Below are 72,089 nucleotides of genomic sequence, written 5' to 3'. Positions count from 1 at the left end.
AAGAAGAGGATCCGGAAATGTTCGCTAAAGATGACGGTTGGGAAGAAGAACAAGTGGTTCCCATGGATGAGAATGATGCTACATCTGACCTTGACAGCGACCATGCTAATGAGTAGAGCAGCTTAGTGACTAGTTCGATACGCTACACGTATCCTACTATCTTTTGTAATAGACTTGTAGTTTAAGTTTCATATTTGTGATGTAACTTCGATGTAATATTGGAACCTTGCATGTTGGTCCACTATGGTTTGAACTCTAATGAAATTCTAGTTTCGTTGTACTAGTAAAATGTGACATGCATGCGAACATATTGTGAGTATGATAAGTGATCAGATTGGTGATGTATGTTGTGGAAATGAATTGTTATGCCTCTGTTTTATTATATGATTTTTTAAATTCTCTCCAGTAAATTTAGTTAGGCATGATTATACAATTCCTCTACAATTTCTCGGCATCACCCAATAATTACTTATTGTTGTAATTTGCAGATGACTCGCACTCGCACTGGGGCTAGTATCAGTCAAGGTGGTAATGATGATGACCTACCACCACCACCGCCACCCTCCGTGAATGAGTTTTTCATGCAATTCTTGGGGAATCAGAGAGAGATGGAAGAAGCCCTGTGCCTCATTGCGCAAAATACTGCTCGTGCCCACCAGCAAAATCAAGGACCAAAGCCAAATCAATTCAGTACATTCAAGGATTTCTTGGACACCAAGCCTCCTATCAAAGAGGCAGATGAGCCCCTCTAGGTCGATGAGTGGTTGAACACCATCGAACAGAAATTTCGTCTATTGAGAGTCACCGAGCTGATGAAAGCTGAGTATGCATCCCATCAATTGCAAGGACATGCAGGTATCTGGTGGACTCATTATCTATCGACCCTACCTGCTGGTGCTGATATCACTTGGGGGCAATTCAAGACATCCTTCAGGGGACACCATATACCCCCAGGGCTGATAAGAATGAAAGCAGCTGAGTTATGAGGCTAACACAGGAGACAAAAACTCTCACCAAGTACATGCATGCCTTTAACAACTTGTCAAGGTATGCACCTAAATTTGTGAACACCGAAGAGAAAAAGATAGAAAGCTTCAAGAGAGGCCTTGGCACCGAGTTGATGAAAACCATGGCCAACTCTAGATGTGCTACATACAATGAATTTGTCAGTGATGCCCTAACGTAGGAAAACCAGAATAACTTACATGTGGCAGCAAAGGGCCGCAAGAGAGTAGCTGAGGCGGGTGCCTCAGGTTCATCACATTCTAGGGCTCCAGTGGTAGCAAGGCCATAGTTCCGTCCCCTAGCGCTAAAGTTTAGGCCTCCCCAGTAGAAGGCCTAGGCTAGTCGCCCATAGAAGACATTTCATAGGGCATTCCACATTGCCATGCCTAAGGGGAACACCAAGCAAGGAAGCTCCACAAGGCCAAAAAGCCACCAGCCATGCTTTAACTGCAACCAGATGGGGCACTGGGCCAAACAATGCCTCTATCCCAAGAAAGGCAGTAATCAAAATCAGGGAATTTAGAAGTAGGCCAATGCTAAGGCACGTCCTGGGTACGTGCACTATACAGCCATGGAGGAGATTCCTACATGGGAAGTTGTGACTGCTGGTATGTTTCTTGTAAACAAACACCCTACAATTGTTTTATTTGATTCTGGAGCCTCGCATTCATTTATGAGTCAGACATTTGCATCTAAGCATGATCAGAAGATAATTGAAGTAGACAAGGGTGGTTATAGTATAAGTTCAGTTGGGGCTACTATCTCTACAACCCAAATAGTTAGAGATGTGATTATCTCCATTCAAGAGAGGGAGTATACTATGGATCTCATAGAATTGCTAGGATTAGCCATAGATGTGATATTGGGCATGAGTTGGATGAGTGGTCATGGAGTTCTCATTGACACTACCACTAGGACTATTATGTTGAGGGAACCCAAGGGGGGTAATGCTTTTCTAGTACTACTTCCGTGAAGTTTTGATCTTCAAAACTTGTCATGTGCCATCCAAACCACTACTCTCTATGATATTTCTGTAGTTTGTGAATTTCTAGATGTGTTCCCAGATGAGTTACTTGGTTGCCGCCACATAGGGATGTGGAATTTAGAATTGAGTTAGTGCCAGGTACAACACCTATCTCAAGAAGACCCTATAGGATGCCACCAAATGAGCTAGACGAACTTAGAATTCAGCTACAAGAGTTATTGGACAAAGGTCTCATTCGACCTAGTTCATCTCCATGGGGTTGTCTAGCCTTGTTTGTGATGAAAAAGGACAAATCGTTATGGATTTGTGTGGATTATAGACCGCTCAATGCCGTAACCATAAAGAACATGAATCCTTTGCCTCATATTGATATTTTGTTTGATCAATTGGCAAGAGCAAAAGTATTCTCTAAGATTGACTTGAGATCAGGCTATCACCAGATCAAGATCAGGCCAGAAGATGTACTTAAGATAGCTTTCTCAACTAGGTACAGCTTGTATGAGTATTTGGTCATGTCTTTTAGACTAACAAATGCTCCCGCCTATTTCATGTATTTGATGAATTCGGTATTCATGCCTGAGCTTGACAAGTTCATGGTTGTGTTTATCGATGATATCCTAATTTACTCTGAGAATGAGGCAGATCATGCAGAGCACCTGAGGATTGTCTGGTCCAGGTTGAGAGAGCATAAATTGTATGCAAAATTTAGCAAGTGTGAATTCTGGTTGAGGAAATACCTTTCCTAGGTCATATATTAACTGAAAATATAATCTTTGTAGACCCATCTAAGGTGCAAGAGGTCATGGATTGGAAGGCCCCGACTTCGGTTCATGAAGTTTGGAGTTTTCTAGGGCTGGCAGGCTACTATCATCGTTTCATTCCCAATTTTTCTAAGATAGCTAAGACAATGACCAGATTACTTCAAAAGGATGAGAAGTTTAATTAGACTCCAGAGTGTGAGGCTATCTTTCACACACTATGGACCTTATTGACAATAGCTCCTGTTTTGGCACAACCTGATATAGAAAAGCCCTTTGATGTGTTTTGCGATGCATCAAGGACTGGTCTTGGTTGTGTGCTAATGTAAGAGGGCCGAGTCATTGCCTATGCTTCTCAACAATTGAGAAAGCATGAAGTCAACTATCCTACGCATGATTTAGAACTTGCCACAGTTGTTCATGCCTTGAAGATATGGAGACATTACTTGTTGGGAAATGTATGTCACATATACACTGACCACAAAAGCCTCAAGTATATCTTCACTCAACCGGAGATGAACATGAGACAGCGTAGATGGTTAGAGCTAATCAAGGACTATAATTTGGAAGTGCACTACCATCTAGGAAAAGCCAATGTTGTGGCAGATGCACTTAGTCAGAAATCTCATTGTAATGTCTTAGAAGCATTGTTGGAGGATGGGCTTAATTTATTGCATCATGTTGTGCTACACAACATCATTGTTAGTTGCTCACTTGAAAGCAAGATCATCAAACTTCAGAAGACAGATGTAGGCATGTTTCACATTAAGAGAAAAATGAAGGAACAAAAAACTAAGCATTTTAGGTTGGATGAAAAAGGTGTGCTATGGTTTAAGGACTGACTAGTGGTACAAAAGGACTGTGAACTTAGAAATCAAATCTTAGATGAAGCTCATTCATCTAAGTTATCTATCCATCCGGGTAGTAGCAAAATGTATCAAGATTTGAAAACCCATTTTTGGTGGACCAAGATGAAGAAGGAAATTGCCACCTATGTTGCTAGATGTGATACTTGCAGTAGGGTCCAAGCAGATCATCTAAAACATGTTGGATTGCTCCAACCTGGGTCCATTCCATGCTAGAAATGGGAGGAAATAAGTATGAACTTTATTACAGGCCTCCCGCATACACAGCAAGGTTACAACTCGATACGGGTCATTGTGGATCGCCTTACCAAGTCGACACATTTTGTACCGGTCAACACATAGTATAACATTGGGAAATAGGCCAAGCTATATGTTTCTCAGATCATGAGGTTACATGGGGTACCAAGGACTATAATCTCAGATCGAGGACCATAGTTTATAGCTCACTTTTGGGAATATTTGCATAAGGCTTTGGGAACTAAACTGATCAGAAGTTCAGCGTACCATCCGCAGACCTCTAGGTAGACTGAACACATGAATCAAGTCTTAGAAGACATGTTGAGACCATCTGTTATATCCTCTAAAAGATCATGGGAGAAGTGGTTACCTTTTGCAGAATTTCCTTACAATAATAGTTATTAAGAGAGTATCAATACGGTTCCTTTCGAAGCACTTTATGGCCAAAAATGTGGGACCCCCTTGAACTAGGTTGAGCTTGGGGAAAGGAGGTACTACGGCATTGATTTTGTCAAGGAAGCCAAACAATAGGTTTGAATTATACAAGGCCATAGGAAGCAACCCAAGCACGACAAAAGAGTTATGCTGATAAAACAAGAAGGCCACTAACCTTTGAAGTGGGAGATTATGTGTATGTAAAAGTTTTGCCCATAAAGGGTGTGCAGAGGTTTGGAGTAAAGAGGAAGCTTGCACCTAGGTACGTAGGACCATACTAGATTATTGAATGGAAGGGAAAGGTAGCCTACAAGTTGCAACTTCCCCTAGAAATGAGTGCGATTTTTTATGTCTTCCATGTTTCTCAGCTAAGAAAATGTCTTCGCGTACCTAACAAAGCCATTGAACCCACCAATATTAAGCTCCAATCTGACTTGACTTATGAAGAGAAACCAATACGAGTTTTGGAAGAAATGGAGAGTAACCCAGAGCAAGGTCATCAAGTTCTACAAGGTAATGTGGAATAACCACAGTGAGCAAGATGCTACATGGGAACAAGAGGATTACCTACGTGAAGTTTACCCCGTCTTTTATGAAGAATGGTAGGTCATTCAAATCTTGGGATGAGATTTCTATAAGGGGGAGGGGCTATAACACCCTAGTGTTAAGCATTGCATTTGGCACTTGCATTTCATGAGCACAAGCATCATCCAAGAATTCATGAGCATGAGCATATGAAGTTTCATTTCATTCACCTTGTCTATATCACAAGTGATGTTAATCATATACATGCATATGCTTGTGATCATGTGTGACCACTACAAGAGATGGTTGTGAGGTCTCAAAAACACCATAGATAGGTCTAGGATGTTAAATGGAATAATATTTTTGTATTCATGACATGGGCCAATTTTGCTTCTAATCCTAGTTTACTCAAAACTTCCATTTTCATGATACTACTTTGACTAGAGTTAAACTATAGCATAGATTGTTTGCATGGTAGTGCACCCTTAATAAAAGTTGTAGCTCTTGACATGGGTAACAAACTTTATTTAAGGGTCATGAGCTAATTCTGTGCCTAACATAGTCAAAATAGCTCCAAAGTAGTGATCAAATGTTGTTTTCAGGACTTAGAAATTTTGCTAACTCAAAAGGTTGTTTACAGTTTCAAGTGACCCACTTTGGAGCTTTGTAATTTGAAAACCAGCTCGAATTAGACCAAGATCATTCAAGCAAAGCTGTATATCTTTTATAGCTCTACAATTCTTAGTAATGATGTTTTTGCTAAATCACCACGGATTAGAAGTACCAAGTGCTTGAACTCACACTATCAGTCGGCCTGATGGCCGGTCTGAACCGGGCGCTGTGCGCGATGTCGTGGCTGACCAGCGCAGGCTGTGCGCGCCGCATGGTGGCCGTACACTGGCGCTGACCCACCCTGCCGTGCCACAAAGGCAAGCGCTCAGCCACACACGCCCTCTCGCCCTCACTTTTGCTCTCATCCTCTCCATCTCGCTTGAGCGCGGCTCTAGAGCAGAGCAAAGCATAGCACCGCCGCTGCCACGTCGTCATCGACCAAGCGCGCCACCACTGCTGCACCATCAACCAATCAACCTCGCATGTAGCTCCACTGTGATCTACTCCACCTCCCCGAGCAACTAGTGCCACTAGACACACCCAGGTGAGGCCACATTATGTGTCGCCATCGTCGCCATGGCCATGGTGCGCCGCCGAGCTCCGAGCTCGCCCATGGCCAGCCATCTCCACTACTCTCCCTACCTTCCTCTCATTTGGTCCATCTTCGCCGTAGGTCCTAGAAGCTAGAGCCACTGCCTGCTTAACCGCTACCGCCGTGTCAGTGCGGGAATGCGCGTCCGCACCGTGCACGTCCGCTATGGCCATGAGCACAAGCTCGCCATGGCCATCCCTAACTAGTCCCTGTCATCCCCCTCTAACACGTGTTTCAGTGCCATCATGAACCCCAGCAACTTATCCCATGATGGAGACCCATCACTGATCACCATTTCGTCGGAACGGTGACCTCACCATCGCCGCGCTCGCACCGCCGTGCCACCATGCATGCGGTCATGCCCCTCCGATGACTCTACTAACCCTAATCCACGCTCGCAAGGTCTGCTAGGTCACTATGAAGCCATAGCCAAGCTCGCCCTAGCTCATCGTGGCTGGAGTCGCCCGGTGCACCACCGAGCACCTCCGCCGTGCCGCCATGGTCATCAGCGAGGTAGCTCTGATGATCCGAGCGTACCAGTAAATGAGTGAGAGAATGGGGAACACGACGTCGATGACCTCGCCACCGGTGAGCTCACCATCGACATGCTATGACCGGTCAATCACCGTGCCCTACTCTGTCTCGCTGACGCATGGGCCCATTAACCTGCGGGGCCCAGCTGTCAATCAGGGTTTTGAATCTTTTCTTTATTTATTTTTCTAGATTTTGTTGCAAACTTCAAAAATTCATAACTGGAGCTAGGAATGTCCAAATTGAGTGAACCAAATTTTGTTGGATTCATCATGAAGTGTACTATTTGATAAAAATATGAAACCTACTACTTGGGGTATTTTTCTTAGGGAATTAAATCAAGTTAGATAAGTGCTTTTAAATTAGTTTCTATCTTGTAAAATGCATAACTTGAGCTAGAGAAATGCTAAAAATGTGATTCCAATTTTGTTGGTCTTGTGTTGACATGCTCTAGCTAGGAAAAATATTAATCCTTCAATAGGCATACTTGAAATATGGTCTTACTATTTAACCTAGAATAATTGCTAGTTTCTGGTGAAATTAATTGGGGTAGATATAGAAAAATTATGATCATGCAAAGTTTTACACAGTGTTCTTGTGCTAAAAGGAAAGTAGAAAAAATATGAAATGTGTTGTTTGACACTTTTCACTAGGTTAAACTATTTTTGCTAAAATAAGCCTATGCAACCTTTCATTTGTGTAGAGGTGACTATACTTATCCAAATAAAATGGAATTTGTATAGTAGACTATTGGGGTCATGTGTAGGCTACTTTAATTTTCTCAGAATTTATTGAGCAATGGAAATATTTTCCCTTTAAATCACCTTATTATATAAGGAAATTAATAAATGCATGTAAATAAGTTATTGGGATAAACCATGATATTTTATATAGTGCATGTAATGCATATGGTCTATTGGTATTGGTAGTTATGCTCAAAGTTAATTGGTTATAGGCAGCTAGTTAATTATTGCTCTATAATTCAACTAGATGGATGCATGTGTAGTTTCTATTATGGTGACAATTTCATGATGATAATGATCTCCTTTGTGAAACTTGTTGATAATAAAGTTGTAGATAACTTACTCATCTGTATTGCCCTAAAATTTCATAGTTATAGGCTAAAGGGTTTGAGAGTTATAGCTTCTAGAAGTCTTCTAGCAGAGTTGCTTATTCTTTGGATAGATCTGAATGATTGAATTGTTTTACCTAGCTAACTATTGAATCACCTTATGATGATTATAAGAAAGTTGTAGATAATTTTATAAGATTTCCACAAAGTCCAAGATCATATTATTTGAATGTGTAAAACTCTCGTTAAGGTCAAACAAGTGGTTGTTGTCTTGTAGTCCAGAAAATACTTTAAATGGATGTTTGATTAGTTACTAGAAAAGAGATATGCAGCTACTCAATAAAATACAATTAATCATGCTATCACCTTAGTACCTTGTTGTTAAGGACATTTATGTTTATGCATCATACCATATTATTCATATCACTATCTATGCATTCTTGTATCTTATTTTGTGCTCATGCATATAGGATCGCCGAAAGGAATCACGCTATTGGAATTCGAGGCTGTGGACCAAGAGGACTAGGAGGCACCACAGCAAGGAGCTCTAGAAGGTGAAGAGCATGTCCTAGAAGAGTTAACGGAGTGCCTGGATCATAAGCCCACCTCTTTTCTAAAAGGCAAGCCCCCGAAGCATTCTAAGCCTCCTATGTTTTTACAAATATCACTTGCGTCCTTTATGTTTGATGCATTAGGTTATAGGAGTTGATTGGAAATGCTTGATGCATGCAACTTCCATGTCCAAAAATATACTTTAAGCCTAATGTAGGTCCATGATCGAGTATATGCTTAGCCATGCTTAGCTCAGTAGAAGTCAGGTGATTTCCTGTCACCTACGAGATATAGGTGGATACCGGAGCACGGTTAGCTATATTTGCTATTGTGGAAAAGAACCATGGGATAATGTAACTAGAGGTCAGGCGGAGTCTATGTGTAGGTTGACTCATGTGATTCCATCTATGCTGATTAAGGACCGCATCGTTGGAGGCCCTCTTGTCATTTTGAACGCATGCCTCTCGCTTAGCTGGCTGGATAACTCGTTCCAACCGTAAAGACGAGTAGCTCAACTTAGGCCAGGACCCTTTAAGTGAAAGTGCACACTCTGGAGGTAGTAAGGATGTGCAGGGAGCTATTGTGAGGCCAAGGGTAGGTTGAAGTCCTGATTGACCTAGCGTCCAGTAGTGTCCCTGAGGGTGTGGCGCTGATCGAACCCGCAAAATGTGTACCTGAGTTGTACCAAAGGCGACCTAAGACTACCTTGGCGTAGGTAAGTCTAGGTTTGTGTTAGGAATACCTACCCAGCTAGTTGTAATCGATTCAAATCGCCATCTCTCCCGGATAGTGAGAAACTCGACTAGTCCCAATATCGTAGTAATTGAACTATGGAATTTGATGGTTATGATGAACATGGGAATGTTACACCGGCTATGGTTATTATTGTTATGCTACATAATCATACATCACATGTTTGGCATAGGTTAGATGCTAATATAGAGATGAATAGCTACACTCAACTTGGAACCGAATTATAAAATGTATAGCTCAACTAGTGGCTTTTTATGCAAAATGTTGTCAAGTTAGCTCCACTTATAAAGCCTTGCATGATCCTTGGAATCACTTTATTTTTGGTTTATGATGCGTAAGTCTAGTTGAGTACCTTCTTGTACTCAGGGTTTATTCCCCACTTATTGCAGATAACACGGTCTATCATGGATATTGTAAGAACTGCATTTGTCCCGTTGTGGACGTGGAGTAGGCCATGGGCAAGGCACTTCTATATATCTAATCTATGATGCTTTTGTGGAATGTGATCATAAACTAGCAAGTATTTGAGCAATGGTGTGAGATGTTAGTTTAAAAACTATCTTTGCTTCCGCTACTACTATATTTGAACTTGGTATTGTAATAACTCTTTTCGTACTTCGATGTATGTTGAACTTTGGTGAACTTATGTAATATGTGGCTTGTATGTTGAATCATGTACGATCTTGGTTGCATGTTGGATTATTCGAGATCCTTTGTGATACTCGACGGACTACCGGGTTTATATGGGCTCAAGTATGACAGTGCGATCGCTACGGTGGTTGCCGTTGTACTTGTGCTCTTATAAATTGGTCAGTTCTACCACAAATGAGGTGGGTCTTCTTTGTGCAGAGTTATTGGAGATCATCACATGCCTTGATTCATCTTTGATGTGAATTTATCTCAGGACTTTCCCAAATTGAGTTTGAGAGTTTTCTGTAGGGGCTAGTCCAACAAAATAACTAGTATCTACTACAGCAAGTTTTAGTTCAATAACCAAACTAAATTCTTGTCTAATTTGATTAAGGAAGACATTTTAACCTAAGCACCACGCTTAATTCAAAAAGCCTTTGAAAATGAGGTCATACACCTCTTGATTTAAACTAAGCACCAGGCTTACTTTAAAACATATATAAAGATACTTCCAAACCTAAACATACTATAGTAAACAAAAGGTAACATGAAATCATTATAGAGATTTATTCTAATAGAGATGAAAGAGCATGATCATGGTGAGAGATTTTTTTAATAAAAGATGCAAGTGGCATGAATGTATGTAAGGAACTAAATATGATGTGAATTTGATGTGAGAGAATTTAAACTAAACGGAGTGGATGCATGAATCATTTAAAGTAAACATGCAATGGTATGCAAAAATTAAAATATAACTACTCATCAAGTTTAAAGTCCATGAGTATGACTATCTCACCTTTCTTGATCATACTTACCATGACTCATAAGATGGAATTTGTGAGTAGTGCAGCTTTTGTTTCCGTCACTTGAGATGTGATTTGAGTTCTTGTGATGTCAACCTTTTTCTCCAATCTACACATGGTTAGAGAATATATATATGTCTATACAAACATGTGAGATGGCAGGGTTCCTGTGATGATGGATCTTGAATGTTTAGACACCCGGGGTTCTTCAATGTCTTTCTTCTTTTCTTGTAGATGTTTGCCAAAAGATCGAAATAGCATCTTTTGTCCTGTCTTATTTGACAATATAATAGAATAGCGGTAATCCTACTAAAGCTAGTGGTATGTTAATTATCTAAATCTTTACTCCAATTGTTTCTCTGGCAACAGCGCTGTAACAACTCAAAAATCCATACACTAAAAATACCAACTACAAAATTTTTCTTAAAAACTCCCATGTGATGATGAGTGTCATATATAGAAACCCAACCTAAGAGATGCATTAGGTCTAACCCCAACCTAAGTCAACACACAAGCATGGCATGCCATAGTTAATCATGTTTATTTAAATGAAACATAGCATATATTGTAAACTCACATGGTGATTTGGATTTTCAGTTGCTTTATGTAATGCCTGAAAACTCCTTTAAAGAAACACACCATGAAGTAATTATGATTCAAACCAAAGGATAAATGTTTAAAAAGAAAACTATTTCCATTTGTGTATAACAAAACTACACCTATTTTTGTTATGCAAAATAGCTAAATAAACTCCTAATATATATAAAAATGATATGGGCATCATATCTAAAAGGTACACCAATTTGGAATCCGAACTTCAAACCAAATTTGAATTCAAATCAAGGAAGAAGAAAAAGAAAACAGAAAAAGGAAAAAAGAAAAGAAGAAGAAGCCTCACAGTAGCCAGGCTTGCTCGGCTTCACGGCCCAGCCAGCCTGAGCAACCGAGTTGGCCCAGCTCGCCCTCAGACCCCGCACGCTCCCAATGGTTGGCCTAGCTCGCCCTCCCGACCTCACTGGCCTGCTAGCGCTCACGGCCCACGCAGCCAGCCCACACGCCGCTCACGCCCGCACGCCGCTCTCACCTCGCCTGCAGCCGCTGCCACACGGGTCCCGCACGTCAGCCACCCCCATCCACAGTGTCGTCTTCCTCCCCCACGCCGCTCACGCCTCTGACCAAGCCCCGACAGCGCTTGCAGGAGCAGGCCAGGGGGGTCACACCCAGGACATGGCCCTGTCTCCTTGGCACCGCGCCCACGCAACCACTCGTGGCCTTTGGATGCAAGCACGCGCCTCCGATCGCCCTTGATCCCCATCTGCCGATCACCGGGCTCCGCCGTTCCCCGATCAGCTATAAAGCCCCGGCCCTAGTGCCCAAAGCTCTCAATGCCCCGCCGCCACTTTGTGGCCATCCCGTGCACACTCGAGCCAGAGAAGGGCGAGGAAGAAGGAAGGGAGAGGGAGCAGGAAGAAGGAGGCGCCATCGGAGCACCTCCGAAGCCGCCGGAGCAGAGCCGACACCACGAACGCCTACGGCAGCGCTGCACGGCTTCCGGAGCTACACGACCTCGAACCGCCACTGCATCACCACCCTATCTTCCACGACACCAATGGTGAGCCCCCTCCCGGTCTCTCCCTACTCGCCGCCGGACCTCACCGTGTTGGCCATGGCGCTCCACACCGGGAGCGCGTTGGCTAGGGCCATCTCCGGCCTCTGGGTACACACGCACCCATGCGCACACCCGCAACCACACCGTGACCACCCCACCGGAGCCCCGTGGTGCACCCATGTGCCTCGTCGTCGTCACCATGCCGCCGTGGCTGCCGGGGAGCCCCTACCAGCCACATGGGAACTCGAAGCCCCGCCTTGAGCCCTAGACGCCCTCGCCGCATCCCCACAGATCCGTAGGAGCTTACACACTCCATCGAGACGCCTCTCCGAGGCCGTAGCCCCCACACCAACGCCGCCGTCGTGCCCGAAAGACCGCCGTCATGGCCGGCACACCATGGGACCCTGCACGCCATGTTAACCCCACCAACAAAGACGCCGAGGCTCGACGGAGCTTTCACCCGCATCAAATTGCACACCAGCGCCGCTGTCAAGGCTCACCGGGTGCTCGCCGTCGGTGTGTAAGCCACCGTGGGAGAAATAGAGGAGAGGGGGTGAGTTGAGCAGCGCAGCCCTGCACTCGGTGCACGTGAGCCGAGCCAAGGGGAAAAGATGGTGGACTCGGTCCACCGTAGGCCGGCAAACGGTCCATGGACCATGAACCTGAGTTCACCGTGGACCACACAGTGCGGGCCGCATGGTAGACGAAGCCCAGTAGGAGCCCATGACAATGACGTGGCAGCGCCACAGCATGCCACGTGTCTGGGTTAGCCCGGCCCAACCCGAGCCCACTAGAGCCCGTTTGAGACCCAGTCTGAGTTGCTCGTTGACCAGTCAACATTGACAGTTGACCTGCCCTCACAAGTCAGTGGCACAGACACTCTAGGCCCACATGTTAGATGATGACGTCATGCTGTTCTGAATGAATGCTACTTTTGATTCCGCCAATGCGGCGATGTTATAATTTATGTACTTCCGCACTATTTGTACTCTGAATTTATCGTTGTATGGATGTGATATTCGACTGGAATTTGGGTAATATGATCTACCACGATCTTATTACACATCGACTCTGTGGATTTCCCTTCGTGGAAATCAGGGGCGCTTTAGTTGGTATTAGAGCCATACTTGACCATAGGACGAAACCCTTAGAAATGGACGATAGAATAGGACGTGAACAGCTCTTCTTTCGGTTATATACCGACCCTGCATTTACTTTTATGCAAGGCTTATCTATTATTGACCTGCTAACACTTGTTCCTTAAAACATGCAGATGGCAACGAACGTCGACTGGCCGCCTCTTGGACCGCTACCTCTAGACCACGCCAAGCTTACCTTCAACCTACGTGAGCTCGGGGGTTTTGCACAGACCCTCTATCGAGTTCTCGTCATGTTAGGTGTCCCCGACGAGCTTGTCAAGGTCACCCGCACCGGGAAGCCAGCTTAGGAAGGAGGAATCGAAGGACCGATTGTCGCCTCAGTCGAGTTCCCAGCTAGCACTACCTTACCTTCGGTCCCAGCTTTCACCGAGTTGACTATAGAGGACACAGTCGAGGAGGGACTGCAAGCTATCTCACACAAGGCACTTCGTAGAGTGATGAGGGACCACTACGAGCACCTGAAGACGACAGAGTTCCGTCTACTTCCCCAGGCCCTCGACCTCGGCCTTACCCCTAGTGAGCAGAGCTTCGCAGCCGGCAGAGTTATCTTTGCCGAGGAGGACAGATGCCTTCGTGTCTCAGCTATCCACCTACTGGAGCAGGACAGGTATGTGACCCAGCTGGAGGAGAGGAGACATCAGGACCAGGCCCTTCTGTGGGAGTACCAGGAGCGAAACTCATAGGGAGCACAAGAGCGAGCTAGTCTACTTGAGACAGTTGCCAAGCTATAGGACGAGCTCAATCGTCGTGAAGAAGTCCACAGAGCCGAGGTCGCTGACTTATAAGACAAAGCCGCTGACCTAGGCAACAGGAACTGCTACCTTGACAGCAAGGTCTTGGAGTTGCAGAGAGAGTTGGATGACAAGAAGGCCGAGTTCAACCGTAGAGGAGACAGAGAAAGATCCAAGGGGATTGATATGCTGAAGATCCAATCTCGGAACAAGACCATGACTCAAGAGCTAGAGGAGTTCCGGAAGAAGGCCGTTCGCAACCAGGGTCACCTGATCGAGGCACTCAGGCAGACCGAGTACCTATAGGACAAGTGTGAGAGGACATGGCAGGCTTGGTAGAAGTCTGACAGGAAGCGCCTCAGGGAGATGGAGGGTATGTGGGATCAGCTGCCCAAGGAGATTCGCAGCAAGACGAAGCCTAGGATAGAGGAGTTTGAGCTAGCCCTGACTTGCCTCAACCTAGACGCCTGCCCTACCCTACCTGGAGCCAAGCCTACTGAGGAGCTCGCTGAGGCCTTGAAGTACGTGTCCCGACTTCACAAGTCTGACAAGGAGATTGAGATCGAGAACAGTCGTATCCCAGCTGCGGTGTACGAGTTAGAGTAGAATGACCCTACGTGGTCATGAGTCATGTCAGTAGCTTCCATAAGTTGTACCCCAGGATGTACCCCTTATGAGATGTATTAGGAGACGCTATGCATAGTATGATTCTCGCACATCTTCATGTGTAACTACTGGAGATGATGCTATATAATAAAACCCATGTAATGAATGTTTTGGATCTTATTGCATCTTATGAATCTTATTGCTTCTTTGTAATGAGTGTTGGATAGTATAAATGTTTTTCTTTAAATCGTCGAAATCATGTAATTATACTAAATTATAAGCACTTATGGCACAAACACTAAAGTTCCTATGATCCGTGTTGCAAATGCCGAACCGCCGATCTAATCGTCTAATGAACCGTGGACGTGCGCCCACCCCTGAACCAGTTGAACCAAATGGGGGGCGTGGTGGCAACAACCGTGGCCGTGGCCATGGCCGTGGCCGTGGCCGTGGACGTGGAGGGATACCCTTCAACCTAGAGAATACCCCACCACCTGAGGAGAACATCCCGCCACCACCACCACCGAACCTGGCAGAAGTGATGGCACAACAGACTCAACTTCTTGTAGCTCTGGTTAACGGAGCAAACCGTCGCCAGGGAGGTCAGCAGAATGACTTCCAAAGGAAGCTGGAAGGATTTCTGAAGCTAAGGCCACCTACCTATGATGGCACCGACCCTGACCCGCTTGTAGCCGATGACTGGCTCAAGGAGATGGAGAAGAAGCTTGACCTCACTACTTTCACCGACGATGAGAGTGTTGGAGCAGCAGCACACCAGCTCACAGGTGCAGCATGCACCTGGTGGGACAGCTTCAGTGATTCCCATGAGGACCCTGCCAATATCTCGTGGGATGAGTTCACCGAAGCATTCACTGAGTATCACATTCCCAAGGGTATCATGGAGGCCAAAGCTGAGGAGTTCCGCAATATCAAGATGGGAAAGGACAGGGTGACTGAGTACACTACTCGTTTCACCAATCTTCTTCGCTATGCACCTTCCTATGTTGTGAACTCTAAGAAGGAGAAGATATACTATTACTGCAAGGGACTTAACCCGCACATCAAGCTAAAGTTTGGTGGTATTGAGAGTAACACGTTGCGTGCTCTGGTGGATCGCTGCATCCAGATCGAGAAAGATCGTGCTGAAGCTGGAGAGGAGTACAGGGAGAGGAAGTGTAAGCCTGAGGAGTCCTTCCATGGTCGTGATCGTAAGAGGTTCCGCAGAGATGCACCATCCAGGGAACGCTCTCGCCACAACAGGGATGACAACCCTGGATCGAGTAGGGGTAGTGGAGGCTACACCGCCAAATACTCCCGCCCCGCTCAGGATCGTTACACCCGGGACCGTTATGCTCAGGACCGCAGCACTCAGGACCGTTTCAACCGTCCCCACTCAGCAAATGAATGCCTAGCACAGAACCACTCCGCACCAGGCACTAGAAACTAGAAGGCACCCGCGCCAACCCCTACAGGCGGTGCGCCTTTCACCTTTTTCGCTTGTGGCCAACCAGGTCACAAAGCCGCTGAGTGCCCTCAGAACTCAGCTCTCAGAAGTCTTAGTTCAAGGGATCTGCTACCCGTGGACGTCTCAACCATCTGGATGCTAAGGAAGCATAGGCTGCCCCTGACATGGTGTACGGTATGTTTTTAGTTAATGGCAATACTGCATCAGTTCTATTTGACTCTGGAGCAACTTGTTCTTACATATCATCCAAGTTTGCACGAGAACATGACCTGCCTGTAACCCCACGTGAAAAGCCTATCATTACCAGTTCACCTTTAGGAGACCTAAAATGCACCCACATCTGTAAGGGGTGAGTCTTACCATTGAAGGTCTTATCTTTAAAGCCGACCTAACCCTGTTACCTTCCACAAACCTAGATGTCATCTTAGGTATGGATTGGTTAACCATTCACCGAGGTATCATATCATGTTCACCTAGATATATCCAAGTGACCCACCCATTAGGCCAAGTCATTAGATGTGAACCCTAGTCCGGAAAGTCCACCTCTATCCTGTGTGCCCTTAAAGCCAGTTCAGAATCACAGAAAGAGGAGAAGACAGTTCATGAGGTGCCTGTGGTCAGACACTATCCCGATGTATTCCCTGAAGAATTACCGGGTATACCACTAGACCATGATGTAGAGTTCATCATTGATCTCTTGCTGGGAACAGGACCCATTGCCAAGAGACCCTATCGCATGTCAGTTGATGAACTGGCCGAGCTCAAGAAACAGTTTGATGAGCTCATCTCGAAGGGATATATCAGACCCAGTGCTTCACCCCGAGGATCCCCTGTTCTATTTGTAAAGAAGAAGGATGGCTCAATGAGAATGTGCATTGATTACCGGAACTTGAACGCAGTCACCATCAAGAACAAGTACCCCCTGCCAAGGATTGATGATCTGCTTGATCAGCTTCGAGGTGCCAAGTATTTCTCCAATATTGATCTCAGATCCGGCTATCATTAGATGAAGATTCGAGGGAGTGGCATCCCGAAGACAGCTTTTGTGACTAGGTATGGGCAGTTTGAGTTCACCGTGGTGTCCTTTGGACTCACGAATGCTCCCGCACACTTCATGAACATGATGAACAAGGTTTTCATGGATGAACTGGATAAGTTCGTGGTAGTATTCATTGATGACATCCTTGTCTATTCATCCACCACTGAAGAACACGAACATCATCTGAGAACGGTGCTTAAGAAACTAGCCCAACATCAGCTCTACGCAAAGTTCAGCAAATGCGAATTTTGGCTATAGAAAGTTGCCTTCTTGGGCCATGTACTATCAGCTGAAGGTGTCACAGTCGACCCGGCCAAGCTTGAAGCTGTGAAAGAGTGGGATCAACCCCGTAATGTGACAGAAATCAGAAGTTTCTTGGGATTGGCTGGATATTATCGTCGATTCATTGAGAACTTCTCCAAGATAGCCTGTCCAATGACCAACCTTCTAAAGAAGACTAAGGAGTTTGAATGGACGCCCGAGTGCGAACAAAGCTTCCAGGAATTGAAACAGAAGCTTACCACAACTCCTGTGCTAGCATTGCCTGATATCAGCAAAGATTTCGTGGTCTTTTGTGATGCATCCCGTCAAGGACTTGGTTGTGTACTGATGCAAGATGGAAGAGTGATAGCATATGTGTCTCGATAGTTAAAAGAACACGAGAACCGTTACCCAACCCATGATCTTGAGTTAGCAGCAGTTGTGCATGCCTTGAAGATCTGGAGACACTACTTGATAGGCAACAAGTGTGATATCTATACGGATCATAAGAGCTTGAAGTACTTTTTCACTCAGGAAGATCTAAATATGAGGCAACGTCGATGGCTAGAGTTGATCAAAGATTATGACCTGGAAATCCACTATCATCCGGAAAAAGCTAATGTAGTCACAGATGCTCTCAGTCGCAAGAGTTACTGTCACACTTTGATCACTGAATCTGTACCACCTAAGCTCAAGGAATAGATTGATGATTTCCAACTAGAGGTACTACCGCATGGCTTGTTGAATGAGCTCCGCATACAGTATGATCTCACAGATCATATCCGTCAAGCACAGAAAAGTTGTGAAGAGATCGAATATCTCCGTGGTCTGATGAAACTAGGCTACAAAACCAACCACCAGGAAGATGAACAAGGAACCATCTGGTTCAGGAATAGAATCTATGTTCCATCTGACCTGGTACTATGAGAGGAAATTCTGTTAGAAGCTCACAATTCCAAGTACTGTATCCACCCTGGAGGTTCAAAGATGTATCAAGACTTGAAGAAACACTTTTGGTGGAAAGGCATGAAGACAGACATTGTGGGACATGTGGCACGATGTGACACCTGTAATAGAGTCAAGGCTGAACATCAAAGGCCTACAGGATTGCTGAAGCCTCTTGACATTCCCGAGTGCAAATGGGAGAGCATATCCATGGATTTCATAGTTGGATTGCCCCGATCATAGAAAGGCAATGATTCCATCTAGGTGATTGTTGACCGTTTAACCAAGATTGCTCACTTTGTACCAGTAAAGACCAAGACCAATGCAGAAAAATTAGCGGATCTATATGTTGAGCATATTCTCATACTACATGGAGCCCCCTCTAGTATTGTATCTGATCGTGGTCCTCAGTTTGTGTCCCGATTCTGGGAAGCTCTGCACAAGTCCATTGGAACCAAACTCAATTTCAGTACCGCTTATCACCCACAGACAGATGGACAGATAGAGTGAGTAAATCAGATCTTAGAAGATATGCTTCGCGCTAGTGTACTGAGTTATGGCTCAGATTGGGAGAAATGCCTACCCTATGCAGACTTCTCTTACAACAACAGCTACCAAGCCAGTATCAAGATGTCACCATTTGAAGCTCTATATGGCAGACCTTGTAAGACACCTTTGATATGGTCACAACCGGGAGAAAGGTCGTTCTTTGACTCCACTAAGATTCAAGATGCAGAAGGAGTTGCTCAAGTGAAGGAGAATTTGAGAATTGCCCAAAGTCGATACAAAAGTTATGCTAACAAAAGGAGAAGAGAACTTGAGTTCAATGTGGGAGATTTCGTCTATCTCAAGGTATCCCCGCTACATGGAACTATCAGATTCCATGTGAAAGAAAAGCTTGCCCCTAGATTTGTTGGCCCATACAAGATTTGTAAGAGGATTGGGAAGCTCGCCTACAAACTTGAGCTACCCAAGGAATTGATGGGTGTACATCCCGTATTCCATGTCTCACAGCTACGCAAGTGTTTAAGAGTGCCCGATGAAGTAGTTCCAACTGATACACTTGACATTCAAGATACACTTGAGTATAAAGAACATCCTATCAGAATTCTAGGCAGAGATACCAAAGAGACTCGAAGCAAGACTATTCCAATGTGCAAGATCCAATGGAGCAATCACACAGAGAGAGAAGCAACATGGGAGAAAGAGTCTGACCTCCAGCTACACTATCCTTACCTTTTCGAAGAGTATGTTATGCTTTAATCTCGGGGACGAGATTCTGTTAAGGGGGTAGGACTGTAACAACCCAAAAATCCATACACTAAAAATACCAACTACAATTTTTTTCTTAAAAACTCCCATGTGATGATGAGTGTCATGTATAGAAACCCAACCTAAGAGATGCATTAGGTCTAACCCCAACCTAAGTCAACATACAAGCATGGCATGCCATAGATAATCATGTTTATTTAAATGAAACATAGCATATATTGTTAACTCACATGGTGATTTGGATTTTCAGTTGCTTTATGTAATGCCTGAAAACTCCTTTAAAGAAACACACCATGAAGTAATTATGATTCAAACCAAAGGATAAATGTTTAAAAAGAAAACTATTTCCATTTGTGTATAACAAAACTACACCTATTTTTGTTATGCAAAATAGCTAAATAAATTCCTAATATATATAAAAATGATATGGGCATCATATCTAAAAGATACACCAATTTGGAATCCGAACTTCAAACCAAATTTGAATTCAAATAAAGGAAGAAGAAAAAGAAAACAGAAAAAGGAAAAAGAAGAAGAAGAAGAAGCCTCACAGTAGCCAGGCCTGCTCGGCTTCGTGGCCCAGCCAGCCCAAGCAACCGAGTTGGCCCAGCTCGCCCTCAGACCCCGCGCGCTCCCAACGGCTGGCCCAGCTCGCCCTCCCGGCCTCGCTAGCCTGCTAGCGCTTGCGGCCCACACAGCCAGCCCGCACGCCGCTCACGCCCGCACGCCGCTCTCACCTTGCCTGCGGCCGCTGCCACACGGGCCCCGCACATCAGCCACCCTCGTCCATAGTGTCTTCTTCCTCCCCCACGCCGCTCACGCCTCCAACCAAGCCCCGACAGCGCTTGTAGGAGTGGGCTAGGGGGGGGTCACGCCCAGGACATGGCCCTGTCTCCTTGGCACCGTGCCCATGCAACCACTCACGGCCGTTGGATGCAAGCACGCGCCTCTGATCCCCCTTGATCCCCATCCGCCGATCACCGGGCTCCGCCATTCCCCGAACGGCTATAAAGCCCCGGCCCTGGTGCCCAGAGCTCTCAATGCCCCGCCGCCACTTTGTGGTCATCCCGTGCACACCCGAGCCAGAGAAGGGCGAGGAAGAAGGAAGGGAGAGGGAGGAGGAAGAAGGAGGCACCATCGGAGCACCTCCGAAGCCGCCGGAGCAGAGCCGACGCCACGAACGCCTACGGCAGCGCTGCACGGCTTCCGGAGCTACACGACCTCGAACCGCCACTGCATCACCACCCTATCTTCCACGACACCAATGGTGAGCCCCCTCCCGGTCTCTCCCTACTCACTGCCGGACCTCACCGTGTCGGCCATTGCGCTCCACACCGGGAGCGCGTAGGCCAGGGCCATCTCCGGCCTCTGGGTACACACGCACCCACGCGCACACCCGCGACCACACCGTGACCGCCCCACTGGAGCCTTGTGGTGCACCCGCGTGCCTCGCCATCGTCACCATGCCGCCGTGGCCGCCGGGGAGCCCCTACCGGCCACATGGGAACTCGAAGCCCCGCCTTGAGCCCTGGACGCCCTCGCCGCGTCCCCACGGATCCGTAGGAGCTTACACACTCCACCGAGACACCTCTCCGAGGCCGTAGCCCCCACACCAACACCGCCGTCCTGCCCGGAAGACCGCCGCCGTGGCCGACACACCACGGGACCCTGCACGCCGTGTTAACCCCACCAATGAAGACGCCGAGGCTTGGCGGAGCTTTCACCCGCATCAAATTGCACACCAGCGCCGCTGTCAAGGCTCACTGGGTGCTCGCCGCCGGCGTGTAAGCCGCCGTGGGAGAAACAGAGGAGAGGGGGTGAGTTGAGCAGCGCAGCCCGGCACTCGGTGCACGTGAGCCGAGCCGAGGGGAAAAGACGGTGGACTTGGCCCACCGTAGGCCTGCAAATGGTCCATGGACCGTGAACCTGAGTTCACCATGGACCACACAGTGCGGGCCACACGGTAGACGAAGCCCAGTAGGAGCCCATGACAACGACGTGGCAGCGCCATAGCATGCCACGTGTCCGGGTCAGCCCGGCCCAGACCGGCCCAACCCGAGCCCACCAGAGCCCGTTTGAGACCTAGTCCGAGTTGACCGTTGACCGGTCAACGTTGACCATTGACCTAGCCCCACAAGTCAGTGGCACAGACACTCTGGGCCCACATGTCAGATGATGACGTCATGCTGACATCACACGGGACCCACACGTCAGAAGCCAACACAGCTGGGGTGACATCATGCTGACGTCACGATGACATCAGCTGCTAACGTCAGCAGCCCAGGCCCCACACGTTAGTGACCCTGACCGTTGACCGTTGACTCGCCCATTGACTGACGTTGACTTTGACCGGACCCACATGTCAGTGACCCGAGAGTCCCTGGACCCACCTGTCGGAACTGATGACGTTGCTGACGTCATGCTGATGTCATGCTGACGTCAGCTGGACCCCACCTGTCAGCTTGGAACCGAGATGATGACGTCATGCTGACGTCATGCTGACATTAGCATGCCACGTGGACCAGTCACCGCGTGACACGTGTCAGCCCAGGATTAATTCAGCCTTTTTCCATTTTTAGAAATGATTTAAACTTCAGAAATTCATAACTAATTCATACGACCTCAAAAAAATATGAAACTAGGACCAAAATTCATCTAAAATCGAGCTTTACGCAATGAACCCATATTTGAGTGCATTTGGCTCTTTTCAATTTTCATTGCTTCTTTGTGCTATTTTATAGACGTCGCTAACGCGACTATAATACGATCAATGCAGATTCGGAGGAGAACCAGACGGACGAGGATCGTGAGTACCGTGAGGAGTACGGAGACGACTACACTGAAGGTGCCACATTCCACCCAATCTCATAGCACCTATTACGCATGGCTAATATAGAACTGCTATTGCTTTACTTTATTGCTACAGTTATATTATGATAGAACTTGCATGGTAGTATGCTTACTTGAAGGCCTTTACCTTGACGCAACCATACCCCTGCATACCCTGTTGTTGGGCTAGACACACGCTTACTGCTATATATTTCATTACTTATACTTCTACTACGCTTGTGCTACATACGTGGTGGAAACTAGTGTTATCTGGACTATGGGGAGAGTGCTGCGTGTGTGACTTGGGTGTGTGGAGGGTGAGGGTTGTGTCGACCAAGTTGGAGTATATGACGAGCCTGGGGCAAGTCTTGCCATGGGGTGCTACCTGGGCACCCCTGGAATGGATACCTGTGGTGGGTAAACGGTAGATGAGATGGTCCTGGGTGTGAACCTATGATGGGAGGAGCCCAGGATGGAGGTGCTGTGGTGGCACGGTAAATGGAAACCCTGATGGAGACATTCTGGCTTGGTCATCCCTAAGGACTTACTAGTACTCAGATTCACTGGGAAGCCTTACGTACCACTCGCCCTATATGGTGCGGGACGGCCGGACTACTTGGTAGGATATTGCCACTACTGCTAGGTTGATAGCGGACAGTGTAAGGAGGTATGGGGCGCGGAGGATTTTCCCCACACCCTTCCGAGACTTCATGGAGACCTTGTGGACCCAGCTCATGACTCACAGTTTCAGCCACCCCAGACTAGACTTGGGGTATACCAGGGCTGAATGGTAGAGTGGCATTATCCTAGGCTAGCAAGCGGTCGGAATCAGCCCAGTTGACGACGGTCAGCGAGGAAGGCAGATCTTGTGGTTATGTAAAACCTCTGCAGAATGTATGGTTGATCGATCGATACATGTGCCGACTTGTCGGCTATGGACCTTTCCTGGGTTTCGCTTAAACTAGATAGTGAGATGAGTCCTTCTCTTCTTCCCCCGTGAGAGAGTGTCGGTTGTAGCCAGGGGCTACGGGCCTTGAGACAGTGCCGAGAGGGAGTTGGCCTGTCGACTGAGCGATGGTATGGTGATGGTGTGGAGATGGTGGTATATCGATCCCAGGATCGAAACCTGGCTTGGGAAAGGGAATGGGGTGGATGGTGTGTGGAAATGGTGTTAAAACTTGACTAACTATTATTATATACTTGATATGCTGCTGCATAGGAACCCCAGCCTCATAGGTTCCTTTTGATTATATCCAACATGCATCCAATTACCACAAAGCAATGCTCATAGGGTGGGATTGGCCAGTACAAATCGTACTGATAAATTTTGGCACATAGGTTCTGCTGAGGAGTATAGCTCCGAGGGGTTTGACGGTTGAGGGGTTCGTGCCTATGCTTGAGTTTGGCGATCTTATCTTCAAGCTATTCTTAATGAATGCTACTTTTGATTCCGCCAATGCGGCGATGTAATAATTTATGTACTTCCACACTATTTGTACTCTGAATTTATCGTTGTATGGATGTGATATTCGACTGGAATTTGGGTAATATGATCTACCACGATCTTATTACACATTGACTCTGTGGATTTCCCTTCGTGGAAATCAGGGGCGCTTTAGGCGCCAAAAATGGTTATTGGTATTTATAAGTGCAAATAGAATATAAAGGATTCCACAAGCGCACAGAATACCATTGTAGTATTTTACCGGGAGTATTCTAGGTATCATTATTTATATTTTACCATAGGAAAACAATGGAGTAAAGATTATTGAATAACAAAGGGGTAATTACTAATCAACATACCCACATAGCTAGAGCAAGGGATAAATGTATTGATAGGAATTAAGCATAATGACACTTAGGGGATAGATCACTAAGATAATATAAACAAGTCAACTCGGGAGAACAACAGGTGAGGTAGATTCATGTGACATTCTTATTACAGGATCAAAGTATATATATACCCGACTATAATTAAGACCAACTCTACTCATGTGCACTTCGGAACGCCGCTAGATGGTAGATCACCGCAAAAGGATAACTCTACTGACGCGACTACGGTCCTACAATTTAAGAACCTGCTCACATGGGGTGAACTACAGAGGATAGATAGGGCTATCACCTCTCTCTGCTACCACATGGCTAGGGAACAGGGTGTACTCATAGGCAGAGCATCGTATAAGCACAATGCTTACATGAGGCTCGGCTACTTAGCCCAATCGATAAACTAGCAGGCTAAGCGCTCTATGAACCCGCACACAAAAGTAAAGATAACCTCAACTAAGCAAGATACATATTAAAAGTAATCATAGCCATGTAGATAGGAATATGATGAATTGATAATAAGTCTTATAAGATGTAGAAATGAAGATACAAGGCTTTGTCGAGCCTCCAAGACTAGATCCAGAACTTGAGCATGAGCCCAACTCGACCCTTACTCCCGAGCTATTAATCTACTACATTGGAGAGTTCTAGACCTATTCCTTCTGGTGTGTGTTGATCTAAATGAGAGATATGAATTAGGGTTTCCTAGATAGCTCTAGGGAGGGGGTAGGGGCTGCTATATATAGGGGGAAGCATCAATTCTAGACCCTCGGATCAAACCGACTCAAAGCAACGGTGTAGATGTGATCCTTAAGGTGGTGGAGAACCGACGTACGAAGGAGAGGCTAACAGGCGGGTCCCACAGGCCGGCCGGCCTAGGGCTTAGGCTGGCTGGCCCACTACCGGCACCATTTGGCCCAATCTTCGGTGAGTTGTCTTCTGGATGCTTCTAGAGTATTCCTAAGTTAGTTTCATTGTAGATAAACATGATTTGATCTGACGATTGGGTCCACCTTGATGATTTTCTGAATAAATCCTCCTGCAAATACAGATTCACCAAAACTTGTGGAATTCATTAGTTTAAACCCATAGACCTATGCTGGTGATCCTTTTTATGCATTTATATAAGTTATATTGATGGTTTATGATGAACGTTAACTACCATCAATAATGGTATAGTCGAACCGTAGGAAGTATGCAAGGAGATTGGTAAACGTTATGCTCTAAATTTTGTTTATCTTTCTTTCCCATCTCTAGAGTAGTCAGCCTTCGAATAGAAGTTCTAACCTTTAAACAAAAAGAGAAAGAGTCTCTTAGCACATCGTGGGATTGTTTTAATAATCTTATCACCACTGGCCCAGACCTTGCTACTCCAGATCTGATGCTTCTTCAACATTTTTATATGGGTCTTAGCATGGATTCTGTGCAATCCCTTGATTTAGCCTCTAGAGGAGCTTTCCTTTGTTTGTCTGTTAGTGGAGCAAGGACTATCCTTGATAGAATTATTGGAAAGACTTCCTGCACTAGCATTCATGATGAACTCCGCGAGGAAGAGAAGAAATCATCTCCCGAACAAGAAGAGGAAGTTTTGATAGCCAAATCACAACCACTCCAATCCCAAGATTTAGTTATCAATCCCAAACCATCAATACTCCAAAATCCTCCAAGGGAAGAAGAAATTCCACCTTTGAAAATCCCTGTTGAAATTAAGGATGATCTTTTTATGCTGATTTTGGGAAAAGCTTAAACTTTCTGCTACATAAGAGATCTTCGAGTGAATATAATTCAAATCCTCTCAAGAAGAAATCTCTTAGAAAGCCTCTTAAATCAAATTCCTTTGGAGGACATCTAGAAAACTCAAGGGTGGCATGTCAAGTGATGCCATAGAAGGAGAGTTGAGTCATTTGGAAGCCAATCCTATCTTCTCTCCTTCTATACCCACATTAGATGTCTTATCCAAACCCATCCTTGACCCCGATGATCCCTCTTATATTCTTTCTCCTAAGTCTCATGATGATCCTAGAAACCCACTAAGATACCCAAAGCATAGGAGTCATGAAGACAACAAGGAAGACCAAGAAGAGCAACGACAATGGCAAGAGAATATCAAGAATCCATATGCTGTCTCAAGAACCCCTCACAATCACCACAATCGGAGCCAGAGACAAGCACCACCCTTCACTCAATGATCCTCGCTGCTCCAAGCCATCTAGGAGTTGGCAAACACCAAGAGTAACAAGTAAAATCCACAGCAAAACACAATCACCAAGTGCCTCTAAATGCAATCACTCAAAGCAATGCACTTGGATGCTCTCCAATCTCACCAAATGATGAATCAATCAAGCAAGATGAGTTAGAGAGGAATGGCTAGGCTCACTGGGGTGTATTCTCAATAGAAATGGTCAAGAGAGTGAACCCAAGCTAGCCAAGCTCTATTTATAGAGCCCCCAAACAAATCCAACCGTTGTGCCCCTCACTAGGATGTCTGCATACTGAATGGACGCATCTAGCAGGGCGACCAAACCTGTCCGGTCGCTATTAAGCAGCCACATGTTACATTCAAACAGTTATAGCCATTGGCGCCCAACGGCTAGCACTGTCACACGCTATTAGTCATTGGCCGGATGCACAGGACCACGACTGGACGAGTCTGCTTAGGGTCTGGTCGCCTGCATGCACGCCAGCTTCCTTAGTGCCAAGATCGGATGCGACACTCAAGTGATAGGACGCACATGCAAACAGGGTCCGATCGTCTCCAGTTAGGGTCTAGAGAGCATTTGAGATGACCGGATGTGTCTGGTCGCATGTGACCGGACGCGCCAAGCATTCGATCCTCACTTGCTCAGCTCTTGTGCGCTACATCATCATGAACGGATGCAGGAGCAGTGTTCCCCAGCGTCTGATCACTCCCTCGGGCCAAAGTCCGATCACTTCGCGCCTCTGCCCGAGCTAGGGTTAAGCACCAGATGCTTCCGGTCCCTATATCAGATGCGTCTAGTCACCCCGTGACTAGCAGCTTCAACTCCATTCCCTTCATCATTACTTCTAAATTGCCAACCACAAAGTGTCTCACCATAGTGCACGTGTCTTAACATTTTCACAAAGCATTTTCAAGGGGTGTTAGCACTCACTAGAATCTAAATGGATATTGTTAACGGTAGTTATCATTCAATATAAACTTCAATATAATTTGAAATAATGCATGAAAATGATCACCAACATAGACTTAGGGGTTTAAACTGATAATTTCTATGAGTTTTGGTGAATCTGTGTTTTCAACAGGGTTATTTTAGAAAACCGTCAAGGGGGATGAAAACATCAAATAAAATCACGCTTATCCACGGTGAAACCAACTCCAGAAGGTTGAAGAGGACTCCAGAAGCCACGTCACCAAAGCAGAGGATGAGAGGGTGATAGGTGGGGCCACCCGGCCCCACCTAGAGGCCACCCGACCTCTAGGGGTCCCACCTGTCAGCCTCATTGCTACGTCGGTTCTCCACCGCCTTAAGGATTGCATCTACACCGTTCATTCAAATTAGTTTGATTCGAGGGTTCACGTTGGATGATTCGGCCTATATAATTAGCCCCTGCCTCCCTCTAGAGCACGCTACCATAAGTTAAGATCAGTCTAGAAATTAGGGTTTCCAGAGAAGAGAATAGGGCTCCAATTCTTCAAATTTCTAGTATAGGCTAGCTAGCAAGGTTCGAGTAGAGTGTGGGCTATTGCTCAGGATTCTGGATCTGCCGTCTGGAGATTGGTATAGCCATTGTATCTCTTATTTTATGACTTTGTGCTACTTCAATATTATGTTGCTATTTATTATGTTCCTAGTTTGCTCTAATTATATGCTTGATATAGTTATGATTGATGATGAATTTATGCATATGTTCGCAAAGCTCTTAGCTCAGTACTCGAGTGAGTTAAGTGGTCGACATTATGTAAGCATGGTGCTTAGATATTGTTTGCCTGTGGATGCATTCTGCACTCTGGGTCAATGGTAGATCACGGATGTGACACTCCCATTGAGTCCTTTGTAGTCCACTCCCTGTTTGTAGAGCAAGTAGAACGTGGCTACGAAGCGAGACAAGCTCTATTCTTGATCGTCCTTAGTAATATTCCTTATGCATAGATCCAAAGTTAGTTATACTATAGATGAGAGTGTATATACTTGGGTGTACAAAAGACTTAGTAAATAAGGAATGACTTAGGAATCTTTTGCTCTTAACGAATCTCCTGCTTAGCCGTACTACATTTTATGAGTCTCTATTTCTATCTCTGGAATACCATTATTACCTTCACTTATCATTTATCTATCCCTTGACTTACCCCTGCCATAGCATGAGAGTGATTTTATCATAAGTATATATATTTGTCAATATCTCTATGCCAACACAATTATATAACTCCTCCCTATGGATAAAATATAAATAAAGATACTCGGTATACTCCCGGGTGAAATGCTACAATGGTACGTTATCTGTGCGCTTACATATTACTTAGTATATATATAAATTTACAAGTGTTCTCAATAATTACCAACAATGCATTTCTAGCATCATGCTAGGGATGACAACTTAGTAAAGAGTGATGCTAAGAAATGACAACAAGCATTTCTGGCGCCGTTGCCGGGGACAGGCACATGGCTAAAGAGAATTGACCAAATAAATACTTATTGATGAAATCATAACCTCTGTTTTAGCAGGCTTACCCTTGTTTGTCTTTATTCATATCTTATACAGGGTATTGCAGACTTAGTTGTGATTCACTAACAACTTCCAATTAGAATCAAATCAACCTAATTAAGAGGAAGCTCAACACCAGTTTCTGAGCTATGGCTGATAAAACTCTGCGTGAATTCTCTGCTCCAAGCACTGAGAACATCCGCACTGGACCAACACTCAGAACCAACAACCTTGTGTTTGAGCTCAAGCCAAGCCTCATCAACATGGTGCAAGCTACCCCATTCAGCGGAAAGGCACATGAAGATGCTAGTGCACATCAAGGACATTGCTCAAGACATCATACTACTTCGCTTATTTCCATTCTCACTTGTGGGACGAGCAAAGCAGTGGTTCTACATCAACAAAGATCACATCAACATGTGGGCAAAGTGTTCAAAGGCCTTCCTAAAAAAGTTCTTCCCTATAGGCAAGACCAATGCCTTCAGAGGAAATATTTCAATTTTTCAACAGAAGGGAGAAACCATTCCAGAAGCATGGGAACGTTTCCAAGAATATATTTCAGATTGTCCTCATCATGGGATGGAAGATTGGTTGCTCATGCAAGGCTTTTACCATGGATTAACTCAGAAAGCTCGCGAAGAACTGCATGCAATTGCTGGAGGATCATTTATGTCACTCACCCTTGGAAAAGCTAAAACTCTTATGGAGAAGATAACCTCTAATCAAGGCTAGTCTCAATGCAATATTCAATCATGCAATAAGAGCAAAGAAGTACCAGAAGTGGTGTGTGCACTGTCAACCAAGATGGACGTCTTGTTAAATTGGCTTGAATAGCAAGCCAATTACAAGAAAGATCATCAGGCCATTTAAGATGCATTTAATGCTCAAAACACTTGTGGAGAATACTTGGGGGTAGAATTCCCTGAATATCAGGAGGATGCAAACATCGTCAATAATTCTGCTTCACAACAATAGAGACAAGGGTGGAATCAACAACAACGGTTGACTTACCAAGGTAAGTACCCAGGTAATTACTATAATTCTTCTAATTCTAAATAGCCATCCTTGAGATACTTGATCTTAGAACAAGTTAGGATTAATGAGAATATTTCTAAGAAGCTTGCTTTTAATGATAAGGTCCTAGAAAACATAAATACTAAAATGGATAGTTTTTCTTCCGCCATAAAAGACCAACTTAGATATAATAAAAAGATAGAATCACAATTAGCCCAGTTGGTTGCTGCTCTGCCTTTTGCCACTAACCTTGAGAAGGGAAACGCCATAACCACAAGAGGTGGCAAGTCTACTCGTGATCTACCATATCCAACAAGGACAGGTAAGACACCAGTGGTACTATAGGAAGAGGAGAAGACAACCAATGAAGTTGAAGAAGTTGGGCCAGAAGAGCAAGAGTTACACCAAGATTTTCATGACACGACCTTCCTACCATTTCCACACAGAAATTGGAGAGCCAAAATGGATGAGCAGTTTGGTAAGTTCGTAGAAGTAATTCAAAAGTTATATATCAATATTCCATTGCTAGATGCTATACAGGTGCCTACCTACATGAAGTATCTCAGAGACATCCTCAACAACAAAAGACTACTGCCTTCCACTGAGGTAATCAAGTTAATGGAGGAGTGTAGTGCGGCCATCCTAAACACTTCACCTGTCAAGAAGGATCCAAGATGTCCCACTATCGATTGTTCGGTCGGGAGCCAGAACTTTGAGAATGTGTTATGCGATCTTGGAGCAAGTGTTAGTGTCATGCCCAAAAAGGTCTTCGACAAGCTCAATTATTCAACCCTCATGCCAACATCAATGTGCTTGCCACTAGCCGACCAATCGGTCCACTACCCTGTAGGAATCGCTGAAAACATTCTAGTAAAAATACAAAACTTTTTCATTCCCATAGATTTTGTAGTACTTGACATGCAGGAACACATGAAGACACCCCTCATTCTTGGGAGACCCTTCCTGAGCACTACAAATGCCCACATTGATGTCGGAGTTGGAGAGATTAAATTCAATATCAATGGAAAGGAAGAGCGGTTCACTTTCAAGCCAAGACCGGAACAATGCTCCAATTTGGAATGGCATGAGAAGAGAGTATCAAGGTCTCCATCTCCGGGACCTACTGATGCACCCAAAGAATAAACCCAAATGGAGAAGTCTGGTTCGGTGGACTTAAAATTCTGCACCCACGTCGGGAGGTAACTCGGTAGTAATCCATATTTACTTTTTCATACTGCATTAATCATTTTATCTTAGCATGTTTACTTTTCATCACCTGCATCATGAAACAAAAATTCTTATCATGGCATTATAAAAACTTAAGCCCCATGTAAATAATTTTTACGGAGTAAAAACCCGTATGAAATATTTACTGTGGAAGCATAAAAATTTAAAAATACCATCATTCATCTTGTTATATTTCATAGTATCATAAAATATTTTTGCATTGCATATATATACGTATGTATATGGTAAAAATACAGACACATGGGACCCACTCAACCACCACCTATCACTCCATCACCTCCATAACCACCACTATCACCTCTTTCCACTCTCCACCACTACTAATCATATCTCTGCACATATCCACCAAAAACCCTCTTCTCCATCCCTTCCACTTGCCCTTCAGTGGCTCCCATCACTTGCTCATGTGATCCAATGTTTTGTGGCACCTCTCTACCATTTTCCCCTTCTGTAGGTTCTCCTCATGAAATAGTGATTCTAGAAGATATCACTCCCCCTCCCTTGCCGGTGCAAACTCAAGGCCCGGTTCGATGCTCATGGCATGGTTGCATCCAATCATCTTTGAGGTGAATCAACATCGGAGCCCAAGAGTGCACAACTGGACCAAGGGCTTCAAGACCTCTTCTAGTAGGGATAAGAACTCCAATGCCTGCTCCACGCAGCCCACTATCTCTTCAAAAGTGATTCGAGCCCTTGGTGAAAGCTTTTGCAACATCGATCCAGCTGACCTGACTCTGGAGAAACTTATCCTCAAGCGTAAATCCTCATCTGCTGTTGGGGCTAATGTTGCTCCTAAGGATCCCAAGGCGACAAGGGATGCTAAAGGACATGAAAAGGGCCAGGGCTCAAAGTAGTGATGTTCTAGCTTTCCCCTTGTCTTTTGTTGTATCTTCCTTTTATTCTCGATGAATAATAGACCTTGGAACATACATTGCTGGAATGTGCGTGGCATCAATGCCATTAAGAAGTGGAACTCTATAAGAGACAAAATTGTTGAGTCTAAATGTGATATTGTCTGTCTTCAGGAGACCAAGAAAGATTCTTTTGATTTGCTTTTTATCAGAAATTTGTGCCTTCCTAGTTTTGACTCCTTCCATTTTCTCCCCTCTATTGGAGCCATTGGTTGGTCTTAGGAGATTTCAATCTCTGTTGGAGTCCTGATGATAGAAATAGGCCTGGGGGTGATCACCATGAAATGTATTTGTTCAATGAAGCTATAAGCCCCTTGGGATTGATCGAACTCCCTCTCAAAGGTCAAAGGTTCACTTGGTCTAACAAGCAACTTTCCCCACTTCTAGAGCGCCTTGACTGGTTCTTCACTTCTTCCTCCTGGACTATTACCTATCTAAACACTTTGGTCATTCCTTTAGTCATGGAGACATCGGACCACGTTCCTTGTGTAATTACCATCTCTACTCATATTCCTTTGTGCTCTATTTTTCACTTTGAGAACTTTTGGTTAGAGCTTGCTGACTTCCTTCCCCTACTGGACTTCAGTTGGAATTCACCCACTTCTCACTCGGGTCCCGCAAAAATCATCACCGCCAAGTTTAAGCGGTTATGCAAAGATCTCAAAGTTTGGAAAGGTTCTCTAATCTGAAAGCTAACATCCACAATGTTGAGTCGGTGCTCTTGTTTATGCAATTCTTGAAGGATTTTAGAGATGAATAGGGTAGAAAAAACATGGGGATTTGATACAAACTAGTATAGTGTCCGTGCTAACGCCACGGGTTCATTCCAGGGATGTACATAAAAACAACCGAACGACGATTTTTTTCATAGTTTTGGCTACCAGTAAACTTTCAACACGGCAATAAGTAACAGTAGCAGAAGCCCAAGTTAATCAACTCGACAAAATCGGCATAGCAGGTAACCCGGCCATTTGACCATCAGAATTACTTTAACACTGACTTATGTTAATGAACAGCTCTACTCTTCCTCTAATTCCGAATCTGACAGTGAAGTTGTCGCTGAGCGCCTTGCCACTGTCGATGAAACTTGATGACAACAACCTTGCAGTGAAGACTACCTCAAGTTGGTCAGCAGCAGATCATCCTCCAGTTGATTCAGTAGAGGTACAAAACAATGTATCTGTGGTGCTGACCAAAATAATGTGGCCATCAAGACCAACAGCACACTTATTAGGTCCTGTAAAAAATAGTTCAAAAATAGTTTGAAGGGTGGACTGTTGACAGTCCAGAAATAGTTTTGACTCAAAAAGTAAAGATGCACAACAGTAACAAGTTTTTTTGTATGATACATCAGAAGTTCAATTTATACACCAACAGTCTATATAGTTGTTGGACCATCACTGAACATGACTTTTTATTGATAAATAACTCGATTCGAAATAGATCTGGTCCTCGTAACAGATTAGAGAATTGCATAGCAAATAAATTGTAGGAATATTTTAACATTGGAGTAAGAGAACAAAGAGTCAAAGACCTAACATGCAAAGCGTTAAAACAAACCAAAGCCTGCTACAGCCATCTAATTTGTGAACCGACAGAGATTGCTTCTCTGAAACAAACCTAATAGTTCATCCCTGCATAGAACATCAAGCGTCAGTTAGATACCCAGAGATTAAGCTAAGCCACAATTTTACAGCAAACATGGCGAAAATATTCCTTTTATATAAGAATAGTATAATGCCCGTGCTAACGCTACGGCAGCATATAACCATACAAATCAAATAACCAAAAGGCATATATGTCCGAGTTATTAAACGCAAACAGAAATCGATGGGAACATTTTTTTAGACGATCCCATCATATGGTCACCATCAATGCAAACAAAAAAATCTGAATATATAATCAGAATATAGCATGGTTCCAAGGCACCGAAAACCTGAGAAATAGAATAATAAAAGAAAAAATACAAGCTGGACATCATCAATGCCGCTGCGGCCTCAGGATGGGCATGCCAGAGTTTATACCTTTCCAGGTCCTTGACCTTGATTTGATAAACTCTCAACTTCAGTGTCATACTTCATGACCTGAAGCATTCTAGTTTTTCCTCCAAAAATAAACCATGTGCAAACTCATGAAGAATAATCCCAAGCTAGTATAATTCAGAGATATAGAGACAAAAAAATAGAACGAAATATGAAAGAATATTAATGAGCCAAATAAAACAATAGGTTAATTTGAACTGAAGAAATACATACCAATTGGACTGGCATCATCCTTGGAGTTTGACAACCGCAAAACCCGAATGTGTCTATAGTATGACAGGTTCATACCTATATGATTCACTTCGTAGTTCAATCAGTGCACATTTTTTTTCTGTAAATGGCTCTCAACTAACTGACCAGTATCAATGAATTTGACAAAATTTAACATTTCAGAGTTGCATTGGTTTGTGGTTCTTATTTGCAGTGGAGTAAAGTATCAATCTATAAATAATTTTAAGCAGAGCAAACATTTTACAGAAAAAAGTCTATTATATTGTACATTAGCACACAAAACTTTATAGTGACCAAACATTTACAGGAAAATGGCAAATAAATGCTAGGTAACATGAGTTATTGATGAACTTGATCACTTGGAGACGGTTGCACCCTACATATCAATGTCAACGGATGACAAATGGATCATGCTAACCTAGTTATTTAACATGGGACACTGAGTTTAAAAATAATGGATACTCACAAAGCAAATCCCAGAGCTACCAGGATCTGTACACACAGAAGAGGTAATCATTAGATTCAAAGATAGGGTAAACAAATAGCTTTCACCATATATGCTAACCATTGCAAACAGTAAGGCTTGATTTAATCTTAATCTAATTAAACTGCAACGTGGAAAGAAATTCCAAGAAACTAATAGCAAACTGCTATGATATTAAGCAAACCAAATATTGGGGCTTGCAGATCCATGAGCACTAACAAAATCAGCTCAAGAGCTCTCTTTTGACATAGATTTGGGGATACAAAATCTTGAATGTCTAACATAATTACTGAAAGAAGACAGACAGTAGAAACTCAATTGACAGAAACGCTGCCCAAAGTTAAGACAGAACTTATTCCTTTTCTATGTAATTGCGCCAAACCTTCATTGCAAAAATTCTGAAAATTTCTGTATACTATGGCCTCCAAACCTACAGGTTTGTAAACTACTGATTTCTGATTTGAAGTCATTCTTATCAGGTAAAACCAGTAGGGGTAAACACCCTCTCAACTTAGCTGAAAGCACCTGACCACAGATTTTCACCCCTAAAAAACAAATTCATATCAGGAGTTCCAGAGCTCCTCTAAAGATCTATTTTGCCAATCTAGAATATATATTTCATTGCTGCAAGTATAATATGTTTCAAAGAAATTGCAGCATGCACTCAGAAAGCAAAATAAACTCAGAAACATGATACAGGCAGAGGTTTACTTCTCTAATGGCAGATGTGTGATCTTCCTCATCTTTATTCCACTTTCCGCAAGGAATGCTCCAGCTGGCCTCAGCTTTCCATCCCTTAACAAGCAAGCACTTTAGAGAAGAGTGCCCGTGCTGCTTGGAAAATTTTATTGTCATCTCATTTTATTTCTCATCATTCCATGCAAATCAATCCATGGAAACGGAGAAAAGCTTTTTTGAGAAGGAAAATTCCTACAACCAATCAATTAATTAACGAATCAGTAGCTACCACTGGCGAACGCCAACTCTTTGAATTTCCAAAGGGAAAGAGATTAAAAAATTTAACCGGGCTGCTTGGCGAGACACGGATGAGACCAGACAGCAACCATAAAGTATTAGTAATGAAATGGAATCAATCAGTAGAATTGTTGTGAGGTCAATAATCATCTAGAGATTTACAGGTCCGGGAAGTTGGTGCTGCTGAAGAACTCTAGCACGGAGATGGTGGCCAGCGACGGCATGGTGGGCGTGGACAGCAGCAGGCTGCTGCGCAGGCTCGACGCGAACGGCGCCAATCCCAGCCTGGCTGCGGCGGCACTGGTGCCGGCGGAGGGGAGGAACGGGCTCAGCTCGCTCAGCCACGACAAGCAGCTCGGGTCGAACCGCCACACCCCTTGCGCAGCTCCTTCCTGACCACGAGGTCGGACGCGAACATGATGTCCCCGTCGGCGCAGCTGTCGACTGGAGGGCGACAGGGACCACCCCCAGCGACGAGAGGACGGGCAGGCTGGTCACGCGTATCTCCTTGGCCTGCCTCCAGGTGCTGTCGAGGAGGAGGAGGGTGGGGGCCGCGCGCGTGAGCTGCGGCGTGCACCGGCACCAGGAGGCGAGGTCGGAGACGGCGAGCGAGGGGTAGGCGCATGCGCGTGAGGGCGACGGAGGGCGGCCACACTAAACACGACCCGTCCGATTTGGACGAGTAACGAGAGAGAATTGCTAAGAGATAATCTGGTGTCTGTTTTGATGGTATTATATTTTCTAGATATATTCATAGGTGTGGATGTAACATAGGTCATGACTGTGGAGCAGATATTTGTTGTGCGACTGTAAATTTATTTTAACTGATATATTATAGGGTAGGTTACGACCGGTCAACATGAACAACGTCTGTTGTCAAAAAAAAACATGAACAACGTCAGTACGTCACCCGCATCAATCCCTTGCCGGGAGCGCGTACCTGCGAAAGACATATTTCCGCTCTAATCAGTAGCCACGAAGCTCTATTTAAACACACTCCCGGCCTCCGTCGAGAGCTCACACACAGCAATGGCGTGCTCTGCCTCTGCTCTCCCCGCTCGTGCCAGTGCCACAGCAGCAGCCCTTCTCCTGCTGGCCTCCATGGTCTGCTGCTGCTGCTCGGCGCCGCCGGGTGCGCTCGCGACGCGTCTCCCCGGGTTCGACGGCGCCCAGCTCCCGTCGAAGCACTACGCCGGGTACGTGACGGTGAACGAGACTGTCGGGAGCAGGCTGTTCTACTACCTGGTGGAGTCGGAGCGTGACCCCGCCAAGGACCCCGTCGTGCTCTGGCTCAACGGTGGTCCCGGCTGCTCCAGCTTGGACGGCTCCGTCTACGAGCACGGTGCGTCGACCCTGTTCTCCGGTGGGCTGTCATTTTTTCGCCAGCCATCGATCATTTTGCTAGGTCTATGTGGACGAACAGGGCAAAGGAAGAAACCGTGGGGAATGATGGCTGATGTTTTCTATGTATTTCGAGGCCTGTGTTTTGGATGAGCCCTGGCCTGAGGACTCTGCTTTCAGCATGCATAGCCACGCCCACGCTTCCATCCGCGGTCGTCTTCTCTTGCCTGTTTTACCAGGCCATAGCTAAACCAGTAGATTTGCATATTTGTCCTCTATTTGACAGTTATTTTAAATGGCCAATCATATATTTTTGTACTAATGTTATTACTCTAATATATATGACAAATTAAATCATATTGCAGAGATATGTTTTCTAATCTCCATTATTGTAGCATTTTTTTTCAAGTACAAGTAGTTTCTCTTTTGCTAGAAACGGTATAGTAATACTGAAGCCCAGCTTCTGTCGTTATGTGTAGTACTCTACCAGATGAATGTCTCATTAAGAGAAAGATCAAAGCTTGGGTGTGTCTGATATTCTTTTTCATATACAACTTCATCTTATTGTTCAAAGTTTCGGCACATTTATCATTGGTTTTCTTTTATATGTTCAATATGAAGTATTCTAATTGCAGCCTTTTATCACATTACATGCGGCCAATTTATTATATCCTATCCCATACTGGATGTGCACCAAGAATTAGAGCGCTGGTAAAATTAAAATTCATTCTTAGTATTTTTGTTCCATTGACTTTATATCTGAATTAATTCATCGCATATCTTTTTTTTGTAACAACAACAAGAAGTTGTGTGCTTTTTCCTATTTTGGTCTTACGCATCTATATGACCACCACATATAAATGTTGCTGTAGTGTGCCAAATGTACGCGCATTCTCACCCATTCATCACTTTGATCCTTCGATGCCAATTAATCTGTGTTGTTTTGGGTTCAGGACCATTCAACTTTGAGTCAGGAGGGTCAGCTGGAAGTCTACCAAAGCTTCATCTCAACCCTTACAGATGGTCCAAGGTCGGCCATTTCCATTGGTATCCTAAGTAATAGGGATAAATTATCTGGAGTTTCTAGACAAAGTAGTGAAATTTTCCTTGCAGGTGTCTAGTGTAATATACTTGGACTCCCCTTCTGGTGTTGGGCTATCATACTCAAAGAATGTTTCAGACTATGAAACTGGCGATCTTAAGACAGCTGCTGATTCGCATACTTTTCTTCTAAAGGTGTTTTTTTTATAAGGAAGATTTTACTAATTTTGAAGAGCATTACGTCGAGGTGATACATATAAAGATGTCATTTCATCTTGGTGTAGTAATGTATCATCTTTTTGTGGAACAAAAGGCTGAGTTTCCCCCTCTATTTTTAACCAGTGGTTCCAGTTCTATCCGGAGTTCCTGAAAAATCCATTTTACATAGCTGGAGAGTCTTATGCCGGAGTTTATATCCCTACCCTTGGAAAGGAAGTGGTCAAAGGTGCTGGCTTTGAGATCATAATCCACTTAAACAGCTATTAATTGTTTCTATATTATTCTTGTTGCTAACGAATTATTCTACAGGAATCCACAAAGGAGATAATCCAGTTATAAACTTCAAGGTTAGTGATTTCCCTTTTGTTGTTGTCTCCATGAATTGCATATGTGATTACCATGTAAATCTATGAATAAGGTTGTTTCCTTGGACATTTTCGCCAAGAATGAATGGAGGATCGGAGCAATAAATTCTACCTCCGTCCCCAAGAATGCAATTCTGGCACAGTATCACGTTTTACTACCTTAAGTTTGACCAATTATAGATTAAAAAATATCCATGCTTATGATACCAAATAAATACCATCAGATTAATTACAAAATATATTTTCATAATAAATTGATTTAAAGTCATAAATGTGAATATTATTCACTAAAAATTTGGTCAAACGTGAACCACTTTTAGTGGCACGCAATCCGTAGTTGCATTCTTCAGGACGGAGGTAGTACTTTGTGTGTGATCATTTTTTCCTCCTTGTGTTCTCTTTCCTTTTTACTTGATCTCGATTAGCCGAAAATGTTGTAAGAATTTGGCTATATGTGGTTGCAGAGCCAAGGAAGAATTTTTTTTTCTAAAAAATAATGTAAATCTATGAATAAGGTTAGCTTTATTTTGTACTCTCATGTTAGGGCTACATGGCTGGGAATGGTGTATGTGACACCGTCTTTGATAGTAATGCTCTTGTACCGTTTGCACATGGAATGGGCCTAATTTCAAATGATATATACAAGGTATGTTGGTACTTCGACTGAAACCTTGCTATGAAATTTCCTTTTGCCTTGAGTTTTAGTGATGGACTGGTGGTATCAGAACGCTTTTTTTGCATCCTTTGTATATGCCAAAAATAGTAAAACATCATATGTCCTTTGAAATCCCATGTTCTTTCATTAACCGCCATTACTATTCTTAATGCAGCAAGCAAAAACTGCATGTCAAGGAAACTACTGGAATTATTCTAACAATGGAGAATGCACCGAGGCAGTGTCGAAAGTCGATGCGGTAAACCAGTGACACTATCTATTAAAAAATTGATATTGTTCTCATGTTCTTTGTAGGTAATCAGCGGATTAAATATGAAAGACATACCTTGTAGGTAACCAGCGGATTAAACATCTATGACATTCTTGAGCCGTGCTACCATGGCACAAATACCAAGGAAGTGATCTCACAAAATAACACAATGCCTCAAAGTTTTAAAGATCTTGGTGTAACTAGCAGGCCTCTTCCAAATAAGAACAAGAATGATTGGACGGGCCTGGCCTTCGAGAGCTCCTGTAAGAGATGGGCGCGTCCCATCATGGCAAGAGCTAGCCGATGCCAATGGACCATCAGTTATGTGTATGGTGAGCACAAGCACAGTAACCTTCGAACCTTTATGTTCTCTTGTGATCTATTGGAGTGTTTATCTTCTTGAGATTACACTTTTTCTCCACATCAACAATGCGCTCAGTTTTTTGTACTGACTCAACGAAGTCATTTGTGGCTTCCATCCTCTTTATTTACAAATTTGGCCAGTATAGTTTCTATCAAAATACAAAAAGCTAAAAATAGTGAAGCAATGCCAAAAAAAAAATCACCATGCTAGGAATAATTTGTTCATGTGGAAAATCTAGGTGTATGTAGACTACAGATTGACTAAATTTTGGTATATAGTTATTCTAATGTAGTGTAAGACTGAAACTAATATTGCTAGGTACTCCTTCATTTCGTTTATCTTCATCATCTCTGATTATTATATTAGGGCACTCACGATGCAGAAACTATAGTAGTTTCTATAGATATTAATTGCGCCGCCATGTTGGCAATTTGTTGATGTGGCAAGTGATTTAATAAGGAGAGAGAGGATAAATCCAAGAAACCAAGCCTAACTAAGAAACTGGGTCTTCACGGTTATCGATGGCCAAGAAACTACTCGTAGCCTATTGAAAGAGCAAACATGGTTTCTATAACTACTTATGTCTTATACTGTATAAAATCTTGCACTGGAAATCATAGTTTCATGGTACGATGTTCTATGCTATAGAAACCGCTAATAGTTTCTTGCATTAGGAGTGCCATAAGGCATATCTTCCAACTTAAGATTTCTGCGACCTTGCTGTCTGATTTCCATTACTTTGGATGGATGCATTTTTCATCTCAAATTAGAGAATATGCTATATAGGAGTTATTTTTTTTCTCCCAAGAGAAGCTGGTTCATTATCCCAATTACTTATGTCTCGTGTCTTGTTTTCTTATTAATCTTCAGAGTGATGAAGTTGCAACGGCATGGCTAAACAATGATAGCGTCAGATCTGCAATTCATGCAGAACCAGTATGATGGCCACACACTAATCACCTTTTACTTGATGGTTTTAATTTTAGAGCTTTCCATCTTCTCAACATAGTTTATCATGCACATGCTAGGTCGGTTCAATTGGACCTTGGATCCTATGCACAGATAAATTGACGTATCACCATGATGCTGGGAGTACGATCATTTATCACAAAAACCTTACGAGCCAGGGTTACCGTGCTCTCATTTACAGGTACTTTAAGAACGCAAAATATGCTTTCGAATCTCATATTCTTAGGGCAGTCACAATGAAAGAAACTGATGCGGTTTCCATGGCACAAGAAATCATCTATAGAAACTACCTTCCACAGTGGAGATGTCTTTGTGTAATAATTATTTTCTCTTTCTCTCTCCCAACTCTATCTTCTTCCTCCAATGGGAGTGTGGCACGAGCCCCCTGGAAACTGGTGGTTTCTCCCCAACGGCGATTTCATGGTTTCTTGGTGCATTTGGTCAAGAGAAGACCTTATTTCTTCATGAGGAAACCATTTCTAGAATTTTTGCTCTCTTTCTTCATTAATTACGTTGCCATGTCAGCATTTTGCCTACGTGGCAAGTCATTTAATGAGGATAGAAACCATTATCAATACACCATCGGGACTGCCCTTATTAATCTCAGAAGAAGCTCCTATTATCATTGATATATTTCATTTAATTTGCATTTGTTTCAGTGGTGACCATGATATGTGTGTACCTTACACTGGGAGCCTAGCATGGACCACATCTTTAGGCTATGGAGTCATTGATTCGTGGCGAGCGTGGTTTGTTAATGAACAAGTTTCTGGGTATTTGACAAACAATGATCATTTTGTTCTAAGTTTTTTGAATTTTTTATTATTTATCCTAGAAATTGAATTTTTTATTTAAATTCATAATCACCATAATATAACATATCTTTTGTGAGAGTTATGTTCAGTTAAATTATTGTCTTTTATATTTTCCATAATTTTAAGAAAATGTTTGTATGTATCGTGGAAAGAAATTAAGGACATATAGCTCACGTATCTTTGCTTGTCTGCCTAGCGCCAACTACAATGCTGCATTCTTTTATGCAAATATTATATCACTAATGCAGATGTTCACATGCATTATTTTTGCTCACGCCTCTACGGTGTGAACAAATATTTTTTTGACAATTTGCATTTGCATTTTGAAATCCGAAAGGTACAAATTAATGGTCTGCTATATGTGGCTTGGATCCAAATAAGTTTTGGATAGTGTTGTTAAATAACTCTCTCTCTCTCTCTCTCTCTCACTCTCTCTCTCTCTCTCTCTCTCTCTCTCTCTCTCTCTCTCTCTCTCTCTCTCTCTCCCCGGAAAGATACATGAAAGATTGGATTTTATGAGGGGTCTCAAAATCTATCTGTCCAATGTTCTCATTTAAGTTCACAAACTCTCAATTATATATTTGATACATGGGTGAAGTCTTTTTTTGCCACTCAACTATAGTCAGAGTTTGATTTTAGCCATCTATCCAACTCTAAATTCAATTTGGGCACTAAACTTGTTAAACATGGATGACAAGTGGCAATAGGGTCCACTCTCTCCTTTCCCTTCCCGGCCCCTCGCGGGCGTGTCCCCCTTCTTACCACTACTACACAAAAACATTTTCATTGTCACTTGGGAACACTCATTACCACTGGTTTCGCCTCTCGTTGATGAAAGTGGGCGGTTATCACAACCGGTGAAATGGATTATCACCGTCGGATCGTATTACCAATCAGTCTAAATCGCCATCTAGAATGGCATGCTCTCCTTGGTCGAAATAGGCAGTTCCTTTCCTTAGAACCGTACCTGAGAGTTCCTACCTCATATGTTTCAGAAATTGCTATCTTAATTTCGGCTATCTTAACTGAATTCAATTTCTCAAAAATCAATCTAATTTCTTCTTGGGTTAAGCAGAAGAAGTTAATTACCTAATTTTTAAACCCACATTTTGATCAATAATCAGTTTGATCTTTTCTCCCACCTTCAGAAGAATAAAGTAATATCCTTCGTTTAAATTTTCTAAAAGGTAAATATTTTGGTTTTGTTTCTTTCATACCCCCTAGATGTAGCCAATTGTGGGTTTGGGTGGCATTTCACCCCCTATCCACAACTCATTCGTTGATTCTTCAACATCAGTCAATTCGGACCTCTACTTAGTTTCATCCAAGCTTCATCCTAGTCATGGATAGATCACCTACATTCAGGTCCTTAAGCGGTGACAATCGCCCAACGAAGACTCGCTTTTGCTATGGCTTTGGTGGTTTCCATTCTCTTAACCAAGCCACTGCCTATGAGTCGTCGGCTCATTCTTTCACAAGCCTGCAGTTAGAGATCACTTTTCCCTCCCACTGCTTGGGAGCTCAGCACAATTTCACATTCTATTCACTACGTGATGGTTTTTTCACCTTTCCCTCAAGGTACTTGTGATATTTCTATTGGAAAATCATCACCAACATATCTACGACTGAAAGGTCCTGTGTGCACCCAAGGGGTGGATAGGGTGTCTAATCAAAACTAAAAACTCCTAGGGCCCTAATTAAACTACCACTAGAGAAAAACACATAAATTACTTTAGCAAGATGTGCACTTAAGGTTTCTGTAGTGTACTCTAAGTTACTCTTAACCCACAAAGAAATTCATGGCCTATAGCCATTCCTATCAACTAGACTATAGCTAATCTAGGAAGGTAAATGTCACACAAGCAAAATACGTGCATAAGCAATAAACACGGTATGTAAAGAGCTAAAGATAGAGAAGGCAAACTCCTAGGGACATAGTGATTTATCCCATGGTGTTAGTTGCCAAAAAGAAACCCTAATTAAAGTTGGAGCTCCACCAAGGTATGCTCTCAGCCGGTTGCTGAGTCTCTTCCAATCACGGTGTTGGATATGCCATACAAGGCACCAACAAACCAAAAGGCTAGTGTCGTGAGTCGCATAACCTCACCATCATCACCTAGCTCTTTCGATCACCTTGACATCATGTCCACTACAAAGCTTTCTGACACAAGGTAGGGGGTCTCCTCGTCCCCTGCACACCAATATGTCACTCCACACCATGAATGGAGAGTCTCCGCCTCAAAGGCCGCCATGCCTTCACTAGGAGGTCACGAAGACCACAAGTGCTCCAAAGTCCAAACCACCAAGATACAAGGTCAATACGATGGCTCAAAGCGCTCAAGCTCTAAGGTCTAAAACCTCACAAGGATGTAGTATAGTGTCTATCCTAGACTTGGATGTGATCTTGAATGACATGCGACGGTAGATGGAGCGTGGAAATACTTGTTCTAAGTTGTAATAGCCTTGGGGCATTCCACCACACATAGGCAAGTGAGGCAACCCCAAATATATAGCTCCATCCCCCTCGACTATCTATTAGAAAGAGTTTGCTAGAAAACTACGCACACCGAGTGATCCATTGTTTTCAAAATATTCACTGTAGATCATATGGTACTACTAGCCATTGAACTTTTTCCGCACACCGAATGATAAAGTCATCTTCACTTTTCCTACACCGGATCATCTGTCTAACAATACCTCACTTCTAGCCAAGTTTGTAATCATCGTCGGATGGTACAACAGACATAAGACTTTGCATCGAATTGTTTGGTGAATGTTCCAGCGACCAATATTTCCTAAGCGCTTCTCTTCATCAATCATTTGGCGCTTGTATTTTTATTCTCGCAGGACGTCCTGTGCGTGTATTTTCTGTGCACTTACTTTTTTTTGCTCCGCTTCTTCACTAGTCTTCACGCCACTTCTTTTCTTGCATAACTTGTGTAATACATATTTAACACATGTTAGTACTAGATTTGTGTTATCATCTAATTCAAGAAAAATAAAAGATATAATCATAAGCACATGATCCTTATGATTTCTCAACATCAATTCTCATGAAGTGGGAAGTCCGAGATGCAGCCTGGGGAGTTGATACTGCTCACCGAATCGCCAATAGGTTAATCGACAGGCACAATGAAGAGCACCCTAATGCAATCATCGCAACGCTACCACGCCGACCATCAATTTTCATCATTGCTAGGTCAATGGTTGTAGTTTTTTATAGCTTGTTTTATCCTCATGAAGTTTTGCTTAGGCTAGTCTCGGTGGGTGTTTTATGTGAGTTTCATCTGCATTTAGTAGTTTGCCACATAGGCATTTTTGTGACATGGCAATGTTTTTAAAAAGAGAGAGAAGCGAGTTTCATTTAGGCCCCATTTGGAGGGGCTCCGGCGGCTCTCACTCCGGCTATTGTAGCACTGAGGAGCCGCCGGAGCCTCCAAAACGTAGCTCCTCCGGCTTCGTTGGTTTTGCAGTGGAGATTGGAAGGAGCCGGAGCCCTGGTGGGAGCACCTACAGTCATCAACAGTGTTTAACAGGACCAAGGTAAGAGCCGGAGCACCTTGAGCCACACCAAACACTACCGTAGGTGAAACTCACTTGCCATGGTGACCAACTCGCTATGAGCGGTGAAATTAAATGTCTATAAAACCATATAATGAAATTTTTATTAAAAGCGAGTGTTTCATCTATATTTTATTTGATTCTATGTGACACGATAGTGTTCGAAACAATACCATAAAACTTTTCACCGAGACTGGTCTGAGAGTGAGCATGTTTCATTTTATTCTATATGACATGGCAGTAAATAATAAGACTGGCCTTAGACTCGGCTGAGTAAGTTCAACATATAATATAAAAAAAAAAATTTGATTTTTTTTGCAGAATAAAAAATATTTTTTGATTTTTTTTAGTGGAATAATTTTTTTTTATTTTTTTAGTGGAATAAAAATATTTTTTGATGGTAAATAAATTTGAGCCGAGGAATAAAAACCCACATTAGCTTCTCATGGGCCGTGGGGTTAGGCCCGCAAACTATCGGGCGCATTGGAAGGCCCGCGACTGCGGCTGCGGCTGCGCGCGTGTGAACACACGTAGGAGGACGGACCTATCCCTTTTCTTTCTCCGAGACGAGAGAAGTCTTCTCTATCTCAGCGCCGACGTTTCCCAATTCCTTCCAATCGACTCCTCGCCGTCCTCGCGTAATCCCCAGCAGCTCTCCTCGCCCCTCCCTCCCTCCCAAAACCCTACGGCCCCCGCCCGGACCAAGCTCCGGGGACGAATGGACGGAGGAGCCGCCTTCCCGGGCACGCCGCCGGTCCCGCGCTCGCCGGAGGACGTCTTCCGGGACTACCGCGCGCGCCAGGCCGGCCTGATCAGGGCGCTCACCACCGGTAATGCCCGCATCTCCTTCGCTTGTGCGTTCCTCTCTCTCTCCCCCTCCGTCTCCGAGTTCTGTGCTGACTGGTTTGCCGCTGTCGCTGCAGATGTGGAGAAGTTCTACGTGATGTGCGACCCAGGTGAGCCTGCCTGCTCCCCCGATCCGGCTGGGATTCCTAGGGTTTTGGTTTTGGGGGTGCGGATTCAGATGTCACCACACGGATTTGGAGCGTGTTTGCTTTGCAGTTACGGATACCTCTCTCCAAAAATCCGATCTGGGGGGAGCGGTTAGTCCGCTGATTTTTCGAGTTTTTTTTTCACTTATTAATTTATGACGTCCCTCCGCCCATTCATTGGTTCTGGTGCGCCCTAGGAGGCTATTTGGCCGCGGCGGAATTGCTGCTCCGATCTTGCTGGTGACAGCCGCTGAGCTTTGCTTTCGGTTTCGCGACGTTCTAGTTACTCCTCCTTGTGCTGTTCATCTCGGGGTGGGAAAGCGGAAAGGCGGACGGGGGAGGGAATCCTTATCTTCTGAGCTGGTCGACTGCACGGCCGGCCAGTCATCACCAATAGTCGTGCGGCTGTCGATTTACTGTTATGCTCCCGGACAACGACCTCTGCCGCAACCGTACAAGGGGCATTTTCGGGATGATTCGTCAGTGAGTCACTGATGATGTCTGGTAGTGGGGAGTGTCAGGATAGCATTTCTTTGTCCTAGTCGAAGTCAACATTGGTTTCGTTTCTGGACACCAAAATTACTTACTCGGTTTTGGCAATGAGAGTTTTGCAAACACTTTTCTCTTGATTCAACTCCTTATTTCCCACTTTGTCAATGCCCACCTAAATCGATGGTGACAGAAGTTGGCAAACAAATGCATGTACCCTGGTCGCTTATAATTGTGGATAGGATCAGAGAGCTTTGTCTGGATACGTGGCTAGAATCTGATTTATTTTGGGACGGAAGGAGTATGTTGGTTATTAATGTCACATTTATGATTTTGTTTCCCACATATGCGGGGGTTCAAAATCTGTATCTGTACCACATTAAATTGCCAACATTATTAGATGCTTAGCACAGGAAGTTGGTACCAAGAGGTGTCACTGGAAATGCAAGATTAGTTGCTCAGTACTGATCAAAAGTAGTGGGTGGGAAAGGCAAGCAATGTGCATGGGCAATAGTCTTTTTATTGGTTGTTGATATGGAACTGATTTATTCATGTCTAGTGTTACAAAGGGCATGGTGCCACTTTTTCATGCTTTTGGTAAAAAAGACTGCCCTTTTGTGTTCCCTTTCCTTTTTTCATGGAATGTTCAATATATATATTCTTTTAAGAACTCGTAGGAGAGATGGAATGCTTAATAATTTCATATGGTCAATTTAATCTCTCCTATTCATCCTGTGTTTATTGTGTTTACAGAGTTTCAGCTTTATGTCTCTTGATTCATTTTCTTTTAGAGTGAGCTATTTTAGGTTTAGAGCCTGAAACAACCGCAAATACCTTATTCGAGATATTATTTTCTTTTCTTTTGTGCAGAGAAGGAGAACCTATGTTTATATGGACTTCCCAATGAGACATGGGAAGTGAACTTGCCTGCTGAGGAGGTCCCTCCTGAACTCCCAGAGCCAGCTCTGGGAATTAACTTTGCTCGTGATGGGATGAATGAAAAAGATTGGCTATCACTTGTTGCAGTGCATAGTGATTCTTGGCTAATGTCTGTTGCATTTTATTTTGGAGCAAGGTTTGGATTCGACAAGGAATCCAGGTATTCCATTTGTTCCATTCTAAGATAAGATTTTTCTGTTTGACTGTTATATAAACAAGGTTCGAAAAAACGTAATTAAACTACGCTTAATCGCGATTAAGCGCTAAATGTTGGCCCAGCGTTGTGTTTAGGGCCTGTGCGGCCAATTAAGCGCTAGGCGCGCCTCGTTGCTGCGCCTACGCGCGACGGCGCGAGGCACCGTCTAAGCGGCGCGGAAGCGTCGAAAAGCGGCCCTGGGCGGCGCTAGCGCGCGGGCGGAAGTGCGCAAGCGGGCGGGCAGGAAAGCACCTTGGGTGCGCGCGCGAGCAGGAAGAAAGAGCCACGGGCGGAAAAAGAGCTCGCAGGGGGAGAGCAAAAACAGAGCAAGCACACAGCAGCCGTCCAGTCGTCCGCACCGTGTCCGCACGCTATTGGCCGAGTTTCTTATTTTTTTCCCTATTGGCCGAGTTTCTTATTTTTTTCATTTTCAAAACCAAAATGCAAGCACTATGTTATTCTTATCAAAATCCAAAGTGCGCCCCAACTTGCTTGGGACTGAAAGATGATGTTGTTGTTGTTTTGATTGAGAAACAAGTTGAAAGAGATGGGTATAGTGATAAGAGAACGAAGATGGAAAACGGTATTTCATAACCCCCTTCCTCCCAAACTGATATTGTTTTTCCAATGATATGACTGGGGAATATGCCCCAACATTTGGGTGGGAGATTACTAGTGGCACATCTTTTTCATGGAACAGTTGCACATTCCATCTGCTAATGTTGTTGAGTAGTCAACTTACAACTACAGAACCCTTATTCCAGTCGATGTCAGATAGTGGCAGCTGTCAGCTATTTTGGGTGTAGTGTCGCTTTTGAGGTCTTACCTTTTTTTTCTGTTGGTGAAGCTTAGAATATGTACATTTCATGTGTCCAGTTACTTCTGTCTGTGTTATCTCTATACTAGTTTTGTGCTACATTCTTCAGCTTCTGGGTGCTACTGGGCCTATCTTGTTATTGATTAAGTAAAGTATGTGTCAGCTGGAGCATTGAATGCATGATTGAAGATCAGATGTTTTGTAAACAAACCAGTTTGCATATTCATCATTAGGAATAGTAGCATTGGCTGCTACATTGTTGTGGATTAAATCTATTAGACACAATAGTGATTTAAATAATGCTGGTTATTTTCTCATGTTTCACCCTTGTTCCGTAAAAAGTTTAGGGCCAATTAGTTGGCATCAAGTTTGCCTAAGCCTTTAAGAATGATCTTAAAATACTATACTTGAGTGTTTTGGTGTGTTTGACAGTAACTTGCCATATTCCATTGTTACTTAGCACTGTCTTACCTTTTGGGTCATATTTTATATATGTTTAATGTGAAATCCATTTGGATAAACATAAAGTCCCAACAAAGTGCGTCGGGCTCATTAAGGACATGTACAACAATGTTGTGACTAGTGTTCGAACAAGTGATGGAGACACGGATGACTTCCCGATTAGGATAGGACTACATCAAGTGTCAGCTTTGAGCCCTTATCTGTTTGCCTTAGTGATGGATGAGGTCACAAGGGACATACAACGGGACATCCCTTGGTGTATGCTTTTCGCGGACGATGTAGTGCTAGTTGATGAAAGTCGGACAGGAGTGAATCAGAAACTGGAGTTGTGGTGGGAGATTTTGGAGTCCAAAGGTTTTAAACTCAGTAGAACTAAAACTGAGTATATGATATGTGACTTCGGCACTACTACTCGTGAAGAGGAAGATATTAGTTTGGAAGGTCAAGTAGTGCCTAGAAATGATACCTTTCGATATTTAGGATCAATGCTACAGAGAGACGGGGATATTGATGAAGATGTTAGCCATAGAATCAAAGCAGGGTGGACGAAGTGGCGCCAAGCATCTGATGTCCTATGTGACAAAAGGGTACCACAGAAGCTAAAAGGCAAGTTTTATAGGACGGCGATTAGACCTGCTATGTTGTATGGTGCAGAATGTTGGCCTATGAAAAGACGACATGTTCAACAGATAAGTGTCGCGGAAATACGTATGTTGCGTTGGATTTGCGGTCATACAAGAAGGGATCGAGTTCGGAACGATGATATACGTGATAGATTAGGGGTAGCATCAATTGAAGAAAAGCTTGTCCAACACCGGTTGAGATGGTTTGGACATGTCCAACGAAGACCTACAGAGGCACCAGTGCGTGGTGGAATCCTAAGCCAGGATAGTAACGTGAAGAGAGGCAGAGGAAGACCGAAGTGGACTTGGGTAGAGGCAATAAAAGGAGACTTGAAAGAATGGAATATACCCAAAGACTTAGCCTTAGATAGAAGTGCTTGGAAAACAGCTATTCACGTGCCTGAACATTGATTGCTGCTGCTGGGTTTCAACTCTAGCCTACCCCAACTTGTTTGGGACTTAAAGGCTTTGTTGTTGTTGTTTAATGTGAAATCCATGTTCTTGATGTCTCCTGAATTCCATATTATAGATTATTAGATTTTGATCAGAGCCATGTGGGACTAAATTTTCTTTGTATAATTAAATCTGTCTGATTGAGTCACCTTCTGGTGGTTGACTTGCAGGAAACGTCTCTTCACCATGATCAATAACCTTCCCAGCATATATGAAGTTGTCACAGGAACTGCCAAGAAAGAGCCCAAAGAAAAAACTCCTAAAAGCAACAATAAGACTAACAAATCTGGCTCAAAGGTATATAGTTTTTTTTATCACTTAGCTATATTGTTTGACATGACAACCAGCCGCCAAACTCCATGATTCTCCTTTGATGGCTGACACTGAACATTTGATGAATACACAGCCCTCACGCCAGGCGGAACCCAACTCAAGGGTCCCAAAGATGCCACCTCCCAAGGACGAGGAGGAGAGTGAAGGGGAGGAAGGGGAACCACAGGAAGACCATGAGACTGTGCTGTGCGGCGCATGTGGCCTAGGCTATGACGACTTCTGGATCTGCTGCGACTTATGCGAGACATGGTTCCACGGCAAGTGTGTCAAGATCACCCCTGCTAAAGCAGAGCACATCAAGCAGTATAAGTGCCCCTCCTGCACAGGAAGCAAGAGGACCAAGGCTTGATTCTATGAGAGATCTGAATTGCCGACGACGCTCCAAGAACTAAGGAGCCTTTGACGAGAGTTGTAAGCTGAATCTTCCGTGTAGGGCAGCCAATAGATTTGAATACTTTGTTTGGATACTGTTGGCATTGGTGCTTGAGATGACTCTAAATCTAGTGTCAGTAATTACGAGTACTGACCAACTGTAAACTGTTGTAGTTTGTGTGTTGCTCAAGCATCTATGTTCTGTAGTCTACTGAGTTGTGTGGTTTAGATTTTAACTGTCCCATTTGTGATGAAGCAGTCGTTTTAAAGTTGGATCCCAATCATTTCTTGACTACATCAGCCTTTGTGTAATCGTACTTACGCAGAATCTAGCAGTAAAGGTCAGGTCCCGATAGTTTAGGGATTCGAAAATACTGGTTAAATATGTGGAGTCGTAATGGCTCTGTTTCTTTGTGTGTTCTCCTAACTGGGTGGGTGACACTTCCCTCCCCTTTCTTTTGTTTCTCTGAGTCTACGGGGCTTTCTAATGTTAAAATTTACTAGATACTATTACGAAATCACGCACCCTTTTCGCTTGAGCTTATTCAGAACTATTTTTTAGTTATGGAACAATGTTGAAAGCATCTAGGCCCCTAGTTGAATTTCGGTGATTAATGATAATACGAGATTATTGTGACCAACGTGTGTTTTGCAAATGCAATTAAGTTAGGTCATGTTAATGGCAATTGATTGGACAATGATGGTTGTCATGCCCCTAAGATGGAAATCGTTTCGGTTTTCAAAGGATGGACGACAGGGCTAAGGATAGACTAGTTCTAATTGTCATTTGGTGTTGAAGAGACACTTAGAGTAGTTTAGGACTTTGTTTTTCCTTTGGTCGTGCTATTAAGGGAGGTATGAACTAGTAGTTTAATCTAGTTGAATCTAGTGGGTTAGGTGTGGTGCACACTTATCAAATCTAGCACTAGGCAGCTCCAAAGTAGCCCTTAGATCAATTGAAGCAAACCTCATTCATATATGATTGCGAGTTTGAAGTGAATGGAGGGTCAAATGTTGATCGGACGCTAATTCTGGTGTGACCGGACGCTAGCGCAGAGTCCGATCAGTTCATTTGATCAAGAAGAAGTCGTCTGGTTGCGACCGGACGCTGAGTGAAATGTCACCGGACGCTGGGTGCCAGAATCCGGTCAACTCCAGTAAGGTTCCAGAGAGGGAGAATCCTGATCGGACGCGTCTGGTCAGTGCTGACCGGACGCTGGTCAGGTTTCGGCTACTGACCGAACGCTGAGCAGCAAAGTAACCGGACGCTGGATGCTAGAGTCCGGTCAACATCAGTAAGGTTCCAGAGAGAAGTTTTTGTGACCGGACGCAGGTTAGAGTCCGGTCATAACTTAACGGCTCAGTGGCTGGGAGAACTGACCGGAGCGTCCGGTCACCCCGTAGAGGCACATAACGGTTCGTTTTGAATGAGGTGGTATAAATACTTCATCTATTCACTCAAGGGAGTACTCTTGCCCATTTCAACAGCTAAGAAACACCCTTGAGAGTGTCAAGGAGAGCAAGAGCCTAGTGAGGTGATTGAGATTTGAGAATCCAAGATTAAGGCCTCATTAGCAAAAAGAGAGTAGCAAGTGTGCATCCACCCTTCTCATTAGGCTTGTTATGATCAAGTGAGAGTTCTTGCTTGTTACTATTGGTGATCGCCATCACCTAGACGGCTTGGTGGTGATTGGGAGTTTGGTGATCATCCGATGGAGCTTGTGGATGACCCAACTCAAGTTGTGAGCGGTTGTGGGTGATTCACCGCGACGGAGTGTCAAAGAATCAACTCGTAGAGAGCACTTGATCCTTGCGCGGATCAAGGGGAGCTACACCCTTGCGTGGGTGCTCCAACGAGGACTAGTGGGGAGTGACTACTCTCCGATACCTCGGCAAAACATCGTCGCGTTCCTTCTCCTCTCTTTACTTTGAGCATTTACTTTTGATCAATTCAATTCTTGTCTTTACATTCTTAGAATTGACATGCTAGAGTATGATTAGAACTTAGGGTGCTAAACTTTTGTGCGATAGATCATTAGAATCACATTCCAGGCATAAGGGGTGAAGTGGGCTAAGTGTAGAGTTTAATTATTGTAAAGAATTTTAGAATTAGCCCAATTCACCCCCCTCTTGGGCATCTTGATCCTTTCAATTGATATCAGAGCCTCGTGCTCATGTATTTAGGCTTAACCGCCTAGAGAAAGATGTCTCACAGGGATGGACCCCCTCCTATTTTTGAGGGAGATAATTTTTCTTATTGGAAAATCCGCATGGAGGCGTATTTAGAAGCTCTAAATGTTGGAATTCTTAGAGCCGCCTCTCAAGGTTTTCCAAAACCTAGGGATCCCACGCACCTTCAAGGTGATGAAGTGAATTATAAAAAATGGAATGCAAAGGCTAGAAACACCATCTTTAGAGGCTTTGCAAAGATGTGTTTAACCGGGTGAGAAACCACAAGGACGCCCATGCACTATGGTCGAATATTTGTGCGCTACATGAGAGAACTAAGAGCGAGCGTGAGAAACGCTATCATCTCGTAATGAAAAAGCTTAATTCTTTTTAGATGCTTCCTAAAGATAGTGGTAATGAAATGTACTCACGCTTGAATGTTCTTGTAGAGAAAGTCAATGGGCTCGGACTTACATAAATGCAACCATTCGATGTTGTAAGAAAGATCTTGAGTGTCCTCCCCATTGACAAATATGGGCACATTGTGACCGTGCTTCATCAAGATGATCTTTGCACCGCTACACCAACTCAAATCTTAGGAAAGATCAATGATCATGAGATGTACATGCACATCACACCACAAGGTGGCTCATCCTCTACCAAGAAGAAAGACAAAGACTTAGCATTTAAGGCTAGCCAAGAGAAGGGCAAAGCAAGAATTGAGTATGAGAGCTCAAGTGATGATGAAGTTGATGATGCAAGTCTTGCTCTCATAGTGAGAAGAACCACCAAGATGCTAAAGAAGCTCAACAAAAATGGCATCAAGTTTGATGGGAAGAAAAAGAAGTTCTTCACTAGCACTAGAAGGAAGCCAATCTCGAAGATAGATTGCTACAATTATAGAGAACTTGGTCATCTAGCACATCAATGTACCAAGCCCGAGAAAGACAAGTACAAGAAGAAGCACAAGGGCAAGAAAGATGACTCAAATAATAAAGATGAAGATGAGAAGAAGAAAAATAAGCAATACAAGAAGAAAGATGGCAAGAAGAAGGACTTCCATAAGAAGAAGAAAAATAGCAAGGCATACATCGTCGGTGATTGGCTCACGGACATTGATTCATCAAGTTGCTCATTCGATGATGATAGTGACAACGAGAAGGTGGCCACTATTGTGATTGACTCTTCATCATCTTCACCAACACCACCACCATCATCCTCTACACACATATGCCTTATGGCCAAGGGTGAACGAAAGGTATCAAATGATGATGATAGTAGTGGTGATGAACATGCTAGCAATGATGATAGTGATAATGATGATGATGAATTTGAATCACCTTCATATGATGATCTTGTTAAATTGCTAAATCAATATACTAAGATCATTAGAGAGACTAGAGCTAAGAATGAAAAATTTAAAATTAAGAATGACTCTCTTTTAGCTAAATGTGACATAGCGGAAAAGGCTAGTGTTGAGCTTAGAGAAGGAACTGATACTATGTCATCCAAACTCAAGGAGCTCAAATCTTCTAAGAAAGAGCTTAAAAAAAAATATGATAAACTTGAGGGGATACATAGTGAGCTCATCATTAGCTACAAAATGCTAAAGGAAGAATATACAAATCTCAAGGTTAATCATGATAATCTTGTTATCTCTCATGAGTTTTTATCCAATGAGCCACATGATGCTACTAACGATGTTGTTAAGATTGATATAGATACATCATGTGATGATTTAATTGTTGAGAGCATTGAGCAAGGTTCTAGTAGCAAAGGCAAGCAAGTGGTTGAGTCCGATGATTATGATGAGTATGTCAAGATCAAGAATGAGAATGAGAAGCTAAAGAAAAATCTTGAGAAGCTATCAACCACCAACACCATTGTGTTAGAGAACCTTGATCATGATTATGATGTAGAGCTCAAGGAAGAGAACGAGAAACTCAAAGAAGAGAACAAGAAACTAAAGATGGAGAAAAATCATGATGAGCTAAAAGAAGAGAACAAGAAGCTCAAGTTGGAGAAAGAACATCTCAAGATTGGTTTGAGCAAGTTCACAAGAGGCAAGCATCTTCAAAGTGAGTTACTCATGAACACCATCATAAAGATGGATAGAAGTGGAATTGGATATTTGGCAAATCAAGAGAAGAAGGCCCAAGCTCAACACCAACAACACAAGTCAAAGCCAAAGCCAAAGATGTGTTTTGAGTGTGGACAAGAAGGTCACTTTGCCCATAAGTGTCAAACTCCACCACCACAACCCTTGCCCAAGCATGCTAGACCTTTTGCTTTCAATGCTCATTACATGCTTAGAAAATATTCTAGTGGTAAAATGAAAGTCATGTTCTTAGGACCTCCCAACAAGAATAGGCCTAAGAAAATTTGGGTTGTAAAGTCACTTGTTGAGAAAGTCAAGGGCCCTCAACAAGTTTGGGTCCCTAAAGCTTGATCTCTTATGTGTAGGTGAACTACAAGACCGGTGAAAGTCATTGGGTAATTGATAGTGGTTGCACACAACATATGACCGATAATCCTCATATGTTCACCTCACTAGATGAAGAAGTACATGGCCAAGAAAGAATTACATTTAGAGATAATTCAAAGGGCAAAGTCAAGGGATTGGGCAAAGTGGCAATATCAAATGATCATTCTATCTCAAATGTGCTATATGTTGCTTCTTTGAGTTTCAACTTGCTATCCGTTGGACAATTGTGTGATCTTGGCTTCCAATGTTTGTTTATCGAGAAGGAAGTGGTTGTATCTAAGAAATATGATGATCAAGTTATATTCAAGAGATTTAGATACAACAACATATATCTAGTGGATTTCACCTCCGAAGATGCTAACTTGAAGACATGCCTATTCACCAAAACATCACTTAGGTGGCTATGGCATAGAAGACTTGCTCATGTTGGAATGAGTTCACTCAAGAAACTTATGAATAATGAATTGGTAAGAGGGTTGAAGGATGTGAAATTTGAGAAGGACAAGCTTTGTAGTGCATGTCAAGCCGGCCAACAAGTTGCAAACACTCATCCTACAAAAGCTTTCATATCAACCACAAGAGTGCTAGAGCTCCTTCACATGGACTTATTTGGACCAGCAACTTACAAGAGTTTGAGAGAAAATCTTTATTGTCTTATGATTGTTGATGACTACTCAAGATATACATGGGTGTTCTTCCTTCATTACAAGACAGAGGTTGCTTCATGCTTCAAGAAGTTTGCCAAAAGAGCACAAAATAAGTTTGAAGTGAAGCTCAAGAAGATTAGAAGTGATAATAGAAAAGAGTTTGACAACGCAAACATTGAAGCCTATTATGATGTAGTTGGGATCAAGCATGAGGTCTTCGCAACATACACGCCTCAATAAAATGGTGTAGTTGAGAGAAAGAACCGGACGCTTATCACTCTTGCAAGAACAATGCTTGATGAGTACAACACACCCGAAGCTCTATGGGCGGAAGCTATCAACACCGCATGTTATGCATCCAACCACCTATTCCATCAAAAGTTTCTTGGCAAGACACCTTATGAGTTGTTCAATGGGAAGAAGCCGGACGTCTCTTTCTTTAGGGTGTTTGGTTACAAATGCTATATCTACAAGAAGCGGCAACACCTAGGGAAGATTCAAAGACGTTGTGATATTGGTTTTCTTGTTGGTTACTCATCAAAGTCTAAAGCATATCAAGTATTTAATCATGCCACCGGCTTGGTTGAAGAAACATATGATGTGGAATTTGATGAATCTAACGGCTCCCAAGGAGCACATGAGAATCTTAATGATGTAGGTGATGAACCATTGAGGGAGGCCATGAAGAACATTACGGTTGGAGACATCAAGCCTAAAGATGATGTACAAGTGATTGATCCACCTTCTTCCTCAAATATGCCACAAGATGGTGATAAAGATGGGAGAGTAGAAAATAAAGATACTCATGTCTCTCATGATCAAATGGTGGCACAAGCACAAGATGTTGATGCTCCACAACCTCCCCCTCAAGTGGTTGATAGAAGAAACTCACCTCTACTATAAGTTCATCCACAAGATCTCATCATAGGGAGTCCATCAAATGGTGTAATGACTCGATCTCAAAAGCTTGCTTCTTTTATTGAACATCACTCTTTTGTCTCTTGTGTTGAACCTAAGAATGTAGAAGAAGCTCTTCAAGATTCTAATTGGATAAATGTCATGCATGAAGAGTTGAACAACTTCGCCCGCAATAAAGTTTGGACTCTTGAAGAGTGACCACAAGGTGCAAGAGTCATTGGAACAAAGTGGGTGTTCCGCAACAAGCAAGATGATCAAGGCATTGTTGTGAGGAACAAGACAAGACTAGTTGCAAAGGGGTTCTCTCAAGTTGAAGGATTGGATTTTGGAGAGACCTTTGCACCGGTTGCAAGACTTGAAGCCATTTATATCCTCCTTGCATATGCATCATATCATGAAATGAAATTATATCAAATGGATGTTAAAAGTGCATTTTTAAATGACTTTATTAATGAACTAGTCTATGTTGATCAACCTTCCGGGTTTGAAGACCCTACATATTCTAATCATGTTTATAGATTGTCCAATGCGCTATATGGACTTAAGCAAGCCCCAAGAGCTTGGTATGAGCGCCTTCGGGATTTCCTCATTGAGAAGGGCTTCACCATTGGAAAGGTCGACACCACACTATTCACCAAGAAGCTTGATGGAGAGATCTTTATTTGTCAAGTATATGTTGATGATATCATCTTTGGATCATCAAATGAAGATTCTTGCAAAGAATTTGGTGAATTGATATCGAATGAGTTCGAGATGTCTATGATTGGATAGCTTACATTCTTTCTTGGTTTTCAAGTCAAGCAAATGAGAGAAGAGATTTTCATCTCTCAAGAAAAATATACCAAGGATCTTCTCAAGAGGTTCAATATGGATGAATGTAAGCCAATCAAGACACCAATGCCATCTAATAGACATCTCGACCTAGATAAGGAAGATAAAACGGTTGATCAAACTCTCTACCGCTCTATGATTGGTAGCTTGTTATATTTAACTGTATCTAGGCCCGATATCATGTTTAGTGTGTGTATGTGTGCTAGATTTCAAGCTAATCCTAAGGAAGTTCATTTGATTACCATTAAAAGAATCCTTAGGTATCTTAAGCACACACCAAGCATTGGCCTTTGGTATCCCAAAGAAGCTAGATTTGAATTAGTTGGATATTCCGATTCGGATTATGCCGGTTGCAAAGTTGATAGAAAAAGCACATCCGGAGGGTGGCATTTGCTTGATAGATCACTTGTGTCTTGGTCCTCCAAGAAGCAAAATAGTGTGGCTTTGTCTACCGCCGAAGCGGAATATATTGCCGTGGGTGCTTGTTGTGCACAAATACTTTACATGAAGCAAACTTTGCTAGACTATGGTGTAGTTCTAAAAAAGGTACCACTTTTGTGTGACAATGAGAGTGCGGTAAAGCTTGCTAATAATCCGGTTCAACACTCTCGCACCAAGCACATAGATATCCGCCATCACTTTCTTAGAGATCATGTTGCTAAGAATGATATATCATTAGAAGGTGTAAGGACCGAGGATCAATTGGCGGATATCTGCACTAAACCACTAGATGAGGCTATATTTTGTCGGTTGAGGAATGAGCTCAATGTGCTTGATTTTAGCAACTTCACTAGAAAATGAGCTTGTATTGTCCCTTGCATTGCATTGTAAAATACAACATGTTTAATTTTTGGTAATGCATTTAGGGCTTGTCTAACATGGTTAAGATAACCGCCGAAAAGCGTGTGAAGAAGCTTAACATTGGATCAAACTTGACAAGCAACTAGAATTACTTTTAAGTATTGCATTGCATATGCATGAATGTTGTTTTGTCGTTTCTCTTCAATCACCCTTTTATTACTTATTTTCTTAAAAAGAATTATAGCCCAAGGCAAAATACTTTGAAAATTTTGAGGGTTTAAGAGAAATCACTCACATCAGTCTCAATTGGTGTTTATTTGGGTCTTATTGAAGTTGGAACTTGATTGGAAACAGCCAGTACAAAAGGAACTTTGAAGATTTGCTAAAAAAGAGTGACCGGACGCTGCACCGGACTCTGGAGTCCAGCGTCCGATCAGTTCACAGGAGGTGGACTAAAGCTACGAAGGAGTGACCGGATGCTGAAACCGTGTTCATCCAGCGTCTGGTCAGATGGCGTTCCTGTGTTCGGTCAAGCGAAGAAGATCTAAGGATCGACCAGACTCTGGCTGCGTCCGGTCAGTGGTGATCGAACGCAACCGGTCGTGACTTGGGAGGTTTTGGACCTCTCTATTGTCGACCGGACTCCAGGTGGCAGCGTCCGGTCATTGCCACCGAAGCGTCCGGTCAGTTGATGTCGTGTGGATTCTGAACTCTATTCCTTTCCTTATCTGTCACGTGTGGGGGCCACAATATAACGCGCTGCCGTTTGACCTAAGTCCATCGTGCCTCCGTAGCCGTCGCGCCCTCTCCACGCCGCCCGTCGCGCATTGCTTGCGCCGTCGTCAACCAGCCGTCCCACGCCGCCGTGCTACACCGTCGCACCCTCGCCGGCCACGCTCGCGCCACTGCTCCGCGCGACCACACCGCTCCCACATTGCTGTGCCCTAGCGACGCCGTGCTCACGCATCAGCCAGCGCTGCCTGCCTTAGCCGCCGCACCGCGCCTTGCTCCCTGCCACCGCGCCGACATCACCAGCGCCACGCACCTGAGCCCTAGCACCTCCATTGCCGAGTCCAGCGCCGCATTGCCTCGTCGAACCCTAACCAGCCATTGTCGATTCCGGTGGTGCCCCATGACTCTTTCCTCTGTTGATTCATCGTCAGGTTGTCTGATTTCATTAGGTAGCAAGCCCTCTGAAAGCATCTAGGCCCCTAGTTGGGTTTCGGTGATTAATGAAAATACGTGATTACTGTGACTAATGCGTGTTTTGCAGAAACAATTGAGTTAGGTCACGAAAATGGAGATCGATTGGGCAATCATGGTTGTCATGCCCCCACGATGGAAATCGTTTCGGTTTTCAAAGGATGGACGACAAGGTTAAGGATGGACTAGTTCTAAGTGTCGATTGAAGTTGGAGAGACACTTAGAGAAGTTTAGAACTTTGTTTTTCCTTTGGCCATACTATTAAGGGGGGTATGAACGGGTAGCTTGACCTAGGTGAGTCTAGTGAGTTAGGTGTGGTGCACACTTGTTAAAACTAGCACTAGGTAGCTCCAAAACAGCCCTATGATCCAATGGAGCAAACTTCATTCATATATGTTCGAGAGTTGGAAGTGAATGGAGGGTCAAATACTGACCGGACGCTGGCTCCGGTGTGACCGGACGCTGGCTCAGGGTCCGTTTAGTTCATTTGACCAAGGTGATTACGTCTGGTTTGACCGGACGCTGCGTGGTCATGGTACCGAACGCTGAGGGCCAGCGTCCGGTCGACTCCAGTAAGGTTCCAGAGAGGGAAAATCACGACCGGACGGGTCCGGTTAGTGCTGACCAGACGCTGGCCAGCGTCCAGTCACACTGTAAACACTGGAGTTCAGGGTATACTGACCGGAGCGTCCGGTCAACATGACCGAAGCGTCCGGTCACCCCGCAGAGGCACATAACAATTCCTTTTTCAGCCAGTGTTATAAATACCACCTCCACTCGTGTGTGGGGGCACTTTTGCTCATTCCAACAACTGAGAAACACCTTAGAGAGTGCCAAGAAGAGCAAGGTCCTAGTGAGGTGATTGAGATTTGAGAATCCCAAAGAGAGCCCTCATTAGTGAAGATCAAGAGTAGCAAAGTGTGCATCCACCTTCTCATTAGGCTTGTTGTGGTCAAGTGAGAGTTCGTGCTTGTTACTCTTGGTGATCGCCATCACCTAGATGGCTTGGTGATGATTGAGAGCTTGGTGATCATCGGAGAGCTTGTGGATGACCCAACTCACATTGTGAGCGGTTGTGGGTGATTTACCGTGATGGAGTGTCGAAGAATCAACCCATAGAGAGCACTTGATCCTTACACGGATCAAGGGGGAGCAACACTCTTGCGCGGGTGTTTCAACGAGGACTAGTGGGGAGTGGCGACTCTTCGATACTTCGGCAAAACATCGCCGTGTCCCTCCCTCTCTATTTACTTTGAGCATTTACTTTGAGCAATTCATTTCATGTCTTTACATTCTTAGAATTGCCATGCTAGAGTAAGATTGGAACTTAGGTTGCAAGTCTTTTGTGCGGTAGAACAATTAGGAACACTTTCTAGGCACAAGGGGTTAATTGGGCTAACCATATGATTTAATTATTGAAAGAAATTTAGAATTAGCCCAATTCACCCCCCTCTTGGGCATCTTGATCCTTTCAATTGGTATCAGAGCCTCGTGCTCACGTATTTAGGCTTAACCGCCGAGAGCAAGATGTCTCACGGGGATGGACCTCCTCCTATCTTTGAGAGAGATGACTTTTCTTATTGGAAAATTCGCATGGAGGCATATCTTGAGGCTCTAGATGTTGGTATACTTAGAGCCGCCTCACAAGGCTTCCAAAAACCTCAGGATGCTACTAACCTACAAGGCGATGAGGTGAACTATGAGAAGTGGAATGCAAAGGCTCAAAACACTATCTTTAGAGGTCTTTGTAAAGATGTGTTCAATCGTGTGAGGAACCACAATTACGCCCATGCACTATGGTCGGACGTTTGTGTGCTCCATGAGGGAACTAAGAGTGAGCGTGAGGAACGCTATCATCTTGTCATGAAAAAGCTCAACTCTTTTGAAATGCTTCCTAAGGAAAGTGCTAATGAAAATGTATTCACGTTTGAATGTTCTTATAGAGGAAGTCAATGGGCTTGGACTCACTCAAATGCAACCATCCGATGCTGTAAGAAAGATCTTGAGTGTCCTCCCCATTGACAAATATGGGCATATTGTGATCGTGCTACATCAAGGTGATCTTTCCACCGCAACACCGACACAAATCTTGGGGAAGATCAATGCTTATGAGATTTACATGCACATCACGCCACAAGATGGCTCATCCTCTACCAAGAAGAAAGATAAGGACTTAGCATTCAAAGCTAGCCAAGAGAAGGGCAAGGCAAGACTTGAGTATGAGAGCTCAAGTGAAGATGAAGTTGATGATGAAAGTCTTGCTCTCATGGTGAAGAAGACCGCCAAGATGCTAAAGAAGCTCAACAAGAGTGGCATCAAGTTTGATGGCAAGAAGAAGAAGTTCTTCACAAGCTCTAGAAGGAAGCCAATCTCCGAGATAGATTGCTACAATTGTGGAGAACTTGGTCATCTAGCTCATCAATGCACAAAGTCAAAGAAAGACAAGTTCAAGAACAAGAACAAGGACAAGAAAGATGACTCAAGCAATGAAGATGAAGATGAGAAGAAAAAGAACAAGCCATACAAGAAGAGAGATGGCAAGAAGAAGGACTTCCACAAGAAGAAGAAGAGTAGAAAGGCTTATATTATCGGTGATTGGCTCACGGACATTGATTCATCTAGTGGATCATCCGATGATGAAAGTGACAACGAGAAGGTGGCTGCCATTGCTATTGACTCATCATCTTCACCGCCACCACCGCCATCATCCTCTACACACCTATGCCTTATGGCCAAAGGTGAACGAAAGGTATCACATGATGATGATAGTAGTGGTGATGATCATGCTCATAATGATGATAGTGATAGTGATAGCGATGATGAATATGAGTCACCTACTTATGATGATCTTGCTAAATTACTAAAGAAATACACTAAGATCATTATAAAGACTAGAGCTAAAAATGAAAATCTTGAGATTAAGAATGATTCTCTTTTAGCTAAATGTGAGATAGCCGAAAAGGCTAGTGTTGAGCTTAGAGAAGCAAATGATGCTATGTCATCCAAACTCAAGGAGCTCAAATCTTCTAAGAAAGAGCTCAAAGATAAACATGATAAACTTGAGTGGGTGCACAAAGAGCTCATCACTAGCCATAACAAGCTAAAGGATGAATGTACCACTCTTAAGGTTAATCATGATACCCTTGTTATTGCTCAAGAATTTTTACCCAATGAGCCACATGATGCCACTAATGATGTTGTTAAGATTGATATAGCTACATCATGTGATGATCTTATTGATGAGAGCATTGAGCAAGGATTTAGTGGCAAAGGCAAGCAAGGGGTTGAGTGCAATGGCTATGATGAGTATGTCAAGCTCAAGCATAACAATGAAAAGCTAAAGAAAGAGTTTGAAGAGTTCAAAACCCACAACACCATTGTGCTAGAAACTCTTGATCATGATGGCAACTTGATTCTTGAGAATGAGAAGCTAAAAGAAGAAAACAAGAAACTCAAGGAAGAAAGAAACAAGGTTGCACTCAAGGAAGATAAAAGTAGTGATGCACTAAAGGAAGAGAACAAGAAGCTCAAGTTGGAAAAAGAGCATCTCAAGATTGGATTAAGCAAGTTCACTAGAGGCAAATATCTTCAAAGTGAGCTCCTAATGAACACCGTCATGAAGATAGATAGAAGTGGCATTGGGTACATGGCAAACAAAGAGAAGAAGGCTCAAGCTCAATAACAACAATCAAAGCCAAAGCCAAAGCCAAAGAGATGCTTTGAGTGTGGACAAGAAGGCCACTTTGCTCATGAGTGCCAAACTCCACCACCACAACCCTTGCCTAAGCATGCTAGACCCTTTGCTTTCAATGCTCACTATATGCTTAGAAAGGATTCTAGTGGAAAGATGAAAGTGATGTTCTTAGGTCCTCCCAACAAGAATATGCCTAAGAAAATTTGGGTGGCAAAGTCACTTGTTGAGAAGGTGAAGGGCCCTCAATAAGTTTGGGTTCCTAAAGCTTGATCTCTTGTGTGTAGGTGAACTACAAGACCGGTGGAAGTCATTGGGTTATTGATAGTGGTTGCACACAACATATGACCGGTGATCCTCGTATGTTCACCTCACTTGATAAAGAAGTAGATGGGCAAGAAAGAATTACATTTGGAGATAACTCAAAGGGCAAAGTCAAAGGATTGGGCAAAGTGGCAATATCAAATGATCATTCCATCTCTAATGTGCTATATGTTGCTTCATTGAGTTTCTACTTGCTATCCGTTGGTGTAACGCCCTAGAGTCCAAACGGCTCAGATCCACTCTACACGCTAAGCGAACCACACCTACCACCATCCCACTTACGCTTTCGTCCTCGCTTCACGTAAAAGGATTAACCCAGGGATGGTGGGATGGACTCTAGAAGCCTTATATGTTGGTCTATCCCACCTTTAACAACCAAGGTGGGACTAAACTCTCTACAATATCACATTAACTTGCATATGGGCCACTATGGGCCAAATTCCAAACTGGGCCGGATGTCACAGTTGGACAATTGTGTGATCTTGGCTTCCAATGCTTGTTTACCAAGAAGGAGGTTGTTGTATCCAAGAAGGATGATGATCATGTGATATTCAAAGGATTTAGATACAACAACCTATATCTAGTAGACTTCACCTCCGAAGATGCAAACTTGACGACATGCCTATTCATCAAAACAACACTTGGGTGGCTATGGCATAGAAGACTTGGTCATGTTGGGATGAGCTCACTCAAGAAGCTTATGAAGAATGATTTGGTGAGAGGGTTGAAGGATGTGAAGTTTGAGAAGGACAAGCTTTGTAGTGCATGTCAAGCCGGCAAGCAAGCTGCAAATACCCATCCAACAAAAGCTTTCATGTCAACCGCAAGAGTGCTAGACCTCCTTCATATGGATTTATTTGGACCAACAACATATAAGAGTTTGGGAGAAAATCTTTATTGTCTTGTGATTGTTGATGATTATTCAAGGTATACATGGGTATTCTTCCTTCATGACAAATCCGAAGTTGCTTCTTGCTTCAAGAAGTTTGCCAAGAGAGCACAAAATGAATTTGAAGTGAAGCTCAAGAAGATAAGAAGTGACAATGGGAAAGAATTTGACAACACAAACATAGAAGCTTATTGTGATGAAGTTGGAATCAAACATGAAGTCTCCGCAATATATACTCCTCAACAAAATGGTGTAGTTGAGAGGAAGAACCGGACATTGATCACTCTTGCAAGAACAATGCTTGATGAGTATAACACCCCCGAAGCTCTATGGGTGGAAGCAATCAACACCGCATGCTATGCATCAAACCACCTATTTCTTCAAAAGTTCCTTGGTAAGACACCTTATGAGTTGCTCAATGGGAAGAAGCCGGACGTCTCCTTCTTTAGGGTGTTTGGTTGCAAATGCTACATCTACAAGAAGCGGCAACACCTAGGGAAGTTCCAAAGATGTTGTGATATTGGTTTTCTTGTTGGTTACTCATCAAAATCCAAAGCATATAGAGTATTTAATCATGCCACCGGCTTGGTTGAAGAAACATATGATGTGGAATTTGATGAATCTAACGGCTCCCAAGGAGCACATGAGAATCTTGATGACATAGGTGATGAACCATTGAGGGAGGCTATGAAGAACATTCCGGTTGGAGACATCAAGCCTAAAGATGATGAAGATGATATACAAGTGATTGATCCACCTTCTTCATCAAGTGTGCCACAAGATGATGACAAAGATGAGAGAGTAGAAAATGAAGATACCCATGTCTCCCATGAACAAATGGTGGTACAAGCACAAGATGTTGATGCTCCACAACCTCCCCCTCAAGTGGTCAATAGAAGAAATACACCCCTACTTCAAGATCATCCACAAGATCTCATCATAGGGAGTCCATCAAAGGGTGTAATGACTCGATCTAAAAAACTTGCTTCATTTATTGCTCATCACTCTTTTATCTCTTGCTTTGAGCCTACTAAGATAGAGGAAGCTCTTCAACATCCGGATAGGATCAATGCCATGTATGAAGAGTTAAACAACTTCACCCGCAATGAAGTTTGGACTTTTGAAGAGCGGCCAAAAGGTGCAAGAGTCATTAGAATAAAGTGGGTGTTCCAAAACAAGCAAGATGATCAAGGTGTCATTGTGAGGAACAAGGCAAGACTAGTTGCAAAGGGGTTCTCTCAAGTTGAAGGTTTGGATTTTAGAGAGACTTTTGCCCCGGTTGCAAGATTAGAAGCCATCCGTATCCTCCTTGCATATGCATCACATCATGAAATAAAACTTTATCAAATGGATGTGAAAAGTGCATTTTTAAATGGCTTTATTAATAAACTAGTCTATGTTGATCAACCTCTCGGGTTTGAAGACCCTAGATATCCTAATCATGTTTATAGGTTGTCCAAGGCATTATATGGGCTTAAGCAAGCCCCAAGAGCTTGGTATGAGCGCCTTCGGGACTTCCTCATTGAGAAGGGCTTCACCATTGGGAAGGTCGACACCACACTATTCACCAAGAAGCTTGATGGGCATATCTTCATTTGTCAAGTGTATGTTGATGATATCATCTTTGCATCATCAAATGAAGATCCATGCAAAGAATTTGGTGAATTGATGTCGAAGGAGTTCGAGATGTCAATGATTAGAGAGCTTACATTCTTTCTTGGTTTTCAAGTCAAGCAAATGAGAGAAGGGATTTTCATCTCTCAAGAGAAATATACTAATGATCTTCTCAAGAGATTCAAGATGGATGAATGTAAGCCAATCAAGACTCCAATGCCAACCAATGGACATCTCGACCTAGATGAGGGAGGTAACCCGGTTGATCAAACTCTCTACCACTCTATGATTGGTAGCTTGTTGTATTTGACCGCATCTAGGCCCGACATCATGTTTAGTGTGTGTATGTGTGCTTGGTTTCAAGCTAATCCTAAGGAAACTCATTTAATTGCCGTAAAAAGAATCCTTAGGTATCTTAAGCACACACCAAGCATTGGCCTTTGGTATCCCAAAGGAGCTAGATTTGAATTAATTGGCTATTCTGATTCGGATTATGCCGGATGCAAAGTTGATAGAAAAAGCACATCTGGAGGGTGCCATTTGCTTGGTAGATCACTTGTGTCTTGGTCCTCCAAGAAGCAAAATAGTGTGGCTTTGTCCACCGCCGAAGCAGAATACATTGCCGCGGGTGCTTGTTGTGCACAAATTCTTTACAAGAAACAAACTTTGCTAGACTATGGTGTAGTTCTAGATAAAGTACCTCTTTTGTGCAACAATGAAAGTACGGTAAAACTTGCAAATAATCGGGTTCAACACTCTCGCACCAAGCACATAGATATCCGCCATCACTTTCTTAGAGATCATGTTGCTAAAAATGATATATCACTAGAAAGTGTAAGGACCGAGGATCAATTGGCGGATATCTTCACTAAATTGCTAGATGAGGCAACATTTTGTAGATTGCGGAATGAACTAAATATGCTTGATTTTAGTAACTTCACTAAAAATTAAGCTTGTGTTGTCCCTTGCATTGAATTATAATATACAACATGTTTAATGCTTCATAATGCATATAGGGCTTGTCTAACATGGTTAAGATAACCGCCGAAAAGCGTGTGAAGAAGCTTAACCTTGGATCAAACTTGACAAGCAACTAGATTTACTTTCAAGTATTGCATTGCATATGCATGATTGTTGTTTGTCGTTTGTCTTCAAATTGCCCTTTTATTGCCTATTTTCTTAAAAAGAATTATAGCCTAAGGCAAAATATTTTGAAAAACTTGAGGGTTTGAGAGAGGTCACTTACATCAGTCCCAATTGGTGTTTATTTGGATCTTATTGGAATTGGGACTTGATTGGGAACAGGCAGCGCGAAGGACTTTAAAGATTCGCTGAAGAAGGAGTGACTGGACGCTGCATCGGACTCTGATGTCCAGCGTTCGGTCAGTTCACAGGAGGTGAACCTACTGCCGAAGGAGTGACCAGACGCTGAAACAGTGTTTTTCTAGCGTCCGGTCAGAAGGAGCTTCAGCGTCCAGTCGATGATGAAGACGTCAATGCTAGGTGACCAGACTCTGGCTACGTCCGGTCAGTGTCCACCGGACGCGTCCGGTCATGATTCCAGAGGATTTGGACCTCTCTGGAATTGACCGGACGCTGGGTGGTAGCGTCCGGTCGCTACCACCGGAGCGTCCGGTAGTATAAAATGTGCGGCTTACGATTTCTTTTCTCTATTTCCTTATCCGAGTTGTGGGGGGTCACCTTATAACCTAATCTACGCTCCGTCTTACCCTACCCCGCCTCCACGCCACGCCGTCATCGCCGCTCCCGTGCCTCCACGCCGCTGTCCCTGCCCTAGCCGCCAACTCACCGGATTCGCCGCCTGAGCTCCATGCCGCCGCTTGCCCGCGCGCCACCGCAGCCACCGTGTAGCCCTGCTCCACGCCGCGCTTTTCTTCCCGCGCTAGCCCATGCACCGCCGCCGCTCGCCTGCGCGCCGTCGCCTCTCCCACGCGCCTTCGTTCCCTACGTCGTCGCTGCCCCACGCACTCCACTGCACCAGCGCCGTCGTGAGCTCACCCCTACCCTAGCCACCATGAGCTCGCCCCTACCCTAGCCACCACGAGCCCGTGCCCCAGTCTACGCCGCCGAGATCCTCTACAGCAGTGCCGCCCTAGACCTAGCTCAGCACCCACATTGCAAGCGCTGCAGTGCCCTAGCACCCATTGCAATCTAGGGCCATCGATTCACCGTATCGGATCGTCGATCCACCACTGCAAACCCTAGCCTCGCGATTCGGTGGTTCCCCATGTGTCATCTCTTTTCTCCTCGGGTCACTGGTTCGTCAGGTAGAAAGCCTGTCGTTTCAATTTCGTATCTAAATTGCTTGCTTCCTAGGGTTTCGCATCTATTAGATACATTGTATTTATTTGTATATCCTATCTATTCCATCATGCAGCGAGTCGGTGCTATTGAGATCGTGTGGCAGTTATCAGTTAACTCGGGGCCAAGCTCGCGAGTACGGATCGAGGCCAAGCCTCGGAAGCGACAGATTGACAGTTGTTCTTTGTCAGCGGCAGTTTTTCTTCAGATTATCAGATGGCTCGCGTGAAGAATGTCGATGGTGGTCCGGGTGATGAGGATCGGAGGCCCCCGGCTCGCTAGCCTACAGATCCTAAAGGCAAAGCAACAAAGAAGCTAGCAACCTGGAAGCGAAAATATCTAGATGTGGAGACAACCAGAGTAGCTGCAGTTGCAGAGGCCGCAGAGCATGCCGAGAGAGGAGGTACTCGCAGTGGAGTTGTTATTGCAGATCATCTGTCACCAGAAGCGCAGGGTAGACTTGAGCGTATTGAGCGTCTTCATGGTGGTCCACCTGGGACTATCATGATGTAAGGACGACGTCTTGCCATTGAGGAGCCTCTGTCTCAGGGGGAGTCACAGCAGGAGCCACAGCAGCCCCCACCAGCAGAGCCGATAGAGCAGACTTAGGAGGGCTAGTAGGCCGAGGAGACAGAGCAGGCACCTCAGCGACAGCTTTGCCGCTCTGGTCATACCCGTGCCCTAGTTTCACCGAGGCCAGCCACTCAGCGGAGGGGTTCTCGTCCACCACCTCGACCACAGGGTCCACCTCCAGTGACCCATCTTGACCTGAGGGCCGCCATGGCCAAGCAGGTGCAGCAGTTGAGGTTTGTTAACTTTGAGGTATGGTTTCCACCCAGGAGGGATGAGAGAGCATCAAAGGCATTCTATACACCCCTGCAGGAGGACTTCTACAATGCCTATCCGAACAGTGGAGCAGTCTTCAGACCACAGAGAGTATGTAGCATTGAGTCTATTGTTGCAGCAGCTGGAGAGCACATTCGCCCTTACCTTGCATATCTACCAGGGCTGACAGATCTGATTGGACGGACTGGATTATATGTTCCATCTTGGGTTCGGCAGTTCTATGCTTCTCTCTTTATTGACCCGCACCATCACTTTATTCACTTTGCATTCGGTGGGAGAGACTATCGATTGACGAGCACCAGGGCCAGGGAGATTCTTAGGCTTCAGGAGCAGCCAGTCAGGCTCCATGAGGTGTGCTATGGACAGACTGCACCCCCCAGACATCCTCATGGTGGCTTGGTATCCCCTATAGACTTGGTGCGTCACTACTTCACTGAGCCTTTTGGCGAGGGTTCGAGGAGGAACCCCAATGATCTCACGCCCACTGCTCGCGTGCTTGAGGCAGTTATGAGGAGGACTTTACTCCCGAGGATGGGATACAGAGAGGAATTGACTCAGATTCAGCTTTGGCTTATCAACTCTCTGATGCAGCAGATAGTCTTCGACATCTAGGATCTCCTTCTGTCAGTGATGGAGGACACTATAGCTGAGGGCTTCAAAGGTCACAGGCAGCTACCCTATGCTCACTAGGTCACTTTTCTTATCCATAGAGCAGTGTCAGTGAAGTCGCTTGAGATGATTGCTGAGTACAGTGGTGCCACGACAGAGTTCCCTACCTATAACCTGTCTTTGATGATCTGGCACAGTACACCACAGGCACCGAGTCAGCCACACTGTCGTCCAGAGGTGCCCGAGTCTGCAGCCCAGCAGGATGATATCATCAGGGGTATTGTAGCTACAGAGGAGGAGCTTGCTTAGCAGGAGGGGTTGGTCACTAGCGAGCCCAGTGACAGTTCTGATGATGATTACCAGCCCATTCCATAGATGCCTCCATGACGACATGATGTTGAGGCCGACAGCTCCAATTCAGCGCCACTTGCCACGTAGACTGACCTTGCTCTTCTTGCGATACTTGAGCGGATGAGGCAGGACTAGGCCAGATAGGCTCAGGAGACAGCTGCTACACTTGCACAGTTCCAGACTCGGTAGGATGAGTTCCAGCACCAGCAGCTTGTTATTCAGCAGCAGACCCAAGCACTATAGCAGCAATAGCAGGCTATGCATCAGCGGCAGATACTCATGCAGTAGCAGCTTCTCGGGTTCATGCAGCATGTAGTGTAGGCTATTGGGGCCCCACAGCCACAGACTACGCCCTAGCTTGGTTAGCCTGCCACCACTTCCATGACTCCAACGTTACAGCCTAGTGGGCTTCAGAGTCAGGGACAGCCACCAGCACAGTATGCTTCTCCTATAGAGCAGGTATCCTAGTGGTTTGCTACGTTAGTGCCAGCCCCACAGTTCACACCATTTCGTATGGGCTTCATACCGGCTGAGACATCATCGCTGCTAGAGCCAGAGACCATAGTGTCCAGGAGCCTTGGTGCTTCCTTCAGTGAGTTGACAGGGTAGCCCACTCCTCCATACTTGCATGTTCTAGGACCTTCTATGGCTGCACCTATCACAACGACGACAGAGACGCTCCCCTCTTCAGTGGCATCATCTAAGCTAGCTGCTTCAGTTATACCATCTCAGCCTACAACAGCACTAGTTCTTGATTCGACCTAGACTGCTTCAGCGTCAGTACCAGCTACAGAGGGTTAGATAGCTCAGAGCTCCGGATCAGACGATGATGGCACCCAGTTCCACCTTGCTCCTCATACCTCAACGCTTGGCTCGTCCGCTGCAGCCCCGCCGATCGACCCGTAGGTTTTGGTGTTTGACGTCAAAGGGGGAGAGGGTTCGAGTATGTTAGGCTTAGGGGGAGCTACTTATCTAGGGGGAGCTTAGTTATTATATTAGCTTATCTATTTACATTTGGAGTTTCTATTTGTGAGATACACTATTATGCTTTTGTGTGTGTGATACATTATGCATTCATGTTTACTATTATATCTATGTGATAGTGATATCTACGTGATTGTGATATATGACATGTGTGCTCTCTACTTTGAATTCTTTATATGTCATATCACTTGTGTTTTGCTCATTTGCCTTTGCTTCCGCGTTTTACTCCAATGCAAATGAGCTTTATTACTTGTACTCATGCTTATTTCATATCTTTTGAGTACATCGTGATGGCTTGGGTCATATAAGCTTGTCTAACACCTTTGTTCTTATTGCCTAAAGCTTATATGATCCAAGCATGTTAAAAACCTCACCTCTTTCACATACTCGAGGTAGTATTGTCATCAATCATCAAAAAGGGGGAGATTGAAAGCATCTAGGCC

General features: G+C 44.0%; 1 protein-coding gene, 1 long non-coding RNA gene, 1 other non-coding gene and 1 pseudogene across 5 annotated transcripts; 2 read left to right on the top strand and 2 right to left on the bottom strand.

The window, feature by feature from the left end:
- Window positions 1–29,257: 29,257 nt before the first annotated feature.
- On the bottom strand, window positions 29,258–29,361 carry LOC136506221 (small nucleolar RNA R71). The gene has a single exon (XR_010771444.1). It is a non-coding gene; the product is annotated as a small nucleolar RNA R71 (small nucleolar RNA).
- Window positions 29,362–32,794: 3,433 nt separating this feature from the next.
- On the bottom strand, window positions 32,795–36,312 carry LOC136505380 (uncharacterized). Of its 3 annotated transcripts, none has more exons than XR_010771187.1 (5): window positions 35,848–36,312; window positions 35,422–35,640; window positions 34,209–34,283; window positions 33,978–34,102; window positions 32,800–33,587 (listed from the first exon to the last, which is right to left on the bottom strand). It is a non-coding gene; the product is annotated as an uncharacterized lncRNA (long non-coding RNA). The 3 variants fall into 3 exon arrangements; XR_010771186.1 differs by lacking the exon at window positions 35,848–36,312 and adding an exon at window positions 35,735–35,764; XR_010771185.1 differs by lacking the exon at window positions 35,848–36,312 and having other exon boundaries at window positions 32,795–33,587; window positions 35,422–35,820.
- A 402-nt stretch (window positions 36,313–36,714) lies between these two features.
- LOC136503313 (serine carboxypeptidase 1-like) lies at window positions 36,715–42,015 on the top strand (annotated as a pseudogene).
- Window positions 42,016–45,871: 3,856 nt separating this feature from the next.
- LOC136504367 (PHD finger protein ALFIN-LIKE 8-like) lies at window positions 45,872–51,231 on the top strand. The gene is made up of 5 exons (XM_066499279.1): window positions 45,872–46,116; window positions 46,210–46,242; window positions 47,638–47,866; window positions 50,428–50,554; window positions 50,664–51,231. The coding sequence occupies exons 1-5, from the start codon at window positions 46,005–46,007 to the stop codon at window positions 50,937–50,939; spliced, it is 777 nt and encodes a 258-aa protein (XP_066355376.1). The 5' UTR covers window positions 45,872–46,004; the 3' UTR covers window positions 50,940–51,231.
- Window positions 51,232–72,089: the final 20,858 nt, after the last annotated feature.

This window comes from Miscanthus floridulus, chromosome 14 (assembly GCF_019320115.1).
Source record: "Miscanthus floridulus cultivar M001 chromosome 14, ASM1932011v1, whole genome shotgun sequence".
Lineage (NCBI taxonomy): Eukaryota > Viridiplantae > Streptophyta > Magnoliopsida > Poales > Poaceae > Miscanthus > Miscanthus floridulus.
Note: the sequence above shows the minus strand (reverse complement) of the source record. Positions and strands in the feature narration are given on the sequence as shown.

What these genes read in the sequence shown, in the direction of transcription:
- LOC136504367 (XM_066499279.1), top strand. Translation starts at nt 46,005, where the DNA reads ATGGACGGAGGAGCCGCCTTCCCGGGCACGCCGCCGGTCCCGCGCTCG. An exon ending in GGATTCGACAAGGAATCCAG is followed by an intron (nt 47,867 to 50,427) that starts GTATTCCATTTG and finishes GTTGACTTGCAG; the next exon opens with GAAACGTCTCTTCACCATGA. An exon ending in CTAACAAATCTGGCTCAAAG is followed by an intron (nt 50,555 to 50,663) that starts GTATATAGTTTT and finishes ATGAATACACAG; the next exon opens with CCCTCACGCCAGGCGGAACC.